At 35.6% G+C, this 72,089-nt stretch overlaps 1 long non-coding RNA gene and 1 other non-coding gene across 2 annotated transcripts; both read right to left on the reverse strand.

Moving 5' to 3' along the window:
• Nucleotides 1-536: 536 nt before the first annotated feature.
• Nucleotides 537-16,299, reverse strand: LOC128591473 (uncharacterized). The gene is made up of 3 exons (XR_008381564.1): nt 16,231-16,299; nt 1,868-2,018; nt 537-691 (listed from the first exon to the last, which is right to left on the reverse strand). It is a non-coding gene; the product is annotated as an uncharacterized LOC128591473 (long non-coding RNA).
• Nucleotides 16,300-54,110: 37,811 nt separating this feature from the next.
• On the reverse strand, nt 54,111-54,214 carry LOC128592976 (U6 spliceosomal RNA). Its single transcript, XR_008382172.1, has one exon. It is a non-coding gene; the product is annotated as a U6 spliceosomal RNA (small nuclear RNA).
• Nucleotides 54,215-72,089: the final 17,875 nt, after the last annotated feature.

The raw sequence follows: 72,089 nt of genomic DNA on the forward strand, positions 1-72,089 counted from the left end.
CTGTAGTTTTCTCTCCTTTTATCTTTGGTGGCAAAAATAAGGATCTAGCTCTGAAAGCATTTTATGTCGCCCGTTGAGTGGGCCCATTTCATGTCTTACAACTTTAATAATCTCAAATCACATTAAGGATAAACTGAAAGATGGATTTCTTGGGTTAATAGACATAGCTTTGAATCAGGTAAAATTTACGCAAGATATTCTAAGACATTCCATGACTACATCTGCAAAACAGAAGAAAAATATGCATCTTGTATTAAATATTAAGCAATAAATTTATATTAATTACCCTGTGCCTAGTGCAATTTTAAATTACTAGAATCAATTCTATTTCATATTTCATATTTCCCTCCCACCCTCATCCTTTACATAGAATTCAGTCATAGTCAGCTGCTATTAATAAGCCCCAACAGAGATTTAATATTTGAGCATCTTGATACTCATGAGGGATTAACCTCTTCTCCAATATTGCATCTTTAGGGCTCAGACACATGTAAAAGAAATCCAACACACATAACTCAATCATGCACAGAGTTGATTTATTTTACCTCAAATTACAAGTCATTTGAAGGTAGGAGGCCCAGAATTAGTGCAACAGCTTCAACTCTACTCTCTTTATACTTCTGCTTAGCCATCCTTCACCGCTGGTCTCCGGGTAGCTATAGAAACTCCAGGCACATGTCTGCATCGTAAGCTGGAAGAAGGGGGAAGGAAGGAAGCAAACAAATGTCAACTGAACCTGCCATTGTTCACTGGATGTCCTGGTCAATCAGCTTATGGTCGGTTAACAGGGAGATGCCTGAACATTTTTGTTTGGTGGCTTTTTTAAAAAAGGTAAACATATTGTTTTGATAAATAACATTGAAGTTCTGTTATTCTGTGTTATCCCTCTGAAGCAAGAGGGAAATTGAAAGCAGGCATTAGCAGTTTTTGAAATAGATGCTTCCAGGCACTTTGAAGTCATCCCTTCCTGAAAACATTGATTTCTTTCATCTTTCGACAAAGCTGCAATGGTGATATTCTCTGAGCAGAATAATTCAGACATTGGGAAAACGCAAGTTATGAGTAAAGCTCTGAAAATGGGTTCAATTGTGTGAGAAAGATAGGGATCACCCTTTCCTGGGATGGGATGTCCTTCTCCTAAAGGATGGTGTGACTGTCCCCACCCTGCAGCTTAGTATGCTAATATACTAAGAAGGTTGGCCAGGTATCAAGACTAAAAACTGAGACAACCTGTAAAGACAGCCGTTTAAGATGGGCTTAAATGTTGGAGCATCTTTTCTCTCTTGAATCATGAAAAGTATCTGAATAAGTTTACTATGTAATATTTTATCCTTTTAGTTATTTTCTTTACTTATATCCTGTGTATCATGAAAGTGGTAAGTACTTTCAGAGCCTGATACGGTGGTGTGGGTAATAAAATGATGAGGCAGTGAAAAGAATTCTGGCCTATTACAAGTGTTCTCCCTCACCCCCTGCCGACACTTGGGATAAATTAGCAGTGTTCTCTGGAAAGGATTGTGCTTAGTAACTCCAAGAAGAGCCTCATAGTGAAGTATGAGGGGACTGACAGGAAGAAATGATTACAGGATGCTTGCAAAGGCTGGACAGCTACAAGGTAGGGAGTTTAAAAATTGAGACAAACTCGATCAACTTTTACAGGATAAAGTAGAGAAAGCTGTCCCTTGACAAAATGGAAGCTGGTGTTAGGTTATAAAAGGAGGAAAAACAGAGTTTTAGAAAGGCTCAAGAGTGGAAGAATACCAGACCGTGCACTAACACTGACAGGAAGCTGACCTCATTTCACCTCTCACAGTTTTCACTCGTGCTAAATCAAAACATTATACCAGATCATGTCTAAATTCCTTACCTGAAAAAATTTTCTGGAATTCTGAATTTAAATGTCGATCTTATGACCTTGGAAGAAGTCCAGAATTTTTTGCGATAGTAGGCAAGACATAGAATGAGCTGCAGGGCATTTGATGTAGTTTGTTCCTCAGCATTGCTTCGAATTGGTTCATCTGGAGCAAGAAAGAGCACGGCATCATTGTGTATGTACACTGTAAGTGACATTATTAAAAATGTCATTCAAATATTTCCCTTCCTGTTTTCCAACATAGACACCATTTCATTTATTTTACAACTATTCATAAGTATATATTCTAGGCAAAATTATGGCCAGAGAAATCTGCATGGGTAATCATTAGCTGTGGTATACATTATAGAAAAATTGATATTAAAGTATTATTAAAGCACAGATGAAGGAAAAATATGTTTATCTTAGGAATTAAAGGCTTTATTGGGAAGGTGGCCTTCAAGTGGATCTTCCAATATGTATAGGGCTATCATAGTTGCAGAATAGTGAAGGTACATTTTACGCTGAGAAAAAAATGACAGAAAACATGGATTTATGAATTATAACATTAAAGCAGAAATGTCAACTGCCAAATTACAGTGTTAACTTGGAAAAGACTTAGAGCTAGTTGTTTTTTTTTTTTTTCTCCTCCTAAACTTTCTTCCTTCTTCCTTTGGATTCTTTTTTACCATATAGATAAACTGATTCATTGATGGGGAAAGTATTATCTAAGGTTACATTGCTTAGTACAAGAAACTAGTAATTGGTCTTAATATTATGACTTCTAGGCTAAGGCTATTGATAAAAAATGTGATATAGTCAGGTCATGAAGCACCATGAATTCTATATCAAACAGTCAGACTTTTTTTGACATCTGTGGCATCATAGCTCACAGCAACTTCCAACTCCTGAGCTTAGGCGATTCTCCTGCCTCAGCCTCCCACAAAGCTGGGACTACAGGTGCCTGCCACACCCCTGGCTATTTTTTTGTTGCAGTTTGGCCGGGGCCAGGTTCGAACCCACCACTCTCAGTATATGGGGCCAGCACCCTACTCACTGAGCCACAGGCACCACCCAAACGGTCAGACTTTTACTGTAGTTAGTAAGAAGCCAAAGGAACACCAGGGCATGTCTTGGTGTTTTGAAAGATCAGTCCATAACCCTAGTGTGAAGAATACGATTGGAATGAGAATATCAGTAAGAAAGTGATAGTAATTTTCTAGGCAAAATCTGAGAAGTATTACTAAAAAAGGATGGAAGAAGTTCAATACCAACATAATGAGGAAATGTGCCTATGTGCTAACGTATCTTGTGTATGAGATCTGAAAAAAATTGCCACAATAATTTATCCACAACAGGTCCAGTCATCTATGCAATTCTGCAGTGGTGTAGTAGTGATGATTTATACGATCTTAAGTGTATAGAAGTTGAATGTGTTTCCTCTTCGATTCCCACTTGTAGGAGGAAAAATTGGCATACAAAGAGGGTGGTCTTTGGTTAATGTCACATTGAACATTGTGAATTTTTTCTATTGGCAGGCTGTGAGCTGGGTAAGAAGGACTTGTGACTATTGTTTCTATGGCAATATTTATTATTAAATATCTCTTCTAAATAGTGCCATAGTAATTATTCCCTAGCCTTCTCTCCTTGCTGTCAAATATACTGACCTTACCAACTCTAATATCATCACTCTCAATCCAAGTCTTTTTTTATAGGTTTCTCCTAAGCTTCATCTCATAAAACAAAGATACGTATTCAGAAAAAAAAAGATGTCACTGCATCATATATCTGAAGAGTTCTTGTGACTGTGCTAACTGTTCAGCTGAGTCCTACATCGTTTCATAGTGTCTAGCATGTTATCCACGAGTAATTTCCCAAAACATGTTTTCTATCCTTTAACAGCTAGTACTGTGCTTCTAAGCTTCTGTTTTCTAATTTGGATGAATGAATGAACTTGGCTGAGGGGATGCATTGTCAAAGCTGATTTATGTTGTTGTCGATCCAAACTGCTTAGCTCTGCAGCTGAAATTATCCTTACATGCCCATTGTTCAGAGTTCAGAAAAACACCTTCTGTTCTATTGTTAAGTCATAGCCAGAATACAGATTTTCTGTGCTGCTGTTATTCTTCTCCCCATGTATAAACCTTTCCTACAATAATGGATGACTCTACTGCAGTTCTTTTTTAAAAAATCTCACAGGAAAGGAGAGAACAATTTTACAAAGGGCAGCAGTGGGCTGGAGATGATGTAGAAAGAATCTCTAAAAAAAAAACTATATAACCACTGACCATTTTTATTTCATAGGGCACATTCAGACACTAATGGGAGGATTTATGCAGATTGGTATGCCCAATGATTATCATCTTTATGAGGCCCTGTGTAGCTTACCTAAAGGAAACAAAATAGGCTTTTCTGTACATACTGTATATACTTTTCTCTGTATCAATTAGACTCTAAATTGCAAATCTATACTCACATAATTTGACAAAGGTTTACTTATATGTGGCTTAAAAAAGAGAGTGCCGGGATCTTGGGAAAATTTGCCACTTCTGCCACTACTCGATCTAAGTGAATGGAATGGTCATTGGGATCTAGAATTAGAGAGCTCTGGAGAGAGGAGTGACTTTTGATCATAGGAGATAGGTATCTCAAAATAATGAGTTAGGAAGGGAAGGCAGAGAAATATGTAACTATCTACTCTCCTTCTTCTCACATCTTCTACTGGAGCTCTTTATTGGTCAAATACAACAGGAAACACAGAGTGAAGTACCCAATGCTGCTACTGTAATCATGGTTGCAAGCCAATCTCCAAGACCAAAGTGAGATGGGAAGTCAATCTGGAAAGGCAAACAAAGATACGTAGTACATTATTAGTCAATGTTGCCATTACCTATTCATTCCTTAAATTCACCTTGTCTTAAGGTTAACATCTTCATCTATAAATTGTTCACAAAGTTTAATTTAAGGTCAAAAAAAAATGTGATGGATACTTTAATTACCCAAATGTGGTTAATCCACATTGTATATCTTTATCAAAAACATCATCTGTACCCTATGAAGATATACAACTATTATGTACCCATAATAATTAAAAATAAAAAATTCAAAGCCTCTATATATCCCATATTTGGTGTTTAAAAAAAAAAATAGGAAGGGTCTGAAGGCTTGAGAAATGGCAGGGTAGGTGGCTAAGGACTATGCCCAGGAAGGCAGAAAAGACCTCCATCCAGTCCCTTCCTCCTTTAGGATGGCTTATCCCAACACAGGTTTTTTTTCCAAACAAATGCTTATCCCTCCCTCAGGTTTCTGTGTTTTATTCCCATGCTTCTCTTCCTGAATTTTGTAGGCAATTAGGCCTCTACGACTGGCTACATCCTACTAGTCTTTGGAACACAGCCTTGTTTATAATGGCACCTGCCTACATTGATCCCAGTAGGGGATCCCTGTTTGCTGCTCTAGGATTTGAAAATATTACCCAAAATATTACCCATACTTTCTGCTGGTTTCTTGTTAAAGGATGCATGCTGAAGGAGCTCAGAAAGCCTTCATTATCAGAAAAGCAGCATCAAAACTACACACTCAGGTCTCTAACCCCAAGCATCCCAAAGTAAACACAAGATACATTCTCCCATTTTCAGAAATTGTGTATACTTCTGGAGAGTGAGTGTATGTGGGACTTGGTATGCATACATATTCCTTAACAATGTTATTTTCACTGGATCAAGACCTAGTAGATCTCTGGGCTGGTTTGAATTCTCACCTTTTACTATTTCAGACTTACTTTTGAATGATATATATACCAAAATTATATGTTTCATATTTAATGAAGATGCAGGTGATATATACTAAGACTGTACTTTGTAGGTTTACACAGTGAGATGTTTTAAACAATAATCACAAGGTAGGCTTGGCGCCTGTGGCTCAAGTGGCTAAGGCGCCAGCCACGTACACCTGAGCTGACAGGTTTGAGTCCAGCCTGGGCCCGCCAAACAACAATGACAGCTGCAACCAAAAAATAGCTGGGCGTTGTGGCCGGCACCTGTAGTCTCAGCTCCTTGGGAGGCGGAGGCAGGAGAATTGCTGGAAACCAGGAGTTGGAGGTTGCTGTGAGCTGTGATGCCACAGCACTCTACCCAGGGCAACAGCTTGAGGCTCTGTCTCAAAAAAACAATAATAATCACAAGGTAGATTTTCCTTATCCAGTTAGAGTCTCTATTAGCCCATGTAAGATTTGTTTTTGAATTGTGTTAATAATTACTTATGCAAAAGTAAGCCTTAGGCCTTCTCAAAAGAATATTGCATATAACCATGGAATTTTTTTTAATTAAATCATAGCTGTGTACATCAATGCAATCATGGGGTACAATGTGCTGTTTTTATGTACAATTTGAAATATTTTCATCACACTGGTTAACATAGCCTTCCTGTCATTTTCTTAGTTATTGTGTTAAGACATTTATATTCTACATTTAGCAAATTTCACATATACCTTTTTAAATGCACTGTAGATGTGGTCCCACCGATTACCCTCCCTCCGCCCATCCTCTCCCCTCCCCTCCACTATAATTGGGTTATAGCTTTCATCTGAAAGCTATAAATTGGTTTCATAGTATGGCTGAGTACATTGGATACCTTTTCTTCCGTTCTTGAGATACTTTGCTATGAATAATATGTTCCAGCTCCAGACATGTACATAACCATGGAAATATTTTTAAAGAAATTCCTTCATCAGGAATGGAGCTTAATCAAAATGGAAGCAATGACAATAATAACCAGTATATACTTTTGAATATTTCAAAACACTTTTCAATACTTTACATTATTCAAATTTCACAAGAACAAAAGATAGGCAATCTCTCTCTCTCTTTTTCTCTCTTTATCTCTTGCGTTGTGTGTGTGTGCATGCACACAAGTGTTTATTTTTGTTGTGGCTAAACAAAATCATTTCTTGACATTTCAGAATTAAAATTAAATGAGCCTGACTATAGTTATGTTCAATTAATATGTAAATAACTTAAATAAAAATTAAAAAATATTATTTTATGTAAGTCCAGAGATAGGCAATTTCAGGGGTCATTAATTGTCATCAAGGACCAAGGTTCTGCCTGTCCTGATATTCTTCCAACAACATTACACTAAGTCTGATTCCTTCTATAGTTGTTGTAAAGTAGCCACCAGCAGCCACCATCTCTACATGCCTCTTGGTTTAGGTCCAGTAAGAGAGTGAAATTCACATTAAATAAAATGAAAATATTCCCTTAAAATTCCATCAAAAATATTCTCCTTTCTCATTGGCCAGAATTGGGCCATTGGCCAATTTTTTAAATCAATAATTGGCAAGAGGAATTTCAAAAAATTTTTAATTTTAGAACATTAGGAAGTATACATGTATTGTTTACATACTTTGTTTTTGTAAGAACTGAGTCAAAGTTGTAAATGTGCCCTTCACCCAGATAGTGCAAGTTGTACCCAATAGATATAAATTTGCACTCCCCAATTCTGCTCTCCCTCCAATGTGATTATCATTGAGATTTATTTCTATATGTGCACTTGTTGATCAATTAATTCCAATTTCATATTGAGTACGTGTGTTTGTTTCTACATTCTTGTGATGTTTCATGATGCTAGGAAAACTGGATAGCCACATGTAAAAGACTGAAACAGAGTACTCACCTTTCAGCACTCACAAAAATTTACTCATAATGGATAAAAGACTTAAACCTAAGGCAGGAAACTACAGGAATTCTAGAAGAATGTCAGAAAAACTCTTATAGATGTTAATCTAGGCAAAGAATTCATGAAGAAAACCCTAAAAAAAATTTCAGCAACAACAAGAATAAATAAATGGGACATGATCAAATTAAAAAGCTTTTACATAGTCAAGGACACAATCAAAAGAGCAAATAGACAGCACATTAGAATGAGAGAAAATATTCACATGCTATACATCTGATAAAGGACTGATAACCAGAAGCTACAAAGAACTCAGGCAAATCAGCAAGAAACAAGCCAACAACCCCATTAAAAAGGGGGCAAAACACATGAGCAGAAAAATTTCAAATGAGGATATACTAATAGCCAACAAACTCATGAAAAAATGCTCAATGTCTCTAATAATTAGGGAAATGGAAGTCAAAATCACAATGAGATATCACCCAACTTGAATGAGAATGTCTTATATTAAAATGCCTTAAAACAACAGATGCTGGCATGGATGTGGAGAGAAAGGACCTCTTATGCACTGCTGATGGGACTGCAAACTAATACGACTTCTGGAAAACTGTATGAAGATACCTCAAAGAATATAAAGTAAACCTATCATTTAATCCAGCTATCCCACTGCTGGGTATATATTTAAAAGGAAAAAAGCCAATTTATGAAGAGGACACTTGAACTGAAACATTTATAGCAGCACAATTCACAATCGCAAAGAGATGAAAAAAAAAAACACATGTCCACCAATACATAAATGGATTAATAAAATGTGGCATATGTATACCATGGAGTACTACTCAGCCATAAAAAATGCCTATCTAGTATCTTTGATGATAACCCAGAGATAGGCAATTTCATCCCCACATCTGAAATAAAAAAGCTGAGGCTAAGAAGGTGCGTTTTCTTAGATACCATGGGCTTCTGTGGTCTGTCTTGGTTCCACATTCATGGCCTCTGTGTAATATTTGAGTCAAAGGAAGCTGCTTAAACAATGTGGTATATAATGCATGCTACTGTTTAAAGTATATAATAACTTATCTTAAAAATTTCACAAGTTTTGCTTAGCTATGCCAAGTTTTCTCCTTAATGCCTGCTCAAATCTTGAAAATTGAGTCATTTGTAACAAAGAGCAAAAGTCAAAACTGGCAAAACGGTTTGTCAGAGATAAAATAACAGCTGCTTGGTTATAATAATTTACCAGCATTGTTCAGAGACATCCTATTACACTAGAGCCAACCTACTTTGAATGGTTTTGGAGGAATCTAGCATGAGCTATTCAACTCATACCTTTGGACACAGAAAGTCAGTTTTAAGCACTCCCTATTTTACCTATGCAAAATAAAGGAAGGGAGAGAGAAAAAGGAAAGTGGGGGACACTATTTGTTTTTGTATATAAAATATACATTTATTTCATATATATACATATATATGATTCATATTTATTTGTTGAACTTGAACTCTTCCAAATGAATTCAAGTTGTCTGAGATCATCATTTTTATTATTATACTTTAAGAATAGTAAAAATCTCATCTCCTTTCAAAATGATTACTGACACTGTATACACAGATTATCATACATTTTAGAAAACTGCTCTTGAATAATGACTTCATAGAATCACTGAAACTAAAGACAAGGGTTTTATTTCTTCCTTGATTTTGGTGATAAATGAAAAATTTGCTTTTACCACTGCCTATATTTCTGAAGTAACATCCTATGTTTCTCACATTGTGTATGGAAAGTTTAGACTCAAATTCAGAGTGAGCATTATGTTAAACTTAATTTAAGCACTTGGAAACATCAACCATAAGCCTTTATTAGAGATGCAGTATAGATTGTAAGCAGGGTCTTTTTCTTTCCATTTTAAATAAAATCAAACTGAAGAAATTCATAGACTTTCTCTCATTGTTTGGGATTCATTGAGGGTACAAAGAATTAGGTTACACTGATTGTGGTTGTTAGGCAAAGTACCTTTTGTGATTGTGTCCTGCACAAATAGGTGTGCCATACACAGCACATCCCCTTTCCCCTTCCTCCTTCCTTCTCCCTGATCCCTCATTTCCTTGCCCCCACCTTTTAATTAGCTCATCTACTGCCTTCATATTAGAATTGAGTATATTGGATTCTTGCTTCTCCATTCTTGTGAAGCTTCACTAAGAAGAAGATATTCCATCACCATCCAGCTTAATACAAAAGATGTAAAGACTCCATCTTTTTAATGGCTGAATAGTATTCCATGGTATACATGTGCCACAGCTTGTTAATCCATTCCTGGGTTGGTGAGCATTTAGACTGTTTCTACATTTTGGCGATTGTAAATTGACCTGCAATAAACTGTATTGCAAATGTCCTTATGATAAAAGGATGTTTTTTTAATCTGGGTAGATACCTAGTAGTGGCTTTGCAGGATCAAAAGGGAGGCCTAATTTGAATTCTTTGAGGATTCTCCATACTTCCTTCCAAAAAGGTTGTATTAGTTTGCAGTCTCACCAGCAGTGTAAAAATGTCCCCTTCTCTCCACATCCACATCAGCATCTGTAGCTTTGAGACTTTGTGATGTAGGCCTTTCTCACTGGGGTTAGGTAATATCTCAGGGTGATTTTGATTTAAATTTCTCTGATGATCAGGGCCAATGAGCATTTTTAAAAATGTTTGTTACCCATTCATCTGTCTTTGTCAGAGAAGTTTCTGTTCACATCTCTTTCCGAGAGGCAGATGGGAATGTTTACCCTTTTCCTGTTGATTAATTTGAGTTCTCTGTAGATTGTAGTTATCAACTCTTTGTCATATGGACACCCTGGAAATATCTTATCCCATTCTGAAGGTTGTCTTTTTGCTTTACTTATTGTGTCCTTAGCTGTGCAGAAAAAGCTTTTCAGCCTTATCAAGTACCATTTGTTAATTTTTGTTGATGTTGCGATGGTCACTAAAGTCTTTGTCATAAAATGTTTCCCCAGTCCAACATCATCAAGAGTTTTCCCCACACTTTCTTCTAATATTCTTATTGTTTTGTGTCTTAGATTTAAGTCTATGACCCATCTTGAGTCAATTATTTTTATTCTTTTTGTGATAGAGTCTCATTGTGTTGCCCTCTGTAGAGTGCTGTGGTATCACAGCCCACAGCAACCTCAAACTCTTGGGCTTAAGCAATTCTCTTGTCTCAGCCTCCCAAGTAGCTTGGACTACAGGTGCCCACCACAATGCCTGGCTATTTTTTGGTTGCAGTTGTCATTGTTGTTTAGCTGGCCTGGGCCAGGTTTGAACCTGCCAGCCTCCATGTATGTGGCTGGCACCCTACCCACTGAGCAACAGGTGCTGCCCTTGAGTCAATTTTTGTAAGGGGTGAAAGGTAGGGGTCAAATTTCTGTCTTTTACATGTGGTAATCCAGTCCTCCCAGCACCATTTGTTGAATAGGGATTCTTTTCCCCACTGTATGCTTTTGTTTGGTTTATCAAAGATCAGATGGGAAGTAGAAACTGGTTTTATCTCTTGGTTTTCTATCTGTTCCACGTATCTATGTTTCTATTTTTGTGTCCATATCATGCTGTTTGATTACTATGGATTTGTGATATAGCTTGAAATCTTGTATAGTGATGCCTCCAACTTTGTTTTTATTGCCAAGAATAGCTTTACCTATATGTGGCCTTTTCTAGTTCCATACAAAACAAAGTATTTTTCCCAGTTCCTCAAAATATGATGTTGGCATTTTAATGGGGATTGTATTGAATATGTAGATTGCTTTGGGTAGAATAGACATTTTGACAATGCTGATTCTTCCCAGCGAAGAGCATGGTATGCTCTTCTATTTGTTAGTGTTTTCTGCAATTTCTTTTCTGAGCATTTCATAATTCTCTTTGAAAAGATCACCTCTATTGTTAGGTGTGTTCACCTCTATTGTTAGGTATATTCCTAAGTATTTCCTTTTCTTGGAAGTTACTGTGAAAGGAATTATGTCCTTGACATGCTTCTCAACTTGCCTGTTATTGGCATATACAAAGGCTTCTGATTTGTGGACATTGGTTTTATACCCTGAGACATTGTTGTATTTCCTGATCACTTTCAGGAGTTTTGTGGTTGGGTCTCTGGGGTTTTCTAAGTATAAGATCATATCATCAGCAAAGAGGGAGAGTTTGACCTCCTTTGCCGCCATTTGGTTGCCCTTTATATCTTTCTCTTGCCTTACTGCATTGGCAAGAACTTCCAGGACTATGTTCATACTATTGTTTTGATAGTGGACATCCTCGTCTTGTTCCAGATCTAAGTGGAAAAGCTTTCAGTTTTACACCATTCAGTATGATGTTAGCTGTGGGATTATTATAGAGGGCTTCAATCAGCTTAAGAAATCTGCCACCTATGCCTAATTTCTTAATTATTCTTGTTAGAAAAGGATCCTGAATTGGGTGGCGCCTGTGGCTCAAAGGAGTAGGGTGCTGGCCCCATATACCGGAGGTGGTGGGTTCAAACCCAGCCCCAACCAAAAAATTAGTAAAGGACCTGGAATTTTGTCAAATGCTTTTTCTGCATCTATTGAGAGGATCATATGGTCTTTCTTTTTGCTTCTTTTGATACGATGTATTACATTTATGGATTTGCATATGTTAAACCAACCTTGCATCCCTCGGATTGAGTAGCTGCAATCTATTAGATATGATTTTGTTGAGTATTTTTACATTGATATTCACTAGTGAAATTTGTCTGTAATTATCCTTTTTAGTTAGGTCCTTTCCTGGTTTTGGAATCAAGGTGAAATTTGCTTCATAGAACATGTTGAGGAACTTTCCTTCTTTCTCAGTGTTTTGGAATCAATTTTTCAATATGAGTACAAGCTCATCTTTGAAGGTGTTGTAGAATTCTGATGTGAAGCCATCTGGTCCTGGGCTTTTGTTGTTGTTGTTGTTGTAAGTTTTTTTATTCTTTCTGCAATCTCAGTCCTTGATATTGATCTGTTCAAGAGATCGATTTCTTCCTGATTAAGTCTAGGAAGGTGGTGTGATTCCATATATTGGTTTGTTTGCTCCACAATGTCAAAATTCTGGGCATAAATTTTTTGGTAGTAGTCAGAAATAATTTCTTGTATCTCTATGATAACAGTTGTTATTTCCTTCTTTTCATTTCTGATTGAGATTATGAAAGATTTTAGTTTTCTCTTTCTGGTTAATCTGGCCAATCATTTATTAATTTTATTTATCTTTTTAAAGACCCAACTTTTTGTTTCATTAATTTTTTAAATGATTCTTTTATTTTCAATTTCATTTATTTATGATTTAATGTTGTTTATTTTTTTCTCTGCTAAGCTTGGGATTGGATTGCTTTTCCTTTTCCATTCCTTTAAGATGATACTTTAGATTATTGATGTGCTCTCTCCATTTTTCAGATGTAGGCATCCAACGTGATAAATTTCCCTCTTAGCATTGCTTTTGCAGTGTCCCACAGGTTGGGGAGCTTGTGTCTTCATTGTTGTTATGCTCAGGAAATTAATTATTTCCTTTTTTATCTCTTCCTTGACCAAACTTCTCATTCAGCATAGGATTGTTTAAGTTCCATACTTTTGTGTGGGGATGACAATTTTTGTTGGAGTTGAGTTCCACCTTTATTGCCTTATAGTCTGATAAGGTACAAGGTAAATTTTCAATTTTTTTGGTTTTCTTGAGTTGTGATTTATGTCCTAGGATATGATCAATTTTGGAGACTGTTGCATGGGCGGATGAGAAGAACATATATTCTTTAGCTTTGAGATGGAGAGTTATATATAGGCTTTATATATATATATATATATATATATAAAGCATGGTTGTTGTAGGGTCACATTTAAGTCCCTTGTATCTTTGTTTTGTTTCTATTTAGAGAATCTGTCCAGCTCTGTAAGAGGAATATTAAAGTCCCCAGCTATTATGGTGTTATGGGGTATCATATTGCTCAGACTGCTTAAGGTCTGTTTCAAGAATCTGGGAGCATTTAAGTTTGGTGCATAAATATTTGAAATTAAAATGTCTCCTTGTTTTATTGTTCTCTTGAGCAATATGAAGTGTCCATCTTTATTGTTTTCGACTTTAGTTACTTTAATTCCACTTGCATCTGAAAATAATATTGCAACCCCTCTTTTGTTATGATTTCCATTTGCCAGAAAAAAATTGTCCTCCATCCCTTTGAGTTTTACTTTGTTCTTTGAGGCTAGGTGTCTTTTTTTGCAGACAGCAAAAGGATGAATTGTGCTTTTTTATCCAATCATTCAGTCTATGCCTTCTCAGTGGGAAATTCAAGACATTAACATTTATTGAGATAACTGATAAGTGTGGTGGCCCTCCATTCATCTTATTTTGTGAAAATCCATTGCTTTAGTTTTTTCTTTTCTTTTCTTTTCTTTTTGTATCATTGTGGAAGCTAGGTTTCGTCCTGTAGTTTCTGGGTGTTTACTTTGCTGGTAGTCCTGTGTAAAATAGGTCTAAGTATTTCTGGTAGAGCTGGTCTTGTTATGGCAAACTTCCTCAATGTTTGCATATCGAGAAGTGATTTGTTTAGTATGTCAATTTTAATGCTTAGCTTAGCAGGGTGTAAAATTTTGGGCTGAAAACTGTTTAGTTTAAGTGGATTAAAGGTAGATCCCCATTGTCTTCTGGCTTGAAAAGTTTCATTTGAGAAGTTTGCAGTCACCCTGATGGATTTGCCCCTGAAAGTCGAATGGTGCTTACTCTTGGCTGCTTGCAGAATTTTGTCTTTCATCTTGAATTTAGGCAGGTTCATGACAATGTGCCTTAGAGAAGCTCTATTTCCCTTAGATGACATGGAGTTCAATGTCCCTCTGGAAGGGGTGTAAGACTCTTTGGTGATACTTGGGAAATTTTCATTTATGATATCCTCTATTAGGCTTCCATTTCTCTGGGGTATTCTTCTCTCCCTTCTGGGATATCTATAATTATTTTGTTGAAATGCTTCATAAAGTCCCATAATTCTGTCAGCGAACATTCTGCTTTCTCTGTCTTTTTTCCTATCTCTTTAACTGCCTGTGTTAGCTCAAGAGCTTTATCTTCCACCTCTGAGATTCTTTCTTCTACATGGTCTAATCTTTTGTTGCTACCTTCTACTGCATCTTTAGGTTCCTTGATTGACTGCTTCAATGCCTTAATCTCTGCTATATGCTTTCAGTAATCTTTATATTGTTTATCTCTTATTTGATTCTGTTTTTGGATTACCTTTTGGTTATTTTCCACTTTTCCAGCAATTTCCTTCTTGTTTCTACCACCCATATTTTAAATTACCCTTCTGTTATTTCTAACATTTATTTTAGGTGGAATTCTCTGAAGTGGCTACCTCATGATCCCTGGGCAGGGTGGGGGTGGGGGTGGGAAGATTATTCTGTTCTGGTTTTCCATGTTGGCAGGATTTTTCTGCTGTTTCTTCCCTGTGAGTGTTTTCTTTTTGTCTGTGTCCTTGCCCTGTTTTTTTTTTACTTTCACTTCCTCATCCTCTTTAAGTTACTGTGCCTCTGACATAAGGTGCTGAAGTGTCTTTTTGGTAAAGGACTAAAAGGATGAATAGAGTGAAGAACAAGAAACAGTTAAAGATAGAAAAAAGAAAAGAGAAAGGAAAAGGGGTGAGTAAAAGGGAAGATTGACAAATAGAAGAGAGTAACAGAAAGAGATTAACAGGAGAATAGTAATGTACAGTAGGGGAATTTGACCCACACCAGCAAATCCTAACCTCTGGGAATGCTAAGTTGGGTGGGTCTGTTGATCTCTACAGCTCTTTGCCAGCCCCAGCAGACACAAGACCCTCTCTCCAGCCAAATAGAGAAGAAAAACTAAAATACTATAAATCAAAGCAAAACAAGCAAACAGGAAACCTTAAGGAATAAAATTTGGGAGAAAAAACAAATAATAGGGGCAGAAAACTAGCAAAAATGAAGCCTTTACTATTAAAGAAGGCAACAATGAAAAATTATATTTACATGAGAAAAAAGAAGGAAAAAAGAAAAAGAAATATTTAGGGGGAAAAGTTGAAACAATTTTTTTAAAAATGAAAATAAAACTCTCTCTATATATTTTATATATATAAAAGATAAAATATATATCTATATCTATATCCATCTCTATCTCTCTAGCCATCAATCTATCTATATATATCTTGCTGAATATTGCCTAGGCAAAAGCTTATCTTCTGGGGTATGAGATGCTAAACACAATGCTGACACAGCTGTATAAAATGGAGACGAGAAGCCTCTGATAACTTCTTTGCCCTCAAACCTCACAGTGTTGGGACCCTGAATCTCTCCTCAGCCTGCTTAATAGATGTATCTCAACCATTTCAACAATGTCCTTTGGCTAAGCAGTGGCTCTCTGAGGAAAGCATGTGTTCTTTGGATCTCTCCAGAAGTGGATACCCACTTATCAGGCCCGCCAGAACTGGCCTGGCTCTAGGACCCTGAGGACTGAGCCTGCAAGGCAGCTTTCCCACAATAAGTGTACCTAGCCTGCAGCTGAACATGAAAGCTCCACTCAGCCCTGGTGGCTCAGTCCCAGCCTCTGGGTGCTGTTCAAAGTCACTTGCTCCCTTGCTCAAGGTCTCCCAAGGTAACTCAACCAAGTACCCAAGTCAAACAAACAAACAAAATAAGTAAATAAATAAAAAAAACCACAGGGAAGGCCTTCCCTGTCTGCAAATTCTTACCCTTGCTGTAGCTGCTGCCACCACAGCTCCCATGGCCAGCTGGACTCTGACCTATTGCAAACACTTGCCACTTCTTCACTGCTTTCATCCTCCTCTTGAGGTCCCAAAGTCTCCTGCTGCCTGCCTGGGCACCTGAAGGGATGTTTTTAGGTAGAGCCCACAAGCTAGAGGTGACTGGAGTCTTCTTTCCCCAATCTCACCAGGCCCGGCTGGGAAGAAGATGTCTCTAGTCTGCCATCTTGCTCCCACTCCATCAGAAATTCATAGACTTTTTTCTTTAACTGTCAGCTTTCAAAAGTCTTAGTAGAACGTATCTCAGAAACAAAAATTCAATGAAGTCAATTTTTGAACTTTCTTCCCACATTTGTGCTAATGAACAAGAAACAATAACAGCAATGAATTAATTACTCTAATAACATCTCTCATAATCACATTCTTTCAAGAATAGGAGTCTTTTTCCTTCTTGTATTGAAGAACAGCCAATCGAAATGCAAAAGTAATTATTCTAAAACCACCTCTTTGCTCTCCCTTTTAATATAATTATTTTAAATATCTAGGGATAAAAATGAAGGAGACACAATCAGAGGATGAATTAATTACTCTATTCACTTTGCTTTTACTCAGGTTCATTTATTCACAGTTCTGGAAGGGGCCCTCCAGAGGTCATTGTTCCATGTATCTGCCACCTGTCACGGATACTTCAAAATCATATAAACAGATGGATAGCCTCCCAATGTTTTTGCTCCATTGTTTAGATTTTAGGGTTTTTTCTTTTCCTTTCTCTCTTTCATTATTGTTTTTCCTGTGCCTTGTGAGCTATAATTATCTAGAATAATTATACATACACACATATTTGGGACTTATCCAAATTCTTAAAAAATACATACTATCTCAAAAACATACTTCATTAAATCTAGACCTTATTTTTGAAAAAGTAACATATCTTCAAAAATCTGTTTCCATTTTGAAGATGTGAGATGAAATATTGCCAGATGGATAATAATAGCATTCAAAAAACACTTAAGAGTAGAAAAAGAAAAAAAAACAAAACATGTTAAGAATGTTGCCTCATTTCTACTGTTGGCCATAAATTACATTTTGAACAATTACATTTATTATTGATATTCTTTTAATTCTCCATGTGTTCATGTATGAGCTTTTAAATAAACCCTTTAAACATTATAGAAGAATAAAATTTGTTCAAAACAAAAATATTTTTTTTGTTGTTTGTACATTTGGCTTGCATTGATATCTAATGCAGAAATAGTCTTTGACAGAAACCATAGGGTAAGTGAAAGAGGGTCTGGTTTTGGAGATAATTTGGGGAAAACTCCCCCTAACCTTATCTTATGAAATTAATAACCGTTGCAGCTCTATATCCATTTTTTAAAAATATTTTCTCATCAGTCTTGAGGAGTTGAGATTTTAAGTTTAAAAACTGAGCAGATGGAAGTTGTAAACACTAGGTCAACATCATAGGCAATGATTCTGATTTTTAGGAAATCAGAGGAAAACGACTAGCTGGTAATGATTCCCTGTCAGGAACACATGTGGTCAGAAGCTTCTATGGAACTAAATTCAATGGATTATGTAATTCTGACATAAATCTAGATACATTCTCAAAGATTTGTATGATCTCAGTCATTGCTTCTATGTTTCATTTGCCCATGTATGTAGTCCCTTGTAGACTTAATTATTAATGCTATAGTATCTTCAGCACTGGCTTTATTATGTTCACTTCTCCATCTGTGCTCTACAAGAAGGATATTCACAAATTTGTAAGGAGAACCAGAAGGAAGTTGTATTCTTCTAAACCTGAAATTTATTTGATATCAAATTTGATCCCAGGACACTCAAAATAGCTATATAAGCTTTTGCTATGAAGAAACAATACACCCCAAGAATAGTGTCTTGAAACCATAACCATTTTCTTTAGATCAGTTTTCAGAACTAGCTAAGCATGAATTGTGTATCTGTGCTTCACATGGTCTCTCATCTTCTGGGAGGCTAGTCTATGTTTCTCTAATTGGTATACACTGGGTTAAATAGCATCCCCCCCAAAACTCTTGTCCTCATGGAAACTTGGAATGTTACTTTATTTGGAAATAGGGTCTTTGCAGATACAATTAGTTAAAACAAGGTCATACTGGATTAGGGTGACCCTTAAATCCAATGACTGATGTCTTTATAAGAAGAGTAGAGGACAGACAGAGACAGTGGAGAAAAGAAGATAATGGGAAGATGGAAGCAGATATTGGAGGGATGTCTCTACAAGTCAAGGAAAGACAAGGATTTCTGGGACCCACTAGGAGCCAGGTAAAAGTATAAAACAGGTTCCCATTACACCCCCTCAGAAGCTACTATATATGTGATTTCAGATGTCCGGCCTCCAAAAATTTGAGAGGACAAATTTCTGTTGTATTAATCAATCAAATTTGAGGCATTTTTTAATAGCATCCCCCAAAAGCTAATATGTGGTGGTTTTAGGACTTAGTGCAAACACTAAGTCTTTGAGTCATGTTAGTTGATGTTCCATAGATCAAAGCAAGTCACATGGTAGACTAGAGTCAAGGAACAAAAAATAGTCTTCACCTCTTAGTGGCAGGAGCTAAAAGTTACATTGAAAAGGGGCCATAGATACATATGAGAAGGACATGTGACTCTTTTTTTGCAGCTAACCTGTGCACCTTTGAGATGTGCCTACTTCCCTCTGATCTGTGGGCAGCATAGCCTAACAGGTGGTTCAGGTATGTTCCTATGGTACATGTTCTTACAATGTTATAAAGGATGCTATTAGATAAATTGACCCACCAAAATTAGCTTGACTTAACCTTTAAGGTACTTGGATTCACAGACCAGAAATGTAGCTTTGTGTCTGGTAATAAACTGAAATTTACATTTCAATTGGACCCTTGTGCACAAATACACCCAGAAAGTTTCATAATTACCCACTTATGGTAAATAACTCTTAGAAGGTGGGTCAGACCAAGAAAGATCCCTAGGATTATATTTATGTTTCATTTTTTTAAAAATCTTTTTACATGTAAGTTTCATGGAATGGCATAAGTAGCAGGTAACCAGGCATCTTTATCACTGCCGATTTCTTTTGGCACACTAGAACATTAAGAAAAATTAATTATGTATAATTTCTGATATATGCTTGTTCAAATGGTCTTATCTTTGCGACAGTTCAAATTTCCAAGGACTTTGTTCTTTTGGATATCGTATAAAGGAAATTTATTAGACCAACTGACGAAATAGGAATATAGATAATAGATTAGGCAAACGTACTGCATCAATGTGAATTTCAGAATGTGTCAGCATTGCTGTTATGTAAGAGAATACTTCTATTCTTAGAAAATACTCAGTTATGTACTAGGGATAGAGGGTCATTATATATACACATACAATTTACCTTCAAATAATTTGGAAAATTTTAAGAAATGCTAACATATACATATAGGATATGGGATAAAATATGAACAGTAGGTAAAGAGAAGTAAAAGGCAAAAATGCATTCTTTGTATGATTTGAACTATTTTAATTTTTGGAAAATTTTAAATATGCTATTATTTAAAAATGTAAAAAACATTTAATTTTTTAATAAAATCAAATGGCAATCAAGTAATGTTGATGTTAATTTCTCTGTTTTTTTTTCTCTCTAACATTGCATTGTTGCCATTTCTTTTTGTTTGTTTGTTTTCTCTAGGAATGAGATGACATTGGCTTCTTTGAAAAGGTTTTTGCCAGGTCAGCTCCCTTTGGAAAGGCCAAGTTCTTATGGTTTTTTTACTCACGCAGAGGGTCTAAGTAGGAAGACAATCCATCTGTCAGAGTGCATCAGATGTTCCAGCTATTAAGTTGATCTACAACCCAGTGCCCACTCTCTCTCAAAGGCAGGCTGATGGGAGAGAAAAGTAGGTAAGTGAAATGTCAAGGAGAATGGCAGTAGTGAATGAGTTTCTAGCCTGCCCTGTAAACAGGAAGATGGATAGATAGTAGAAGCATTATGTTCAATGGCCCTCACTGAACATGAAAAATGACTTCTACTTTCTTAATAAATAGCATTAGGTATATTCATACATCCCCTTTATCACAACCAACATGGTCATGCAGTCACAAACTCAATAATAAATAAGAAAAATAGTCTATGTGTTAACTATCTTTTATTCAGTAACCAGTTTGTCAAGGAGGCTCAACTTCATGGTGTTTAAAGATGAAATGGCTTTCTTTATTTTTTTGCAATCATGGCTTTGTTAAATTTCATACTGTTATTCATTAATGATATCATGTGAGTTCCATAGCATTCCATTAACTTACAGGTCTTAAAATTGGGACCATAGTAAAGCTTAAATCTCTAATCCATTCACTGGCAGGTACTAAAAAATGGTAAATTTCAGTGCTTCCAATAGTATTCAATTTAAAACTCATTTTCTCACCATACTCCTAATTACCTCTCAATCCCCATCCTCACCAACTCTGCTGCTGGTGCAAGCATAAGATGAGATATTGACTGTAGAGTGACAGAGCCTCTGAGATCCATACACTAGAGGCTCTGAAATCCATACACTTTTCTAATCCACTCATCCAGAGAGGTGCAAATGGGCAGAGGAGAACATAAGTGAAATGTCTCCTTTCTTAAGCAGGTAAGGTTTCCTTGCTCTTGTATGGACCACTTCTGTTGCTTTACCAATATCTGATAATATTTGTTGTCTTCTATAAGTCCTGCCCCTCTTGTAACATGCATGCTAATATTGTTACCTGTGTGGTTCCCTTGCTTCATGTTTCTCTGATCTTGAGTTTTGAGATCTAAATGGGGCCAGGTGCCTCAAGCTTAGCCCCAATGATCCATGGACAACTCTTATATTCTTACCAAACTTTACATTGCTCAGGTGTCAGTTTATTCCAATTATTCTTTTTATCTTCTCTCATCGACTCAGCAGCAGATTTACATGTCTCTCCATCCAAGCAATGCAAAGACAACCACTAGCCACATTGCTATTACTTTACTTATAGACCTTGAGGACCTTACAATCTAAATTAATATGATATATCATATTCACTGGATTTCAGACACAATTTTTCTTCTGTGTTCAAATACAAAAGCATCCTGAAAATTCTTCATGGGGATATGAGAATTCTGCCATCATCAGGCTATATAACAAAGGCACCCCACCACCCACCTCCATTCTTGCTGGGATGACGTCAGGGTAGGGATGAGTGGGGAGCTAGAATTTTCATTATTACTGAAAAATAATTTATACCCCCCCATTCTACCCTATTCTTCATTCCCCAGCACTGTCATTGTCAGTAGGATTGTCTATCCTACTTACTCCAGGGGTGATGAGTATTGAGTTCCTTCTTCCCTTATCCAATGAGTTGATGTCAGTAGAGTTCTAGTGGAAAGTTAGGACTTTCATAAGTAGGATACCCACCTTATGGTGTCACCCACTTCTCCTATAAGGGGATCCAGAAGTCCAAACGCTACTCAGTAGTAATGAGGAACCCCTGGGTGTTCATAGAGACTACATATGGAAGGTGGAATTTCACCTCCAGTTGGAAGTGATTAGCTGACACCATTCTTTTCTTATTAGAGCAGCTTCAGAGGATCAGAGGATTCCTGCTTAAAAAGAAGATATAAATAAGATCCAGATAAAACCCTTAAATGTAGAAGTCGTTTTTAAATTACCTGTCATACCAAGAACTACGAAAATAACTTTATTTAGAAAAACCAAGTAACAGGCACCAACCATAAAGTGGTGTAGATGTTAGAATTCAAATTTATCTGAAAAAATTCCTTGACAGTCATAGTTGCAGGCATCAATACTCTCCTCAACATTTAATAGAACAACTAGACATAAATTTAGCAAGAATATAGAAAAACTCAACAACACCATTAATCAATGGATCTAATTAACACACATAGAACATACCATTGAAAATCAGCATAATATACCTTTCTTTACTGTGCACAGAGTACCATGATAGCCATATTCTGGGTCATAAAACAAACTTCAGCATATTTGAAGAAATTGGTATGATACAGAGTGTGATCTCTGAGAACAATAGAATCTAGAATGTAGTAACAAAGATATGAAGGAAATCTCCAAATACTTAAAAACTAAATAAAAAAAACTAAATGAGAAACAAGCAGTCTGTTAATCAGAGGGGAAGTCTCAAGAAAAATGACATCATACATTAAAGTGAACAAAAAAGTAAATTTTTAAAATATGTGGGGCGTAGCTTGCATTAGTCCTAGGAAGAAATTTATAGCCCTAAAGGTAAACACTAGCTTACATTAGAAGAGAATAAATGGCTCAAATCAATAATCTAAGTTCCATCACCAGAAAACGAAAGAGAAGGATAAAAGCTCAAAGAAAGCAGAAAGAAGAAAATAAAAAGTAAGTTCAGAAATTAATGAAATAAAAATATAGTTCTATTAAAAAGCCCCTCCCCCAGATGATACTGACTTGTGAGACAGAGAGAGAGAGAAGAGATACAAATGATAATATACTGAAGAATAAAATAGAGGATATCATTACAGATCCTGCAGACATCAAAAAGATGTGAGGTACTACTACAAACAAATCTTTTCATAAATTTGACAACTTAGCTGGACCTAATTGTTAAAAGCATGCCAACACTCATTTAAAATAGTATAAATGGTCCAAAAGTATTAAGTGAACTAAAGTTCTAATTTAATAGCTCATGAAAAAGAAATATCTATGCCTAGCTCTTTTCACTGGAGAATTCTAACTACTTTTTAAAGAATTAATGTCAATACTACACAACTTATTCCAATCAAAAGAAGAGGTGGAAGAATGTAGAAGCAAGGATCCTATGTACTCAATTCTGATATGATGACAATTACTGACCTAGTACATGGTGGGGGTGGGGAAAGGGGAGAGCACAGAGAGGAAAGGAGGAGAGGGGTGAGGAGTCACTGTGTGTAACACACCTTTTGAGGGTGGGGCACAATTATAAGAGGGACTTTACCTAACAAATGCAATCAATGTAACCTGGTTCACTGTACCCTCAATGAATCCCCAATAATAATAAATAAATAAGGAGGAAATACTCCCCAAATACTTTTTAAGATCTTTATTTATAATATTAACACCAAAATCATTCAGGGAAAACACAAAGACAAAACTATAGGCTACAATAGTCCTCATGAATGTAGATACAAAAATTCCTGAGAAAATATTGCTAAATATATTTCAATAATATATACAAAATAATGAAACATGATTACCACATGAGACTTAATAATTGTTTCTGAATACTATAAATAACAAAGAGCTTCCTCTATTTGATAAAGAGCAAGTGGAAATAACCTACAGCTAAGATCATCCTTAATGGTGCAAGATTGAATATTTTTCCTGCCCAAACCAAAATCGAGAACAGAAGAAGGATGTCCATTTAGCCAGTACTATTTGACATCATACTGGAAGTCCTGAATTGAGCAATATGACAAGAAGCTGGAGCGAAGAGCCATAGATCAGAAAGAAAGAAATAAAAGTTTTTGCATTTGTTGTTCACATGACACTGTTCACAGAAAATACCAACAAATCTATGAAAAATAAAAATAAAAATAAAAAAATGTAGGAAGCTTATGGGAGGAAAGGTAGTTGTTCAGATACAGAGATGTGTCTACTGACTCACTATTTGCCTTTTTCTAAAAAGAGCTACCTGCTCATACTAAGAACAAAGGGCAGTTGGCTAATTAGTGTTCTTAAATTCCCTCAAGGAAAGTTTCTTGGTAGTTATGACCTTTGTTTAAGTTCAGATTTTTTTATTTCCTTTTCTCCTGTGACTCCAATTTTTGCTTTGTTTCAGGATAACGTAGGTAATTTCACCTTTAAAATTATAGGATCCTTAAAGGCAAAAGTGTGGCATTATACACCTTTATAAAGCTTTCACAAACACAGCAAAATTACAAACCTTTGCTCATTGTAGGTATACAAAATATTAGAGAAAAGAAATAAAGAGTTTGTATCTATTGCTTGTCAAAGCACTGTATTACCTTCTGGGAACACACCAGTCACTAAAACAGGCATTTATGTGTAGAAGACACAAATAAAAACAATAATCATATATGCAAATATAGTTATAAAATATTATAAATGTCATATAAGGGGAATAATTTTTTAATATAACTGGGATTGGAGCAAGGACTATGGTATTCTGCATGTTTTCTCTGTGTAAGAAGTGACAAGTTGCTCATCTCCCAAGAAAATTACCATTAGGTCATTAGGAAGTAGCTCCAGGGAAAAGCACAAATGTATATCATGTATCCCTTTGATTATGTGAAGAAATGTTTCTTTAAAAAAAAAAAAAGTATTATTAGTCCACAAAAATTGAGACTAAAATAAACATCCAGTTTATTTTGATGTAAAAATTATCGAAGTATCTTTCTTATTCTGATGGTATTTTTGTCTTCCATAGTTGACCACTGATTTTTTTCTGCCCTAAGCTGTAGATTAAGTATTATTTCATGTCATTTTGTAATGTCATTTTGTCATTAAGTATTATTTTCATGTCCATTTTTCTCATTTGGCAATTTTGAATCAAGTGAATTAAAACAATTTTTAGATTTTTCAAAGTAGAGCTATAGTTAACAAACATACCACATCAAATTATAGGTGAGCAAATATACATGTAAAATGATGTACCATGGCTGAATTTTATATGATTTGAAATTAGTTATCAATTTAAATAAATTGAATTTTTCCACATCTTTGATATTATAATAATCTGGGTTTTTAAATGACATATAAAAAAGCTTTATCATTACAAAAAAAAAATCATTGAGACCCTAATGAACCTTAATACATACTCTAATACTATATCTGCTATTAGGCACTGGTGTCTCCAATAATTTGAAAGTACGCAGAAGACACAGTTTGGTCACAGTAGACGTTAGTTTAGTTTAGTTTTAGTAAAGCATCACAAGAATGGAGAAGGAAAAATCCTGTGTACTCGATCCTGATATAAGGACAATTAATGACCTAGTACATGGTGAGGAATGGGGGCAGGGGAGCGCAGAGAGAGGGAAGGAAGGAAGAGGGTGTGGGGTGATGGTATGTGACACACCTTTTGGGGGCAAGACACAAGTATAAAAGAGACTTTACCTAACAAATGCAGTCAGTATAACCTGGTTCTTTGTACCCTCAATGAATCCCCAACAATAAAAAAAGGGGGGCTATCAGTTAAATATTAAGGCTTCAAAATAATCTGTACTTTTTCCTTCTTCCAACTTCTTTCAAAATTTGATCTTTATTTTTGGTAGCTGCAGTTCCATTATAAATGGATCTAAGGATCTATTCATGGTTTATGGAATCTTATTTGGGATTAGTCGGCCTTATAGAATATTTCACCATTTTTATCTGCTTTTGAAAATTCTTTGCCTTTGCTCTTAAAATACTTCTTGGATCACATTTTATTCTTTTTCTACTAGAATTCTATTTGAAGGTATTATCGACTATCTATCACTGTTCTTTATTGGTGTTTTCCGCCTGTATTTATGTTCTTTCTGTTTTAATACGTAACAGGTTTTTAAAATATATTTAATATGTCATATGATTCACCAATTTAAAGTGTATAATCCGTAGAGTTTTGAAAATCTCACCACAGTTAATTTTAGAATAATTTCATCACCCAAAAGGAAACCCTCAATCATTAGTAATCACATCTCCTTAACCCTACATTAAGCCCAGTCATAGGCAATTACTAATCTATTATCTATGTCTATAGATTTCCCTATTCTGGAGATTTAATAAAACTAGACTCATATAATGCAAGGCTCTTTATGACTGCTTCTTTCATTTAGCATTTTTCCAAGGTCCATCCCATGTTATATCATATATCAGTCTTTTATTACTTTTCATTGCCAAATAATGTTCTTTGTATAGGCGTAACACATATACCTATTGATCAATTGATTACCCTGTGGCTTGTTCACACTTTGGGGCCATTATGAACAATGCTGCTGTGGATTTGTATTATGGATTGAATTATGTTGAAACTCATATGTTGAAGTCCTAACCCCAAGTTGGAGAAAGGGCCTCTAAATAGGTAATTAAGTTAGAATGGGTTACTTAAGGTGGTTTCTAGTTCAACAAACCAGGTGTCCTTATAAGAAGAGGAGATTAAGGCACATACATCACAGAGAATTTGAGAATGTCATATGGCAATGACAGAAAATGACTAGCATCTCTAAGTCAAAGAGAGAGGCTTTAGAACAACCATGCTGAGACCTTAATCTCAGGTTTCTAGACTCCAGAACTGTAAGAAAATACATTTTTATTCTTTAAGCCACTCAGTCTGTGGTGTCTGCTATGAGATACTTACAAAATGAATACAACATTAATAAAGAAATTTTTATATGAAGGTGAGTTTTATTTTTCTTAGGTCTACACCTAAGAGTGGAATTGGGGTTAAATGATAGCACTATGCCTATGCTTTGGAGGAACAACCATTTTCTAACATGCCTGCAAAATTTAAAGTTATAACAGTAATGTAAGGGGATTCGAATTTCTCCACATCCTTGTAACTTTCTGTCTTTTTGGGTTATAGACATTTTAATTAATATGAAGTAGCATCTTATTGTGGTTTTGATTTGCATTTTTGTTACGGTGAATGATGTTGAACAATTTTTTGTGTCCTTACATTTGCATATCTTCTTTGGAGAAATGTCTGTTCAAGTTCTTTGCTAATTTTTTGTTGGTTTATGTGATCTTTTGTTTTTGAGGTAAATTTGTTCTTAAATTTTCTAGATATAAGTCCCTTATCAGATGTATATTTTTTAAATATTTTATCCTATTCCACAGGCTGTCTTTTCACTTTTTTCATAGTGTCATGCTGAAGGAAAATACATAATTTAAGGTAATGAAGATTTACTCCTATGTATTCTTCTAAGACTTTTAAGTAGTTTTACTTCTAAAATTTAAGTCTACGATCAATGTAAGTTAACTTTTGTCTAAAATGTGAGGAAAGAGTATATACTCCTACTTTTAAATATGGATATCTAGTTCTCCACCAGCAACTTGTTAAAAAGAATATTCTTTCTTCATTGAACTGTTTCTGCCTACTGGACAATGAGACTGTAATGTGAAAGTTTATCTCCATTTCATTACTCTGTCTACTTTCTGCCAGTACACACAGTTTGATTACTGTAGCTTTGAAGTAAAGTTTGAAATCAGAAGTGTGAGGCTTTCAAACTTCTCTTTTTTTATTAAATCATAGCTGTGTACATTAATGCAATCATAGGGCACCATACACTGGTTTTGTATACCATTTGACACATTTTCATCACACTGGTTAACATAGCCTTCCTGGCATTTTCTTAGTTATTGTGTTAAGACATTTATATTCTACATTTAGTAAGTTACGGCACTACAAGGGAATCAGAATAACAAATATACACTTTAAAAAGAAAAGTTTGTCTTACAAGGGTACATGTGAAACAAACTTTTCTTTTTAAAGTGTATATTTGTTATTCTGATTCCCTTGCAGTGCCATATAAATTTTAGGATCAACTTTCAATTTCTGACAAGTAAAGCTTACCTTTTGGTAAGGATTGTATTGAATCTGTACATCAGTTGAGAAGTATCACCATCTTTTTTTTTTTTGAAGTATCACCATCTTAACAATTGGAACTCTTCCAATCAATGAACATGGAATGACTTTCCACTAACTTAGGTCTTTCTTAATTTCCTTAATGATGTTTTACAGTTTTCAGAATATAAATTGGTCATGGTGTATAATCCCTTTTATCTTACTTGTTTTGGTTTGGTAATACTTTGTTGAGGACTTTTTATCTTTATTTGTGACAAGTTTGGTGTTGAGTTTCTTTCTTAGAATTTCCATGTCTTATTTGGTCTGATGATAAGAGTTCCTTCATTAAATGAGTTTTGGGAAATATTCTTTTCTCTTATACTTTTTGGGAGAATTTATTTTAAAAAGTATTAATTTTTAAATGTTTGTAGATTTATCAGTGAAATCATATGGATCTTGGTTTTTATTGAAAGTTTTAAAAATGATTATTCCATTTCGTTGCTTATTGTAGGTCTTTTCATTTTTTAATTGTATCTTGAGTCAGTTTTGGTCCCTTGTATCTTTTTAGAAATTTATCCATTTCAACTAATTTTTCTAGTTTTGTGCTATATTTTATTTAGGCCATTCTCTTATAATCTTTTTCATGTTATAGGCTGGGTAGTGTCCTCCTGTTACTTTTTAAAATGATTTTAGTAGTTTGAATTTTATTTCTTTTTCTTAGGCAAGCTGGCTAAATATCTGAAGGTTTGTGAATTTGGTTGCTATTTTCAAAGAATCAACTTTTGATTTTTTCTACTTTTACTTCTTTTTTCTTTTTTACTTCTTTTAAAAATTCTCTATTTCATTAATTTTTACTCCAATCTTTATTATTTCTTCTTCTGCTAATTTTGGATTTAGTATGCTCTTTGTTTTCCAGCGTCTGATTGTGGAAGTTTAGATTATCAAATGGGGTTTGTCTTCTTTTTTAATATAGGCATTTAGAACTTTTCATTTCTCTCTAAGCACTGCATTAGCTGTATCTTCTAAGTGTGTGGGCATATGTGTGTGTTAATGTGAATTTGAATTACTTTCCAAAACTCGATTTCATCCTGAAGTACTTCCTTTAACATTTTTCATGATGGGTCAGCTAGCACTGAATTCTACCAGTTTTGTTTATTTGGAAATAATTTCATCTCCCCCTTTAATTTTTCAATTTTTTATTAATATAAATATTGTATATTTGTTACAATCAAGTAATAATTACAAAGTATTATTATTGAAAATCTGTAGTTTATTCAGATTTCCTTAGTTTTTAATTTAATGTTTTTCTCTTGATCCAAGGCTGCTTCCAAATGCCATATTACTTTGATTTTCTTAATCAATTAGCTTCCTCTTAATAGTTACGGTTTCTTAGACTTTCCTTGTTTTTAATGACCTTAGTAGTTTTGAGAAGTACTCATTAGGTTTGACAGAAGGTGTCTCTTTATAAGAATTTGTCTGATCTTTCACTCTTGATTAAACTTGGGTTATGCATTCTTCTTTTTTTTTTTTTTCATTCTTGTGTGGTAGTTTTACTGAATACAAAATTTTTGGTCAACAGTTGTAGGTTTAACTTCCTTTCAGCAGTTTGTGTATGTCATCCTACTATCTTCTGATCTATATTGTTTCTTGTGAAAAGTCAGCTGTTTTTCTTGGTGGGATTCTTTTTATGCAGTAATTATCTTCTCTAGCTTCTTTCAAGCTTTTCTCTTTTTATCTTTCAACATTAAAACCACGAGGGATTTGGGTGTATATCTCTTTATTGCTAACATACTTTGCATTTATCTTGCTTCTTTTGTCAGTAAATTAATGTATTCCATACATTTCGGGAGGCCTTCAGCCATGATTTCTCAAATTTTTTTCTCCTTATTTCTCTCTCTTTTCTCCTGCCTTTCTGCCATTATGCATATTTTTGTCCATTTTATAGGGTCCTGTATTTTTCTTAGCTCTGTTCATTCATTTTCATTCTTATTTTAGTTCTGTTTTTCAAATTGCATAGTCTCTAATGGTCTTTCTTTAAATTCTTTGGTACTTTGCCATTTTAAACCCACTTTAGCTTCTCTAGTAGCGTTTTTAGTTTTCAAATCCAAAAATTATTATTTTATTTTATTTTTGTTTTTATATCATTTCAGTTACTTTATTCATGTTCCTTATTCAATGGAACACTGTCATTACACCTTTCTTTAATTCTTAAACATGATTTTCTTTAATTATTTAAACACATGTATAATAGCTGCTTAGAAGTTTTGTCTATTGAATCTTATTTGGGGGCCTCTCACTGTCAGTTATTATTTCCCACTCCCTCCCCCACGCATGACTCCAGTATTTGCTTCTTTGAATATCTTCTCTTTGTTATTGTTAAAAATTGGCAATTTCAGATAAAATATTGTGAAAATGCTAGAGAGTGCCTCCCAGTCTTCTGGGACTTGATGTTACTGTTCTTTGCTTTGTTATTTGATTAGTGACCTGGCTGTATTGTCTTAGCAAAGGTTATTTCCCATGCAGCTGAAGCTTCTGGTGTTACTCGGCTTAGAGTACTGTCTTCGCCTGGAATTGCTTGTCATTCTTGTGCCTGGAACGACTGTCATTTCAACAGGGCTCTATTTACCTGTCTCTTTCCTTGGTCTCTCTATTAAGCTGCCTGCATGCTTAATATCATGCAAGCTATTAACCTCTAAAATAGCCAGCCATTTGCTCTAAATAATGCTGGAAAATAAATTATCGCACAATTGGAACCAATTAAATTTAGGCCCTTTTGTAGAGATAGCTTTTAAGACCAGCCTTTGCAGTCTCTTCTAAGACCAGGAGAATTCTTATTAACTGCCTTTCTCAATGGTTTTCTCTGGTGAAATAGATGAGCTACAATTTAGCTGAGTGCTGCTATGAAGCTCCTAGCCTCTACTTAATTGCTCAACACCCCAAATTTCCATTGTTTCAAGAATATCCTTATTCTTACATTTTTCCATACTGTGTTCTAAATAAAGTCAATTGGTTCATTTGTAGAGAACTTCAGAGGCCTCTATTATGGCCTGCCTTTCCTTCTGAACAAAATTTCTGTGCCATTACTCTTGACCTCAGAGCACGACAACGGCTTTCTTTTCGCGGAGTAAAATCTTTTGCTTTATGAATCGGGGTCTAGGTGGGAACACGCCTTTGGTTTACTCTGCAGGCCTCCTTGGGTATAAAGATTCCACCCTGAGCGCGCTGGAGAGAGGTTGTTGACTGAGGACCTAATATGCTGGCCTGCCATTTCTGGAGTAGAGACTCCACCCTACATGTGAGGACTAAGAATAGGACAAGAGCTCTATTCTCAGCTGCCTTCACCTGGAATTTAATTTCAACAACACAGGGATAGGGGAATAGTATGAGAATGGTCTTCTTGGCCACATCTACCTGGAGTGGAGCTTCTGTTACCCTAAGCTGGGGGTGGAAGAAATAGTTTTTGGCTCGTGCGTCTTAGACATTTTCTTCTTCTTACTGAGATGTAGTAGATTTTCTTGAATAAACTTTCTTCATGAGCTGTATCCCCTTATGATAACCGCTGTGGACTTTTAAGTTACTGCTTTAAAAATTATGTTTATTCATTATGATTGTTTTGTTGGAGAAGGGTCTACAGAGCTCCTTACATGGCAATTCCAAAAGTAGATTCTTTGAATTTTTAAAATTTATCTTTCATTTCCATAATTCATACTTTAACTGTGTACAATGCTTTAAATTTTTAAATTTCAAATGCTGAGTGGTTTATTTCTGGAAGAGCTCTATCTCAATTCTAGACATTCGGATAATTTCTTATGGTTCCTAATCTCTCAACTTACTTTAAAGTTTGCTTCTAATTTCTTAAACTTGATCATTATAGCTGTTCCATAATACTTCTCCTATTTTGTGGTAAAATATAGATAACATAACATTTATTATTTTAACAAATTTTAAGTTGATATTCAGTGCATTTAATATTATATATTGTTGTGCTGTCATAATTTAAACATTTATTTGTTATGTATACTTCAGAAATGTTACTTCTGGTTTTGTTCATAATACTTGTTTTCCTGTATATTTAGTGAATTTTTTTATAAACCCCATATCCACTGGATGATAAATTTTTAACATGAGTGCCTGGTTTTCCTGTAAACATGTTTATGGAAGAACTCACACTATCTTGTAAATAGACTCTATGTCCCTACCTACCCTACTACCTATGTTTCTCAGAAGGCAATAAATAGAATTATGTACTAGCCAATGTAATTCTCCCTCTTTTCCATCTTTTAGTAGTTGCACACAATTTCTGAAACATTAAAAAGTATTTTTTGTTTTTCAACAAATAGTAATAAATTCATTTATTTAATAACGTTTTGAGAATAAGAGTAAAATACAACATGTGTTTGGTCAAATATATTGAGATCAATATATGACATTGAAAATTATTAGGTAAATTAATGTATGTAAGATGACTCTGAGAATCAATGAGTTACAGGTTAATTATTCTATAAATTGTGTTGGAGGAATCATGCAACTGTTTGAAAAACTGGAAAACAATTTAGATTATGTTTAAGAAGCTGGCTCCTTTAATCATAAAACAAATAGGAAAATATGATAGATTTGACAATGTATAAATTGAACATTTCATACATCAAAAATACTACAAATAACACAAAATGTACGTAGATTTGAGAAAATAAATTTAGAATATATATTTTCATGTTAGAAATTATTAGTAAGACAAAAGAATACAGTGTAATCTATAAATATTATCAAATTTGAGAATATTATATTAAAAAACATAATTGAATACAGTATACAATACATATGAATATATACTTTTAACGGATGAAAACATGAAATAATAATGGCAATTTAGTAACAAGTCTAATGATATTAGTTTAGAGATATAGCTTTCCTGTATATGACTCAGTTTAGACATCTCATAAAATAAAAAAACCATTTTATCTAATGTCAAAAACACAAATTACCTAGAAAAAATATTTTAAAAATATACAAGATCTATATTAAAACAAACTTTAATTTATCTGAAAGAAATAAGAGAAAAATTATAAAAATTGAAACATATTTTTTGTGGCCAAATAGTATTTTAAGCCTGCCAATTCTTTTTAAAAATAAAACCATTTATAAACACAAAGCAATAATTATGATGCCAGTGTACAAAAGGGAATATTGTTGGAGGAATATTTGAATGTTAGTAATATTCAAAAATATTACTAATGATTATCCAAAAGAATATAAAATTGTATAAGATATGAGCATTAGGGGAAGTCTGGTTGTACTAATTATTAAAAGATTAACAATATGAAATAAAACAAAAGCATATTAATGAAATGGACTAAAAGTGTAACAAAAGATACCAAACTACATAGGATATAGAATATGCACTTTAAATCACTATAGGCAAAAAATTTATTTAATTAATAATGTTAGTACAAAGGACTAGCTCTTTGAGAGATGATAAAGCTTGCCACTTTTACCAATATCAGATACATATGGCCCCAATTTTAAATTAAAAAAATATAGAGTGAGTAGAAATTATTGAATACTTAAGAAACCTTCAATATTATACAATCTTTTCTCTTCTTAGCATGCTGTGAAACCTAGAAACTGTGAGAATAAATAGAAACTTTGGAACTTACATAATAAAATGAACTTCCCAGCAAAAATGGCACCACAAAGTCATATAAATGGAAAAAAAAAGTGAAACATGTAATGGATAATGGGTAATGTCTTCACATGCAATAATCCTTTTATATCACAAATCATAAAATAAGCCTAAATCTTTTAAAACAAAATTAACGAAATTTTGTGTTAGACATTCCATTGGACAAATATCAATAGGACTTATACGTAATAAAAAGAGTCACCTTTCTTAAAACTTCTAAATGATCCAAGTAATACAAGTTTGAAATGAGCCATTTATTCAGTGACAAACATTTAACACTTTAATACTCAGTTGAGCAAAAATTTAGGAAAAGGAGCACTTTCACTTAAACGTGATAACAAACGATAAGGGTGTAAATTGAACAACCCCTCTGGATGCCAATTTTTTATTGTATATCAACAACCTTAACAAGTAAATTCAATATGACCTACCGATTTTACTTTAATTCATTCAAAGATGAAATACATCATTTCTTCATTAATTGAGATTTACTGAGTATGCTCTTCAGGGGTCCTCAAACTACCCGCGATCCACATGCGGCATGATTGTATTTGTTCCCGTTTTGTTTTTATTTACTTCAAAATAAGATATGTGCAGGGTGCATAGGAATTTGTTCATCGTTTTGTTTTTTTTTAACTATAGTCCGGCCCTCCAATGGTCTGAGGGACAGTGAACTGGCCCCCTGTTTAAAAAGTTTGAGGACCCCTGTATGCTAGTTACTGTGATAAGCACATTACAAACCTCACTTTATCTCACACTTGCAAAACTACAACAAAATAGGAAACTCTTGATATCCTGAGGTTCACGTGAGACTCAGAAGAAAAGAAACAAATGCATTTGTCAAGTGTTGTACTTGGCTCCAGACCACAATAAACCCAGAGCCTCTTCCCTTCAAAATGCATGATTTCAACCATTATTCTACACTGCCAGACACAGCAAGAAGCAGAAGGTGTAGCAGCTATTACGTTGCACATTTCTGTGTGTATGTACCTGCTTGTGTGTATGCGTGTGTGTATATGCATGTGTGTATGTATGTAAAACATAGTTTGACATTTTGTAGTTCCTTGGAAGCTATAAAATGACTTTGAAGCAATCAGGACCCTGAATGGAGTAAATAAGTGACAGTGGTAAGAAGTGTATGAGAGAGTGTGTGTGTGTGTGCACGCGTGTGCACTGCTGTGTGATTGTATTAATGTGGTGGGAACATGCTAGAAGGACTGAGTGCACTACAAGCTGGATGTGAGGAGAAATGCTAGGTGTAGATGAGGAAACTGAGGTCTTGAGGTCACAGGTGGTATTCTGGATTCCTGTGCGTGGTCTTTTGACTAAATCCAAATTTTACAGAACAAATCTTTGTAACAACAGAATTTTTTCTGTGAAGTTTGTATCTGGTCAGGGGGGCACATTTGGGAATCTGGAAGACAACATGTGACCTTCAGGCTACAGGTTCCCTACCCCCACACAGCACACCAAAAAAAAAAAAAAAAATGTGGATTCTTTCCAAGGTGTTAAATGTGATGATAAGAAATGTTTGGTTTCTTTGAGGATCATTCAATTTTGTGATCTGTGAGTGATAAAACTTGTAATATCTGCAGGATATTTTTCAAAACATCTTAATGTTTAAGAACCCTACTTTTTATTTTGTCCTTAAAATTATCTTCTGTATTCTTTCCTACCTAGCACTGAAGACGTCATTCCCATTTTTCTGAATTCTCTCTTCTCATTCTCCTCATCCGAGCCCCTATTCTTACAGTCAACCTTCAGAGGTTGGCACTTCCCAGCCACTTTCAGGAAACACCCTCCTTCTCTTCCTTTTATTTACCTGTTTCAAGACCTGAATTAAAATTATTTTTGTTCAGAGAGATTTCCCCAACATTTGCTTATTTTCCTACACTGGACCCATGTCCTATCTCTTTTTCATTTGATGTATACTCTTATAGTCTTCACAGGCTGTTGGCCCTGATTTGTTTGACTCCATCTGTTCTCACTGTGACAGATATGAACCTCGCTGTGGGGTAGATTCAGCTTTGATAGTACCAATTGGTACCATGTGTGAGAAGCTTCCTTCGAAAAGAGAACACAAAATAAAAAAAAAATAGGTATGAATCCTGCCAAATATACGCTTAAAAAGTTAACAACCATAAGCATAAAATACTAACATTGTTAATTAGCAGCCTGCTATATCTCTATAATGTTTTTTTCATTATATACATTTTGGCTGTATATTCTTTGATTCTTTTGTTGTCTTTTCCCATAAAAATTATTTTGTGGGCAGCGCCTATGGCCCAAAAAGGTAGGGTGCTGGCCCCATATGCCAGAGGTGACGGGTTCAAACCCAGCCATGGCATAAATAAATAAATAAAATAAAATTATTTTGTGCTATGTTCTATGCAGAGAATAAAAAGGTAATTCAGTACATTCTCTGCCGTCAATTCTTAAAATCTATGTTTTTATTTGTGCTACCAGTAACAATAGTAGGGGAAATAAAAGTTTACAAGATTTTACTTCCACTTTACAGCCCATTAGGGGTAATGTCATGTTTTTAGAAATGGTGTCAAGTAAACTTTACCAAGTTTATTTCATGTTTAATTTGGAAGATTGCATTTCAGGTTTCTGCATGTAATGACATAAATTTATTTGAAAATAACCACACTCATAACAATTTGTTGTCAATGTTCTTATTTAGTGCTATTGCAATTTTTTTTAGATCTGCACTGATGTTGGTATTTATATCAAATCAGCAAAAAATAATGTTTTTTCAGTGTGTTCTCATATTTCAAGCTTCTTCATTTAAGGAGATTATAAAACAATTTAAGATTCCAGGTATTAGTTCTATTTGAAATGGACATCTTTTTCTTAATGAACTGTCATTTTTTATATAATCATTTTTGGGTTCACATTTGCTTCTTGATATAAAAATACCAATAAAAATTCCCACAAAGGAATATAATGTCATTCCTTTGTGAGTTTTTCTTTATAATCCGTCTTTATTTGAACCTTCTCTCTTTTGTTTTTTTAATCAAATGTATGAGAAGAAGCTACCCTTCATAAGTCCAAATCAGAGTCTGCAATTCCTCAATTATTTTATTGGACTGTTCAAGGCACCTTTTCGTATTGTGGTTAAAATGGTATAATTACAAATAAGCTTCTTCTGTGATGGATCCCAGTAATGGCTAGTGCTTCTCGATAGTACTTAACACATGAAAAAGTATAAGGATATTTAAAAAGCATAAAGATATTGAATAAACATAAGAGTACAGAAGTATGTGAAGATATAAGAGAATGGGTGTTCATGTGCACGCTTACAAAATCTTTTGTGAAAGTCGGAGAATGTGGTGGGAGAATTTGATTACATTTCCAGATAAGCAGGAGAGTGGGAATATATAATATAAGAATGAGTAAGGGTATTAATGTACAAAAGACACTGAGTGTGACCGAATGTTGCTTCAGAATGCATGTGAACACGTAAAACAATTACAGATAAACAACCCACACTCTCCCATTGGGGTAGAGTATTTTTAGTTTCTCTGGCAATCACCATGACAACTTACAATAGATCAGCAACAACCATGCATTATGAGGAGATATGGGAGGTACAAGCCACCAGTGTAACCATTTCTCCCATTTCACTATGTACTTTGTCAGAATGTGCATCTTTTTTCTTTCTTTCAACATCTTTGTTCTTCCTTTCACTTATTTTATTATCCATTAAAAAGTTTGGTATGTTTTTAGATTAATATAGAAATTTTTGATGCTCTGTCAGTAAGAGCATCTAACATGATTAGACCATACAAGTTCCAAAAATACCTAATTCTTACATATCAATCAGAAGGAAATTGTGAGTGAAATATCCCAAAGTAAAATGGAACATTTGTTACCATGAATTATGCTATGATAGAGGGCTATGGGAAGGTTCAGAAGGCAAAGGTTGTATGTATTAAGTAAATCACCGTGATTATGATCGCCTGTACCTACAAAATTCTTATTGAAGTCCTGAGAATCAGCCTCTACTGCATATACCAGAAAGACAACTATAGTTGCTTAAAACAGATGAATATGTATTTCTTTATGACATAAAATAAATTCAAATGTCAGCAGCTATGGTTTTGTTCGGAAGTTTTATTGAGTCATCAGGGAGCCAGGCTCCTTCCAGCTTCCAGCTCTTCTCTTTACCATCTTCAGATCACCAGTGTAAGATTAAAGATGGAACAAATTCATTAAAAGATGAGGTTTATATTCCCTCTGCTAGAATCTGAGCAGGAAATGTGACCATTTTAAATAATAGAATATAGCAGAAGAGACACTGTACCAATTTCTAAGTCATGTCTCAATTTCTGCTTCCTCCTTCTTGAAATACAGTAGAAATCTCCATAGGTGACTACCTCCCTACATTGACCATCTCCTTAAGTTGACCTAATTTTCATCAAGCAGACATGCACCACATATACATCTTAGTATAGTATGTCTACTTCCTTCCTTTGACTGCCTCCATATGTCGACCAGTTTATTATAGTCCTCAGCGTGGTCAACTTACAGAGGTTCTACTGTGGTTGCTTTTAGATCTTTCAGCTGTCATGTAAAAATTTCAACTACCCTTTTGGAGAGAGAATCTAGAGGAAGAGAAAGGTCCAGCTGAGCTCAGCTTTTTAGCCACTCCCATGTAAGTGTTAGGAGTCAAAGTAAGCTGCCATTGTTTTTCACAAGGCTGATACCAACGTTCAACTGAGCTGGGTTCTTATCTGGATGCTATGGTGAAGATCTATCTCCATGCTCACCAGGTCATCAGCTGAATTTAGTTCACTGTGGCTGTAGGACTGAGGTACTTATTTCCTTGCTCCATCCACATTCATTCTCACAAGATCTGTCTACCTTCAAGCAAGCATTAATACATGAAATCCTTCCAGTACATTTTTATTTTAATTTCAGATTAATAGATTAATATAAGGCTACATGCAATTAGTTTACATTGTTTGCCTTTGTGAGGTAAAGTCCAAGTGGTAGGTGAGTCCTTCACCCAGGAGGTGTGAAATACACTTCTACATTGTACCCATTAGGTGGGAGGTTACCAAAACCCCTCACCCTCTTCTAGCATTTTGAATATTTCTGATGCCTTTTATCTTCAGCCAGAGAAAGCTCCGTACTTCAACGGGTTTATGTGATTATGTCAGGCCCACCCACATAATCTTCCTATCTTTAAGTCAACTTTGCTATTTGTCATTATATAATTACAATATACTCACATCCATAGTTTCTATAAGTTAGGCAGGGATATCGTTGGTGGAATTCTTTAAAAAATTCTACTTATCGCTCAAGTCAGTGCTATATCTACTAATATATTTGGATGAATATTTGCACTAAATTTCATCAGCAAAACCTAAGTATAAAAAAGAGATTGGGGAAGAAAATAACCTTGAATTTTCTTTTCACCTGGTCTTTTGAGAGAACAGGACATTTTCTGGCTCTTTCTCACAAATTTCTATACCAATAAAGAGGTACATACATGCTCATGGCTCTCCCACAGTTTTAAGAATTGCTTTTTCTATATATCTGTTAGTGCCCTTGTTTCAGAACTCAATTCAATCATTTTTTTCCGTAATGAACGATTTCTTAATCTCCCTCTTTCACCCTAATGAAACTGATGGTTCCTTGTTTTGCCTTCTCTGAGTGTTTGTACCACATTCTACCCCTCCTTGGTAAGGAACAACTCTAAGCATACACTGGTGTATAACTACAACAATTAGTGCAGTTTCTAATACTTGAGCATTTAATACATATGTGTTACCCAAAGGAAAAGCTGGAAGACATTGCATCTAGTCAGGTGACCTCCAGGAGGGCTCCACTCACCTGCAAACATGTATACAAGAATTCAGGAAGAAAGAAACCAACTCTATCAAGCTATAATTTAGATATTCCATTATGCCATCTGCCCATTGCTTAAGCTTATGATTAACAGTGAAAGGATTCTTTATTTGCTTTTAGAATCTAGATATATCTTTTATTTTTATCAAAGTGACCCCTGGATACTATCCTTTGTTATTTATTGCTATTTTCTAATTTTCTCAATTGAATTGGAATACATGTACAAAGAGATAGTTCCCAATGCCATTTCTTTCAGTATGTGGTTTGAGGACCTAACCATTATTCATAAATTATGTATTGGGCTTTTGTTATGTGAAAGACTGAAGTTAAATGCATAGAATAGAATATGTTATATACGATTTTGAGAATTACAGTGTTCTGTGGAGACAGACAAGAAAAAGCTGAAACTATTATTATCTGGTTTCTTTGGTAATGGGCAGTGCAAGAGCCATGTCAGGTCACAAAAGCAGTACCTCTGACCTAACCAAAGGTAAAGAAGGTGTTGCCAGAAGTGATAGTGGAACTAGTGTTGAAGGAGTGATAAGAGTCCTCAGATGAAATGAGAGTTTTGAGTAGAAGGTTTCTTTTCTTTGCAATAAGAGCCCAGAAGTCTGCGATTTGGAGGTCAAAAGGAAATCAAATTGCCCTAAGGAAGCAAACATAGCAACCTCCCTTGCTGTTATTGCAGGATCTGCACCTAGAAGACAAAAATATCACAGGACCTACATTAGAAATGCTAATGAATAACAATAAGGGAAATCTAAATATATTTTATTCCTTTAAAATGACCCCTAAACATTATCTTGTATTACTTTTTAAAATGTTCACAATTAACTAGTTGATCATGCACTCTAATTGCAAAGGGAACTCTAAGGAGACTGCTGTTTAATAGAAGTGGCATAGTAGCCACGTATAATAATAATAATAAAACCCTCAACAGACTGAATAATAGAACTTCAATGGGTCAAGAAAACAATAAGTAGAGTTTTGAATTGCTGCACATGGTAAACTTTTCCATAGGTCTGCTTAGAAAATATTTTTTTCCTGGCTATACCTGAAGAATTTTAAGTTTGTCCTCCCTTTGACTTTGAATCTCTGTGTGCGGTGGTTTTCAGAAATTAGCTTTTATGTGATCAAACTGCTCCTTTTTGATTCCAGATTCAAAGCTTTTGTAATTATGTTCAGAGCACTGTATAAAAAGTATAACTGCATCTTTAATGTATGGAAATTGGGAGAGCAGCAGCCAAGTGAGACTCTGCAGCACAAGGAGAGAGCGTACAGGAGGTCAATGGAAATGTTGAAAAGAATAGAAATTAGATCCTGTCAGAAAGAGGGGAAAAGACTGTGGCCTTTTGGCTGAATCCAAATTTTATGGAACAAATCCTTTTAATAAAGGGATTTGTTCTGTGAAGTTTGGATTCAGGGAACGGGGTACACTAGGGGATCTGGAGGCCATATGTGGTCTTCAGCCTACAGGGTCCTCAACGCCTAGACTCATCCTCAGAAAAGACTGATTAAGACAAATTTGATAACGTATCTATATACTTGTGGAGGCAGAATGTTTGACGCTTATAAGAAGATGGAGTATTCGAAACCTAGGAATAACTACCATCCATTTAACTGCCTCGAAAGTCATAAGAAATCTAATTATTTAATAATTTCCTATTGCATACACAACATTTATTGGACATTAGCAGAAATTTATAGAAGTTCATATTGCATTTGTGAATATCCATGGCTGAAATGAAAGAGGTATGTTGAGGCAATATAGATTGACAGTATTTTAGGCCTCTAGATATAGAAAAGTTGCAGAATTAAGAATTCTTCTACTTATGCTCTGTGGCGTGAAAGTCAGCATGTCCATTGGAGAACAGATTCTGAAACAACGGTGTTTCATACTTGATGTATTTTTTAAAATTCTAAAATATATATCATTTTGTAATAAGCCCGATGACTTACACTCATTACCAAGGAAAATAAAAACAGTTATATGACTAATTACACTTCATCTTATCAGTTCAGGAAAAGCCTGACAACTGGCCCCCTGTTATAATAAGCTAGTGATGCCTCCCCACATTACATGATACAATCAGGGGTGGTTCATTACAACCTTGTTGTCTCACTCCATAAATGTCAAGAGGTTAGAGGGGAAAGTTTACTTTCACAATTTTTGCAGAGGGAGTTTAAATAGCTCGATTTGGTCAGATTATTTCAAATGTTTCTTCATGGTACCAAAATGTCTAATATAAAAGTTTAAATACCTATTCAAAAACACTCATGCATTCTTGTTTGTATTCATGTCAAATACTGTTTCAAGGGTTTTATTTCTTTCTTTTTTTTTTTTTTAACAAAATGACAAGATAATTCAAATGTTTAGGTTATGCAGACAAAAAGACAATTTTTGTATTCCTCATTCTACGGTTAGCTAACTGTGTGAATAACACAGTAATATAACGGCTCAAACATATACACTTGCACACCCACCAGTAGGCAGAGTTCTTTGAAGATGTTATAATGTTCAGAAAGTCTGGTAGGCACAAAGTTTTTCAACTTAGTTCAGTTTAACATATCCAAAGTGTTGTATTAACAGGGGACTCTCTCTGTGAATAACTTCTAGAAATATCATGGTAGGTGTGGTTCTTTGAAGATGTTCATAACTTTAGAAAGTCAGGTAGGAACAAAGTTTTTTAATTTAGTTCATTTTAACCTTTCCAAAGTGTTATATTAACAGTTAGGGTATCTCTCTGTGAATAACTTCTTATAGAAATATTGCCTGAAAGAAACTTATTTTAAAAATGATTGAGATTACCATTACATAATATTTGTGACTGATGCATACAACTAATCCCTGAAAAGTAACATTTCATTGGAATAGATTTCTAAAATGATGACTTGAAAATATAAATCTTTTACTGACTTAGAAACCCTCCTCCTATTCCAGCTAAAATTCAATAGGTCCTGTTTTTGTTGGAATTCAGTAGGAAATTAGAGATGGCATACTGAGTAAGTTTGGGGGTTTGAGGAATTTTTCCTAATGTAGAAAATGAAGGAATTAAACTAAAATATTTGTAAGTTAATTCGGAGCTTCCAATTTTATGTCTTAGTGACCTAAATCTGTGACTGACAGATTAATTAATTTCATTTTCTATATATTTTGTCTCCCTTATTATGATTACATTGTTCAACTACCTCAAAACAACAACAACAAAAATCTCCTCAGTTTAAATGAGAGAGGATAAGCATAATGAAATAACCACAAGGGAAGAAACAATAATATTACTTGAGTACCTACCAAGCACAATATTCTTCTAAATACATCATGTGATTATGTCATTTAAGCTTCACAACACCCTTGATTGTGGCTGGATGCTAACAACTCCCATAGTGGAGGTTAGACTTAAGTCAACTGTTCAGTATCTCACACCTAAAAATGGAACAGTTTGGATGCAAACTCAGGTCAGGCTAATTTCGGTTTCATTTCTTTTTCATTTATTATGTTGGTGTTAGCATAGAAACAACCAATTTTACCTTGAAGGAGGGAAAAAAATAGAAGAAAATGATTTTTTAAAGTATAAAGATACTAAAGAGACCTTGCATGTAGACAGTCACTACTGAAGCTTCAAGTAAGACCATGGTGAACATAAACATTTATTTCAGGATATAGTCACCGAAAGTCAAAATTAGTGATGGAAATACTGAACTTAACCCCTGATTTGTATTCAAATAATCATAATATAGAACACTTTTTTTAATTTGTTATAAAAACTTAATTACTGTTTAGGAAACCACACATATCACATGAGAATAAGAAATGGTGTCATGGCTTTATTGAATTCTGAAGAAACATGAACAGAAATATTAGACCAAGTCCAAACTAGGGCAGCAGGATGGGCAGGGAATTTACTTGCAGAAATTCAGTGTATGAAGAAGTAAAACAGTTATCCAAATATCACTTGTTTTTAGGCATTTGGGTAGTTCTTCTTAATTTTAGTTCAAAGATATTGATGCTGCCTTTCCCCAGAACACTCTCAAAGCATTTTTAGCATTCTTTTAAAAAATGAACTGTAAATTTCCACTGAATAAGAAGACTTTTAGAATTCAGCCTTAATAATGCAAATTTTCAGAATGAAAAATAAAAGAACATTTATTTCAGAAATGATGAGAAACCAAATACATTTTCAATTTGAGTATTTATTTGTGTTGTCAGGGAAGACACAACACTGGTCATGATAGAGCATGATTAAAGGGTGAAGGTAAATGAGAAGATTGAAAAGAAAAGCCCAGAGGGAAAAGAAAGCCACAAGAAAATAGGCCCACTAATGAATGAGGAAGGGCGTGAAATTAATGATGATCCTAAAACGGCTGAGTTATTGAACTCATTTTTAAAATCTGCCTTTAACAAGAGAAATGAAGCAAAGAAATATAGACAATTAGGGAGTAATGAAGACGTCGCAAAATTTGCTCTAGCCAACATGAAGATGGGGGAATTCTGTACTTGGCAGTCACTGGAAGACCCAAATCACCCTGAGTAATTTAGGGGATTGGCCAGCATGTGTACTGATCCATGCATATTTATTCTTAGAAAATGAAAGAATGTTAACATATTGGAGAATAGGAAAGTAGTGTATTTTTAAAAAGTATTAGAAACTTCTGCCCAGAAAGGCCAGCATCAGTAAAGTGTAGCATTTGATACTCCTAGAAATATTAAAGTTAAGAAATAGGCAAGGTCTTCAATAAGAATAAACCAGGCTGTGTGAATTAGTGTGCATTTCCACCACAAAAGAAATTGAAAGCAACACAGCAAAGTCAAACATTTGGACATCATGATCATTTCTCACTTGGCAAGTCACCCAGTTTTCCTTGCAAAATAAATCACAGTGGCTCAAAGAAAAGTAATTTAATCATGGTTTTGGAAATAGGTTGAAGATCATCAAGAGTGATGAAAATACGTGGTACATTATATAAATGACTAACAGGCTCCAGTATAGGCTAGGACTGATACCGTTTTGTTTAAAGGCTTAATTATTTATGATTAGTAAAATAATTAGTGAATTGTTGAAAATGGTTATTGTTCTCTTAAAGCCAGGAAAAACTTAAAAACCACAAAGAGACAAAAGAATTCATACTCTTTTGAGTATGGGAGTATGAATCTCTAAGTGGAGTATCACGTTTTAAAAAAGGAAAGAATAAGAGTTCTCAAGAACTTGAGTCATTCTTTGAGTGGAGTCCTTATGTGGCATCTTACAGCTTAAATAAGACAGAAGTTAACAATGTGACAGCAACAATGATGAAAGGGTTTACTGCTTTTTTCCCTTGCTCTCAACTATCCTAAAATTCTCTCAATACTGGAAAGACTAGCTGATCTCTTTTCTCATATAATCAGTAAGCAGCATGGAACACATTGCCTCCTGAGAACTATAGAGAGCTATGCATTAAGAAAGAAAAAGAAGAAATGGGCATAAAAGATCCTGAAGTGAGTAAGAAGAAGGTGTTCCAAAGTCAGACCATCAGAAACACTTTAGTGAGCTCTGGACTTTAGGATTTTTCAAGAAAATTTAGAGGGCAGGCCCAAATTAGAAGACTAGAGAAAGGAGAAACAGATGAAAATTTTTTGATTGGATTGATGAACATAAATATGGATAAACAGAAAAACATATACTCACAAAATTTTAAATGGAAATATCTGGGAGAACAGTGATGATTTAATATTCCAGAGGAATCACTCATCATGTATATAATGAACATTGGTTGCTACATGGAAAGGCTAAGATGTGACTGCACAGACCTCAGCCCAGAGAGGGACGTGGCAGGCCTTTTGAAACTTCTTGCATTTCACTTGTGAGATGGGAGCATACTCTGTTGTTATTTACTGTCTAATTCAGGAACTTTAAGTCTCTCCCAATGAAAAGTCACCACTTTTCAAATAGAATGCCATATATATTTTCCTTCTTTTATATTTAGCCAAAACACTTACTTGGTGTTAATGATAGGTGTACCATATCAAACTTTTGCTATATCCCTTTACACCCATGATAACTACCACTCACACCACCCCTCCAGGGTAGGCATTTTTTTCTAGGCATCATGAATAAGGACAGCAAGAGAAACTTTAAGTAGAATTTTTAGTGTCACACAACATGAAGGTTGTGAAGCTGAATAACAAACTTAGGTAACAGGATCCCAAACTCTTATTCTTGATTTAGCCACTGCTTGATGCCAAGACTGACTTGAAGAGCAGAATGAAGACTTGATGAGCTCCTCTCTGTAAAATTGATGGTTTCATCCTTCTGACACTATTCTCAATTGAAAGGAACTGAGACAGGTTCTTGTTGGAACAGCCCAAAATGTTTGCTAGGGATGAAGACATTTCATCTTCTGAAATGTCCATATCATATTGGTCCCGTTCTCAGGACTCCATCATTCAATTGCCTTTGCAGTTCATATGCTCAAAAAATATGACTATTTTGTTTGGTTTTGCTTTAGATTTGTTTACTTTGTTCTGAATGAAATTCAGCAAGAGAGATGGGGCAGTTTTTGTTTTATACCTCTGCAGAGCACATCTATATAAACACTATAACACACATGCATCTCATTTTGGCAGCCAGTGATTTCAGATCCTCAATTCAACATTTGGGGGGTTTAGGCCAGATGTCTGATTACTCAGAACATTTGTTGGTGGAGACTTAGATGTCATTAGATTCTCTAGAAGGTCAATGATTTCCTGAACATACTTTTAAATGAAAATATAAAATTAATTAACCAAGTAGTTAATTCACTCATCCATCCATCCATCCATCCATCCATTCATTTAGAGAATCATTGCACACATGTGCTGAGCCAGTAGATGGCAAGCCGCACTGCCTTTATCTGTTCCATGCTCCTTGATGCCCAACGGTTGAAAGTGTTTGGCACTATGAGTGCTCAGCAAATATTTGTTTGATGTCTAAATTATTTGAATAGATATATAATTGAATGAATAAATCAGTGAACTGTGGATCTGTAGATATTGTTTGCTGACTTCTGAGTGTAAATTGTACCACTGAGATAGTTATTGTGCATGAAAAGAAGGAAGTCAGTAGAACTCAGTGTCTGGCCAAAATAAACTCCATTTATTCTCATATTTATTCACTCATCGAACATTTATTAGATACCTATGGTTACATGACAAGATATCTTTGTTCTTTACTCCAAAAATTTGTTTGTTGTTTTTTATACATTCTACGTTCCAGTAATGAGCTAAATTTCTAAAACACTCCCCTGTTGTAAACATAGCACACATGTGTAAGAGTCTCATCAAGACTGTCTCTCTCTCTCTTTTTTTTTTTTTTTTTTTTTTGTTGTTGTTGTTGCAGTTTGGCCGGGGCCAGGTTTGAACCTGCCACCCTCAGTATATGGGGCCGGCACTCTACCCACTGAACAACAGGCACCGCCCTTCTCTTTTTCTTTTGAAAGGAATTTTAATATAAGGAAATACATTGCCAACTTAGCCTAATGTGTACTTTTCACGAGCTGACCTACATATGCCTATACAAAATAAGAGGTTGGAAATGAATGGAAAAATTAGCTTTTCTTTTTATATGGAGAGCTCATAGGTAGAATGGTGATGAGCATTCAGATCAGCCACAGGCCTGGAATTAAAGCAAAGTTCTGTTGGCATACAGGGTATGTTATAAACTCCACCAAACACAAGATCTACTTCAAAAGAGGAAATAAATCAAAGAGAAACTGGACACGTGCAAAGAAAATACTTATTTTAGATTAGAACTTGAACTCTAATGCAGTAACTTGTTTTGAAGGTGGAGGAAAGTTCCTGGATAGAAAGTACCCTGAAAAATACCAGACTCTGTTCCTTATAAACCCCATGCCTTAGGGATACCAGCACCAACATTCTTCCTGAGTTTGGAGCCGGTTCATTACTTGTCCATGAATCACTTCCTGTTAACCTTAATATACTTAGCGAAGTGGGGAAGCAAGAAGATTTTCGTCCAAAGAAACATAAGTATCTTAGGGAATTTATATAGCGTCTTTATCAGTATAGCAGACAAAAAGATAAGAGGAAGAAATATATAGAGAAAGGATACATGTGAAATGATTAATAAAATGATCTATAATTTGAGGTAAGTTCGGATTATAATTGTTTATAAAATAGATTAATATTCTCCATTCTAACTGCAATTTCCACCTTCCTTTTTTCTGAGTATATATCCCAGCAACACCCTCATACTATGGGTTGAAATGCAGATATTATACCTCTCCTCATTTGGGGGCTAATTTCACAAATATTTCAGCTATGAACATTCCTAGTTTTTGTTTGAACACAGTTTTTTAATTATTTTGGATATATACCTAGGAGTGAAATTGCTGGGTCTTATGCTAACTATATGTTTAATTTTTAGGGAAAACACAAAACTGTTTCACTGAGTGATATTTCATCAGAGAAGTCACATGACATAATTTATGATTTTAAAAATTATTCTTATGGCTTTGAGGAAAATAGATCAAGGTAGAAGCAAGCAAACAATTCAGGTCTTAATTGCAATAATCCAAGTGAAAGATGATAATGCCTTGCACCCAAGTATAAGCAATGGAGAATAGTGAGAAATGGTTTCGGTTTTTATAATAATAAAGAGCCGACATGATTTGTTGATGGTTTGAATGTGAAGGGGGAACAGGTTGCAAGGATGACTTTAAAGTTTCGGGCTTGAGAAAGTAGAAGGTTGAGGTGTCCAATTATTGATAAAGGGGAAACCGTGAATTACAAAGTTTAGGATACAACATCAAAGGCTTATTTTTATATATGTTAAATTAGTGATATGTATTCAACATCAGTATCAAATATCTATTACTGTGCCACAAACTACTACACTTAATAGTTTATTTGGTTATGAATCTCTTGTCAGCAATTTAAGCTGAACTCAGCTGGGTATTTCTGCTGGCCTCAGCTAGGGTCACTCACCTGGCTGCGATAGTCTGGTAGATTAATTGGTTGATCTAGGAGACCTCTGATGGGATGGGCCATCACTTCTGCATATGGCTTTGCCCATTTACGTATGCTTTAATAAGGAAGTCTCAGAGCAACAAAGGAGAAAAAGCATAGAAGTTAGAAAATCCAAGGTCTTTTGAGCCTTTTGTTTGCAGCTCTCATAGTGTTCCTTCCTCTGCATGGAATTGGTTAAAAAAAAAAAAAAATCAGGTCACAAATCAGGCCAGATTCAATAAGGTAAAGTATAACATTTATCCTCTTGATGAGACGGTCAGATGATGCCATATTACAAAGAGGGATGCAAAGGCGAAAAGATTTGGTAGCTGTTTGTTTTTTTTTTTAACTTAAAAAAAAAGTTTATAATCTACCATACCATCAGTGGAGATACTGAGAACATATGTGGTTTACAGTGCCTGAAGTATAGGAGAAAAGACTGGATGGGAGAGCAAATATAGACTGAAGAAGAGAATCTTTCCAGAGATAGAGTCCTGGTGTTAACCAAAATTTAAAAACCATTTAAAAAAAGAAGAAACAGAAAGATGATTTAGATGGATCTATTAGTAAGATAGGAGGAAACCAAGAGAGGGTTGTGTCCAAAAACTTAAATTTAGTGTTGAAAAATGTACCAAAAATGACTGCATTTGTTGTTTTTTTTTCTGACAGTTAAGTCTCTTTGAAGTTATCTGACCAGTTTGTAATGATGACTGCTTTCTCTATAGCCCTAGGCTAAGACAGGGACAGGAGTTTGTTTGAATACCAAAATTCTTCCTGTATTAAGCTCATTAAAAGATCTAATCTTCCATTAGTATCCAGGGAAACTAGGCCAGAAATTCTCTGTAATGCTAATGGGAGCTATGAATTTGAATTTTCATTAAAGTAATAAGGCTATGTGTTTTAAACACTAGTAACATTCTGTGGTTAGGGCAATTGAAAGGCATTCATTTTAAAAACATGTTAAAATGCTTAATATTTATTAAGTGTCATCCTATACATAAGATGGTTGTAGGTCCACACAATTAAGCAAAATTAAATGAAGCACTTGATCTTGTTTTTCAAAGAGTTTTCCATTCAAATGAGACAATATAGATAATAAATGTTATAAAATGCTAATGAGAAAAGAGAAGTGCTCATGTTCACACACACACACACCCTCACATGCACATATATATATATAGGAGCATGGACAGACTTGCTTAACAATGGAATACAAAATAAAAGGAGTAAGAATACAAAAGAAAGAAAGGAGTATCAGGAACTCAGAACAAAATTCCTACCAACTAGGAAGTCTCTTTCATAAATCTCTTAGGCTACTATAAGCCCCAGCTGCCATGTATAGTTTTTATAACGTGCCAAGCAGCATCAAATATTAATTCACTTAGATTTCATGGAAACCAATAAGGTAGGGGATATTTTTGCACCTGCACCATATTCAATCAGCACATCTGCTTTTGATACAGATTGCCAGCCCCTCCTACACACGTGTGCTCCATGCTCTCTCCTTTGTTACCGTTCATACTATCCTTGAAGCCTTAGAAAGCCACACAGTCTACACGCAGACACAGATTGGGAGCATTCCTTGAACAAGAGAAGGGGATCAGTGAACAAGTGCCTCACTTTTCCTTTGTGCCTGGCACAATCCATGTGGTTTGACCTTTAGGTGTCCACCACAGAAATGAACTCAGAAAATGTGACTTCTGCTGCTTTTTTTTTCTTTCACTGTTTCATTTTCTTCCTCACTTTCTTTTCTGTGATTACTTGTCCCTTAAACTATCTGTCCCCAAAGCCATGTTTCAGGGTTTCATTGTTTGTGAAGAACCCAAAATAAGGCAGAAACAAATTGTTCCATACTTCCTGGAACATATTCTCCTGAGTAAAATATCTCAAGAATGGAGGGAAAAGTATCCAATGTACTCAGTACTATTATGAAACCTACTTATATTCACTCACACTTTGTTATGATAGATAGAACACAACTATAGTCCAGGATGAAGGAGAGAAAATGGAGTGGGAAGGGAGGAGCGGGGAGAGGTTTGATAGAGGGAGTGTAAAAGACAGGACCACACCTGTGGAGCATATTGCAAGGGTACAAGTCAAATCTGTCAAGTGTAGAACATAAATGTCTTAACACAATGATCAAGTAAATGAGGTGAAAGCTATGTTGATTGGTTTGATGTAACCATGTCAGATTGTATAAAAAAAAAATCAACACATTGTACCCTACATATGCATAAATGTATTCATGATGTATGTGTATTTGACTTAATAAAAAAATAATACTAGGGCCACGCCTGTGGCTCAGTGAGTAGGGCGCTGGCCCCATATGCCGAGGGTGGCGGGTTCAAACCCAGCCCTGGCCAAACTGCAACAACAAAATAGCTGGGCGTTGTGGCGGGTGCCTGTAGTCCAGCTGCTCGGGAGGCTGAGGCAAGAGAATCGCGTTAAGCCCAAGAGTTAGAGGTTGCTGTGAGCTGTGTGATGCCATGGCACTCTACCCGAGGGTGGTACAGTGAGACTCTGTCTTTACAAAAAAAAAAAAAAACATACTGAAAAAAGATTAAAAAGTGGCATTAGAAACATTTAAGAGCTTGAACAAAATCACCTACAGAAATGATGAGAATCCAGATTGGGCCCAGATCCATCATTAAACAATAGCAAATCTCTCAACATGAAAGTTTTCATCATTTAATTGTTATAAATAAATAAAATAGATATAAAGCCAAGCATCACATTCTATGTTTTTAGTTTGTAACTTCTTATGATTAAAGAAGGAAAGAAATACTTCCTTATAAGAACCCAACACCCAGGACACTGCCCACTGAATGGGGCAGAAAAGTTCTCATCATTTCCCTATGATTTACTAAATGAATATCTTCATATTTTATTTTGACTTTTATTTCAAGAGATGATGCACTGAAAGACCCTATTTTTAAGATTTGTAAAAAACATTATTCTCTGACTCTTAGTTAAAGTCCTTCCTATCAGATTTATGAGGACTTAGAATGACAAGTATAGCCTACCTTAGTATAGTTTCTTATTGTTTAGAGTGCTTACCCACGTTCCTTCATTTAACTGTGGCCACAACCTATGAGCTACATGGGGTCATTTTACAAAGGAGGAAACTCAATTGCAGTAATTGAGTCTTGCCCACACAGATGTTCTTACCAAGTGCAAAGCCAGATAGCGAATCCAGACCTTCTGTAAATGTACGACTGGCCTGTGTTTGTTTCAGCACAGTCCTCATGAAGTCTTTGACTATGGCCTATATTGAGGAAAGCAGTGAAGCATGAAGGCTCTGACTGGGGCACGTGGAAAGATAATTTAACAGGGTTTACAGATAGCTGCTTCCCATGAATTATCATCTTTTTTCCCAAAGAGTACTTAGATGAAAAGAGAAGATTAATTCTCATGGAAGTTACGGAAAAGGAACATATTGCTGTAACATCACATTCTCAAACTGTAGGCTTTGACAGGAATAGGCAATTGCTCAGTTCCTCCACTTACATTTCTTAAATCTCTTGACCCTCAATATACTTATTTTTAATGCATGACTGATAACACTGTATCAAAAAAGGCATAAGTTAAGTTTCCCTTAAACCATAAAATAGCGGCAAATCATAAATTGCTATGCTGTTACCTTTTGCTAATTTAAAGCTGCTGTCTCTCAACAAACTTGAAAAAGGAAGGACAACAATCTATGGGAGACTATTAGCATTTTCCCTTTCTTAGAACTCAAACGTATTAGCAAGAAAAGAACAAGTGATCCCATCTTAGGGTGGGCAAAGGACTTGAAGAGAAACTTATCTAAAGAAGACAGACACACGATCTACAAACACATGAAAAAATATTCATCATCTTTAATCATCAGAGAAATGCAAATCAAAACTACTTTGAGATATCACCTAACCCCAGTAAGAGTAGCCCACATAACAAAATCCCAAAACCAGAGATGTTGGCATGGATGTGGAGAAAAGGGCACACTTCTACACTGCTGGTAGGAATGCACACTAACACGTTCCTTTTGGAAGGATGTTTGGAGAATACTTAGAGATCTAAAAATAGACCTGCCATTCAATTCTATAATTCCTTTACTAGGTTTATACCCAGAAGACCAAAAATCACAATATAACAAAAACATCTGTGCCAGAATGTTTATTGCAGCCCAATTCATAATTGCTAAGTCATGGAAGAAGCCCAAGTGCCCATTGACCCACAAATGGACTAGCAAATTGTGGTACATGTATACCATGGAATATTATGCAGCCTTAAAGAAAGATGGAGACTTTACCTCTTTCATGTTTACATGGATGGAGCTGGAACATTCTCTTCTTAGCAAAGTATCTCAGGAATGGAAGAAAAAGTATCCAATGTACTCAGCCCTACTATGAAGCTAATTTATAGCTTTCTTATGAAGGCTACAACCCAACTATAGCACAAGAATATGGGGAAAGGGCCAAGGGAGGGGAAGGGAGGAGGGAGATTAGGGTGGAGGGAGGGTAATGGGTGGGGCCACACCTAGGGTGCATCTTAGAATTGGTACAGGCGAAACCTACTAAATGCAAAATACAAATGTCTACATACAATAACTAAGAAAATGCCATGAAGGCTACTTTGAACAGTTTGATTAGAATATTCCAGATTGTATATGAAACCAGCACATTGTACCCCTTGATTGCACTAATGTACACAGCTATGATTTAACAATAAAAAAAAAAAGTCATGGAAAAAATTGTTTAATTAGTCTTTCAATCCAAGTAGTTGCAGAGGGAAAAGTTTATCTATATTCTTCAAGTTTTCACCCCACTTGAGGAGTAGCAATAGATCCTTTAAACCTACATGACATTTTTTTGTGCTTTTAACAAAACATAAATACCTGGCTTTCTACCTACTGGATCTGCAATGTCTTAGGTCTATTATGGTCTGTTGCCAATGTCTCCTTGTTTCCTATAAGTTTTTATAGTTTTTTTTTAAATGTTGAAATTCATAACATAAAATGGATCATCTTAACTATTTACAAGTGTACAGTGTTCAGTAATGTTAAGTATATCCACATTATTATAAAATCAATGTTCAGAGTCTTTTTCATCTTGTAAAATTGCAATGCCATACTCTTTAAGCATCACCTCCCCATTTTCCTCTCCTTTCAGCCTCTGGAAAGTACCAGTTTTCTTTCTGTGTCTATAAATTTGACTATTCTAGATACTTCTTGCAACTGGAATCATATAGCCTTTGTCTTTTTATGACTGGGTTATTTTATTTAGCATAGTGTCCTTAAGGTTTATCCATGTTGTAGTGTGTCCAGAGTTCCCCTTTTAAGGCTGAATCCACAATGAATACAGGTTGAATCCAGTCATCCACCATGAATACAGGTTGCTTCCTCTTCTTGGCCATTTTGAAAGGTGGTGCTATGAACATAGGTATACAAATATTTCTTCAATATCTTGCTTCCAGCCTTTTTGAATATATAACCAAAAGTGGAATTGCTAAATCCATATTCAATTTTTTGATGAACCACCATACTGTTTACCATAATGGCTGGACAATTTTTCATTGCCACAAACAGTGCACAAGTATTATGATTTCACCACATCCACATTATTTTGTAAAGCTTTTGTTGTTTGGTTGGTTGATTTTGGAGTTTTTTAAGCTATTCTAATGAGTGTGAGTTTACCTTTATTATAATTTTCATTGGCATTTCCATAATGATTAATGATATTTAGCATCTTTTCATATACCTGTAGGCCATTTGTATCCCATCTTTGGAGAAATGTCAATTAAAGTCCTTTTCCCATTTAAAAAAAAATCATAGAATTCTTCATTGACTTATGGGTCACCTTGGCACATGCACTATGCTAATCTCTAAATCTTTCTAATTTTAGTGTATGTGTTACTAAAGTGAGCACAAAGGTTATTGATTGTTAATGAGATTTTTCAGTATGTTACCAATATATCTTCTTTTTTCTAAATAATCCCCCTGCTGTACAACTACATCTAACATTTTTATAATAGAAATAGAAGGAAATTTGTATATATGCATAAAACTTACTGTTTACACATGTTCAAGTCATCAGTCCATTCTACTGCGTGATCACTTATAGTCTTTGGGTTTTCTTTTGTTTTGTACCTGTTCATGTCACTAGGTTTGAGGGATTTTCAGATCTGGCTTAACACTACCAACTTAAACAGGCTGATAGATATATAGATGAGGAGGGAGGAGTATTTCACTCTAGCATCTAAAGGGACCATACATCTTGCTCCTTTCATTTTCATTTTAATCATAAGTTCTTTATTTTCTCACCATTGATGTAAGAAACATTTATGTTTGCACTGCAACCAATATGAATCATTAAAACAAAATGGAATATTAAATTGCATTTAATCAATATTGCTTTCTTCTATGAGACATAATGGAAATGAAAGAATAGTTTATCCTTGATCAGGAGTTTCACAAACATTTAGCCAGGGCCTCATCTCTTCACAGAACTTACTTTGATCCGACTACACGGGTCTCTTTTATGTTTTTAGGACAAAGCAAGGTCCTTTACTACTAAAATACTTTGTCCATAATTTTATTTATCACTCAAGTCTCAATTCAATGCCATCTCTTTAGAAAGTCCTTTCCTACATCCAACCCAAGGACACTGCCTTTTGACAGTCGCTTTATATTGTTTCATCTGCCTGACTTTGTCCACAATATAAATCATGTTCTGAAATTATCTTTTTTTATTTACTTATTTTTTTTTAATAAATCATAGCTGTGTTCATTAATGCCATCATGGGGCACCATACACTGGTTTTATAGACCGTTTGACACATTTTCATCACACTGGTTAACATAGCCTTCCTGGCATTTTATTAGTTATTGTGTTAAGACATTTACATTCTACATTTACTAAGTTTCAAATATACCCTTGTAAGATGCACCGCAGGTGTAATCCAACCAATCACCCTCGCTCTGCTCCCCCTTCCCTCCCTTCACTCTCCCCCTTCCCTCCCTTCCTTCTCCCCCTTCCCCAAATGTTAGGTTATAACTGGGTTATACCTTTCATGTGAAAGCCATAAATTAGTTTCATAGTAGGGCTGAGTAAATTGGATACTTTTTCTTCCGTTCTTGAGATACTTTACTAAGAAGAATATGTTTCAGCTCCATCCATGTAAACATGAAAGAGGTAAAGTCTCCATCTTTCTTTAAGGCTGCATATTATTCCATGGTGTACATATACCACAATTTATTAGTCCATTCGTGGATCGATGGGCACTTGGGGTTTTTCCATGACTTAGCAATTATGAATTGGGCTACAATAAACACTCTGGTACAAATATCTTTGTTGTGATGTGATTTTTGGTCTTCTGGGTATATGCCTTGTAGAGGAATTATAGGATTGAATGGCAGATCTATTTTTAAATCTCTAAGTGTTCTCCAAACATCTTTCCAAAAGGAATGTATTAATTTGCATTCCCACCAGCAGTGTAGAATAGTTCCCTTTTCTCCACATCCAGGCCAACATCTCTGGTCTTGGGATTTTGTGATATGAGCTAATCTTACTGGAGTTAGATGATATCTCAAAGTAGTTTTGATTTGCATTTCTCTGATGACTAAAGATGAAGAGCATTTTTTCATATGTCTGTAGGCCGTGCACCTGTCTTCTTCAGAGAAGTTTCTCTTCAAGTCCCTTGTCCAGCCTGCGAAGGGATCACTTGTTCTTTTCTTGCTTATACATTTGAGTTCTCTGTGGATTCTGGTTATTAAACCTTTGTCAGAGACATAACCTGCAAATATCATCTCCCATTCTGAGGCTGTTTGCTTGCTTTACTTACTGTGTTCTTGGCTATGCAGAAGCTTTTTAGTTTGATCAGGTCCCAGTAGTGTATTTTTGAAGCTGCTTCAATTGCCCGGGGAGTCCTCCTCAAAATACTTGCCCAGACCGATTTCTTCAAGGGTTTTCACTGCACTCTCTTCTAGTATTTTTATAGTTTCATGTCTTAAGTTTTAATCTTTAATCCACTGAGTGTCTATCTTACTTAATGGTGAAAGATGTGGGTCCAGTTTCAGACTTCTACAGGTTGCCAGTCAGTTCACCCAGCACCATTTGTTAAATAGGGAATCTTTTCCCCACTGCATGTTTTTAATTGGCTTGTCAAAGATCAAATAACGGTAAGTAGCTGGATTCATCTCTTGGTTCTCTATTCTGTTCCAGACATCTACTTCTCTTTTTTTGTGCCAATACCATGCAGTTTTGATCACTATCGATTTATAGTATAGTCTGAGGTCTCGTAGCGTGATTCCTCCTGCTTTGTTTTTATTTCTGAATAATGACTTGGCTATTCGAGGTTTTTTCTGTTTCCATATAAAACGAAGTATTATTTTTTCAAGATCTTTAAAGTATGATAGTGAAGCTTTAATAGGGATTGCCTTAAAATTGTATACTGCTTGGGAAATATGGACATTTTAACAATATTGATTATTCCCAGCCATGAGCATGGTATGTTTTTCCATTTGTTAATATTTTCAGCTATTTCTATTCTTAGAGTTTCATAGTTCTCTGTATAGAGATGTTTCACGTCCTTTGTTAGATAAACTCCCAAATGTTTTATCTTCTTTGGCACTACTCTGAATGGAATAGAGACCTTAACTGTTGTTTCAGCTTGACTATTGTTGGTATATATAAAGGCTACCGATTTATGAATGTTGATTTTGTAACCTGAGACACTGATGTATTCCTTGATCATTTCTAAGAGTTTTATAGTAGAATCCCTGGTGTTTTCCAGATATACATTCATATCATCTGCGAAGAGCGAAAGTTTGATCTCTTCTGACCCTATATGGATAACCTTGATCGCCTTTTCTTCCCTAATTGCCGTGGCTAAAACTTCCATTACAATGTTAAAGAGCAGTGGAGACAATGGGCAGCCTTGTCTGGTTCCTGATCTGAGTGGAAATGATTTCAGTTTAACTCCATTCAATATGATATTGGCTGTGGGTTTGCTGTAGATAGCCTCTATCACTTTAAGAAATGTCCCTTCTATACCAATTTTCTTAAGTGTTCTGATCATGAAGGGATGCTGGATATTATCAAAAGCTTTTTCTGCATCAATTGAGAGAATCATATAGTCTTTGTTTTTTAATTTTTTTTGTGAAAAATTATATTAATAGATTTATGTATATTGAACCAGCCTTGAGACCCTGGGATAAAACCGACTTGGTCATGATGTATAATTTGTTTGATGTGTTGCTGGATTCTGTTTGTTAGGATTTTGTTGAATATTTTTGTATCTATATTCATTAGTGATATTGGTCTATAATTTTCTTTTCTTCTGGGTCTTTTCCTGGTTTGGGGATCATGGTGATGTTTGCTTCATAGAACATGTTGGGTAGACTTCCTTCTTTTTCTGTATTTTGGAACAGGTTGAGTAATATAGGTACTAATTCCTCTTTAAAGTTTTAGTAGAATTCTGACGTGATGCCATCTGGTCCTGGGCTTTTCTTTTTAGGGAGATTTTCTATGGTTGATGCTATCTCAGGACTTGATATGGGCCTGTTCAACATTTCCACTTGATTCTGGCTAAGTCTTGGAAGGTGATGTACTTCCAAGTGTTGGTCAATTTGCTTCAGATTTTCACATTTCTAAGAATAAAGTTTCTTGTAATATTTTAAGTATTTTTTGAATTTTGAGGAGTCTGTTGTTATTTCGTCTTTGTCATTTCTTATTGATGAGATTAGAGATTTTACTCTTTTTTTCCTGGTTAGGTTAGCCAAAGGTTTATCTATTTTATTGACCTTTTAAAAAACCAACTTTTTTATTTGTTGATCTGTTGTATAATTCTTTTGTTTTCAATTTCATTTAATTCTGCTCTAATTTTGGTTATTTCTTTTCTTCTACTGGGTTTGGGGTTGGAATGTTCTTCCTTTTGCAGTTGCTTGAGATGTCCCATTAAGTTGTTAACTCCCTCTCTTTCTGTTCTCTTGAGGAAGGCTTGCAGTATTATAAATTTCCCTCTTAGGGGTGCCTTTGCATTATCACAGAGGTTCTGATAATTCGTGTCTTCACTGTCGTTTCGTTCCAAAAATTTGGCAATTTCCTACTTAATCTCATCTCTGACCCAGCTATCATTCAGTTCTTCTGCTTGCTCCACTCTGTTACTGAGGGATTCTACTATATTTTTGAGATCTTTGAGGGATGCAAATTCTTGCTCCAGTGCATCAAAATCTTTGGTGGTTTTGTCTTTAAATTCGTTAAATTCTTGAGACAACTTTTGAATTTCCCCTCAAATTTCTAATTCCATTTTGAATTGCTCATCAAATTTCTAATTCTAAATTTTCCTCCATTCTATTAATCTTGTTTGCAATCCAAATTCTGAATTTGATTTCTCAGATCTCAGCCAGCTGTTTATGAATGGGATCTTCAGTTACATATGCCGTATCTTTTCTTGGGGGTGTTGATGTATTCTTGTTATTCATGTTACTAGAGTTTTTCTGCTGATTCCACCCCATGATTGTTTTACACTGTTTGATTTTTCCCCTGGAGCTTTGTCAAGGATCTGTACAACGCTATGGCCTGAGAACCTGGGAACCTGTTTGGTGTGGTGGGGCTAGTGGCTCTGTCTTGTTTTCAGCTGGTCTCTGTCCAACTCTAGTGAAACAGTTACTCTGGGTTGAAGTCTCAGCTGTGGAGAAGTACTAGCAATTAAGTCACCCTGACCCCCACAGGCAACAATTAGAAAAGGAAAATCAAACATTCTTACAACCACACACCCAGGGCACCACCTGAATAGTCCTTGGGAGATTGGCTCAGTTCAAATGGTCCACATCAATTGTCTCAGTTAGCACCTGTCTCAGGTGGAAGACTTTAAAAGGTCTCTGGCACCTGGATCACAGGGGTCTGGTGATTACTCAGATATGGCTTGCTCTGGTGCTCCGTGGAGTCAGGAGGACCCACCCAGCAAATAGATCAGTCTGGGAAGGTTGATGCCTCCATTCCCACCTTGCACCTCCGTCACACCCAGTCACTTATAGCCCAGCAGTTGCCTATAGTGAACAGATACGCTAGGGTTTTGCAGCTGCCTGAATTACAAGGAAATCTATTTCTGGTCAGCCAGGCTGTTGCGCTCTCCCTCTATCTAGCAGGGGGAGGTGAGGCCTGACTACCTTGGGTGCTTGATGGAGGCTCGGGGGTTTTCACTTAGTTGCAGCCCCACCCCCGATTGCTGTTACTGACAGAACAGAACAGAAAAGAACAGAACAGAACAACTTTGCAGGAATTTGTTTCTGTCCCTGCTAAATTCCCCTGCAGAAGAGAAGCTGTTTTGAGTTTCCAGAGCCTGCGCCTCAGGCCCTGTCTTTGCTCCTGCAGGTTTGTATTTGGTTACCTGTCAGTTCTAGCCTCCTGTGTTCCTTTGTCTATAGGCTAACGATCCCCTGAGGGTTGGGTGCGTCTTAGGCTCAGTAAAGTGGTCCTCTGGTTCAGCCCTGCCAGCCCTGCCCTTGGAACTTTCCAGCTCTGCGCGTGTGTTTATAGTCCTCAAGCTCCACCCAGGCCGGTACCGCTTCAGGCAAACCCTTTACTCACGGGGCCTGCATTTCTATCACAGATCTGTTCCATGATGGTTGCCACCTGAGTAGATGTCCAGTTTCCTCTGGTTGCCCAGAGAGACAGGGGGTGTGGCTTCAGAATATCTGGGAGTGAGCGCTATTGTTGCCAAAAGATGGCTGCTGTTCTGCACCTTGGGGCACCGCTGTTCCGGTGTGGTTCCCTCTCAGCCAAGTCCTCTCCTCACTCCCATGCCATAGAGTCAGCACTGACCACCTGCAATTTAGGCCCTGTCCATACACCTCGAGAAATCACCCAAGAATCTGGACTCCTGGGGAGCAGGCCTCCAGACCTCAGAGTGAGAGTGGAGGGGAGTGCTGGGAGCTCAGAGTTGCAGGTAGAGAATATATACAGTTTTACACAGTTTTATGCCTGGCAGTAGAACGCCACCGCACCCTAGTAGGAGAGGTAGGTCCAGTTTTGAGAGGGTCTCTCCCATGGAGTGTAGTGGGAGGACCTTTGAACTCTGCTCATTTGTTTGTGGAGCACTCTGAGCCATTCTCATGGGGGAGGGTTCTCCCATCCACTTGGTGATGGATTTTGTACCTTTCATTTGTGTTCGTGGGATCGCAGCTCGCCTAAGGGGGTTTGATGCGTATTCTTCAACTTTCTCTCTTGGTGAAGCTCTAATCCACCAGGTTACTTGCTAAATTTCCATCCTTTAACCCTCATTCTGGACGGGAGCCTCTTTGGAAAGCTGGCTTCAGTCATCCAACTTGTCTCCGTACCCAGGAACGCAAATGGAAAGTACACAAGGACGAAGATGAACTGTGGCAAAGCCTTTGTCATATGATAGTGACTGGCTGCCACCTGCACAGCCGCTGCTGCTCCTGCCGTGGAGTCCTTGGGGCTGCAGCCTGGTGACTCCCTGAAATTATCTTATCTATTATTTAGTTGCATGCTTGTTTATTGTCATCCAACCCTTCCTTTCCCCTCCAATTCAAACAATATGTTCCAATGATTATAAAACCTTATTTCATTTGTTCCTAGTGCCAGGCTGAAGTTTGCTGACTGCTAGTGTAAGTGACATGTTCTCAACTTTGATGGCAAAGCACAATTGGATGTTGATTCAGGTGCAAATATTCACTTAAAAAAAAGTTAATAATAGAAGACAAATATAACACTGGATTTACTTTTTTTTTTTTATTGTTGGGGATTCATTGAGGGTACAATAAGCCAGTTACACTGATTGCAATTGTTAGGTAAAGTCCCTCTTGCAATCATGTCTTGCCCCCATAAAGTGTGACACACACCAAGGCCCCACCCCCCTCCCTCCATCCCCCTTTCTGCTTCCCCCCCCCCATAACCTTAATTGTCATTAATTGTCCTCGTATCAAGATTGAGTACATAGGATTCATGCTTCTCCATTCTTGTGATGCTTTACTAAGAATAATGTCTTCCACTTCCATCCAGGTTAATACGAAGAATGTAAAGTCTCCATTTTTTTTAATGGCTGAATAGTATTCCATGGTATACTATACCACAGCTTGTTAATCCATTCCTGGGTTGGTGGGCATTTAGGCTGTTTCCACATTTTGGCGATTGTAAATTGAGCTGCAATAAACAGACTAGTACAAGTGTCCTTATGATAAAAGGATTTTTTTCCTTCTGGGTAGATGCCCAGTAATGGGATTGCAGGATCAAATGGGAGGTCTAGCTTGAGTGCTTTGAGGTTTCTCCATACTTCCTTCCAGAAAGGTTGTACTAGTTTGCAGTCCCACCAGCAGTGTAAAAGTGTTCCCTTCTCTCCACATCCACGCCAGCATCTGCAGTTTTGAGATTTTGTGATGTGGGCCATTCTCACTGGGGTTAGATGATATCTCAGGGATGTTTTGATTTGCATTTCTCTAATATATAGAGATGATGAACATTTTTTCATGTGTTTGTTAGCCATTGGTCTGTCGTCTTTAGAGAAAGTTCTCTTCATGTCTCTTGCCCATTGATATAAGGGATTGTTGGCTTTTTTCATGTGGATTAATTTGAGTTCTCTATAGATCCTGGTTATCAAGCTTTTGTCTGATTGAAAATATGCAAATATCCTTTCCCATTGTGTGGGTTGTCTCTTTGCTTTGGTTATTGTCTCCTTAGCTGTACAGAAGCTTTTCAGTTTAATGAAGTCCCATTTGTTTATTTTTGTTGTTGTTGCAATTGCCATGGCAGTCTTCTTCATGAAGTCTTCCCCCAGGCCAATATCTTCCAGTGTTTTTCCTATGCTTTCTTTGAGGATTTTTATTGTTTCATGTCTTAAATTTAAGTCCTTTATCCATCTTGAATCAATTTTTGTGAGTGGGGAAAGGTGTGGGTCCAGTTTCAGTCTTTTACATGTAGACATCCAATTCTCCCAACACCATTTATTGAATAGGGAGTCTTTCCCCCAAGGTAAGTTCTTGTTTGGTTTATCGAAGATTAAGTGGTTGTAAGATGTTAGTTTCATTTCTTGGTGTTCAATTCGATTCCAGGTGTCTATGTCTCTGTTTTTGTGCCAGTACCATGCTGTCTTGACCACTATGGCTTTGTAGTACAGACTAAAATCTGGTATGCTGATGCCCCCAGCTTTATTTTTGTTACTAAGAACTGCCTTAGTATACGGGGTTTTTTCCGGTTCCATACAAAACGCAGAATCATTTTTTCCAAATCTTGAAAGTACGATGTAGCTGGATTTACTTTTTAAATGTAGACATAATTGAAAAAAAATTAAGGGAAAATTTCAGATCTTTCTCCATTGTATTCTGTCTCTCATTCACCCTGAAGCTTCAGTGAGAAGAGGAATATTGGCATTAACAATAATATGTATTGGTGGAAGAATGTTTTTACATCATACATAGGCTATAGTAGTGGTTCTCACACTTGAGTATGCATCCAAATCACCAGGGATTGCTGAAATGCACCCACAGAGTACTAATCTTGTAAGTCTTCCTCAGTCTTCCTGAGAATTTGGGCCCTAGTTCTACATAATGATCATGCTGGTGAGGTAGAGGCTGGAACTTGAAGAGGAGACCCTACCAACATATGTGAATGTTAAGTGAGTGAGGTAAGGTGACAAAGTTGAGAAATGAAAGCCTGCATGTTGTTTGGTCTACAGAAATGGCAAGTAGAAGACAAAGGAGTAGGAAACATCCATAACTGTAGCATAAATAGGAATTAAAGGTCTACTGAGTGTACAGATAAGGGAAAATAAGAACCATGTAACTATAACATTGTCATCTGAGGAAAGCAGGTGAATGTTAAATCCATTAAATGAAATAAGGTATTTGTGGGGTAGGTTTAAAGGAAAGATAAGTTTTTCATGTAAAGCATGAAACTGAGTTTATTGAGGAAGAGAATACTTGTTTTAGAGAGTGAGAAAGTTTACAAAGCAAGATACATTTGCCATAGAAAACAAAGGAGCCCCTACAGCCGTGGCAAGTAGGCAAAGAGGACAACTTGTAAGTTCTTTTCAGAATATGCTATTTGAGGTGCCTATATCAAATGGGATTGTCTAGGAGGCCTTTGGAAATGTGAGTAGAGTTTAGAATTAAGATCCAGGACCAACTTACATACTTTTAGTAGTAATCAGTATATATGTAGTCATGGAAGAAAGATGTTTTAAACTTAGGGGATGTGTAGAACAGAAAAGAGAATAAACTCTTAGTAATTCTAAACTATGCCAGCCTAACTGAATTTCATGTTTTAACAGAAATACTAGACTGGATGATGATGGAAATTTGGTAGTTGTTGTATAGAGCATTTAATTAAATATCACAGTTAGCAATATATTTCCTAGTATTTTCGTGGATAAAACGAGCCACTCACTTGGACAATGTATAAGGTTAATGGGTAGTTTTATAAATGTAGAGGAGGATGCCTATAGTAACCACAGGTCTCTTCCTCAGCTTTATCCCATCAATAGATTTGCAGCATGAATAAATAAATGCTTCTGACATAAAACTGAAGGAAATGTATTGAATTAGAAAATATTTACACAAAGTTGAAGTGAAAAGTTAATCTTAACTCTTACCAACATAAGTTTAAAAAAAAAAATCATTCTGGCACTTCATTTTTTAAAAATACCAAAAAAGTATATAGAAAAGAAGGAAGAGAAAAGTAAAAAATGGATGGAGCTAACAAATCCCTCATGTATTAAATACCAAGATGGGGAACATGAACGTACCAGTTTGAATAATTTAATCAAGTGTAAATGGTCCAGCTCTTACAACTAAAGATCAGATAACTTCAGATTGGATTTAAAAAATTTAATATTGAACTTTGTGCTGTCTATGTGACAGATTGAAAATAAAAGGATAGAAAAAGATATGGCATACACACTAAAATAATACAGAAACAGATAAAGCAGACTTCAGAATAAAAATTATCAAAAATAAAGAGGGACATTCTATAGGATAAAAGGGGATATTACCAGAAAAATATTAAAATCTTAAGTATTCACATTGTCTAAAAAGAAATCTTTAGTATACACACAATAAAAACTATCAGAATCAAAAGAAAACTTTACAGTTAAACTTAATGATTTTAATTCCTCTCGTTCAGAACAGTTGAACAAACAATTCAGTAAATGGATATATATGAACTGCAAAATCAGCTTGGATTAATTGATTTTTTAAAAATCTTTTCATTAAAAAGCAAAAGCTGCAAGCTTTTGTGTGAAAAGCACAGAACCTCCAAGAGGTTCTTCCACATTTATTATTCTTCCAGGCATATTGGAAATTGGCATTAGAGTATGTGTCCTCTTTGGGACCTACACATCTTTTGTATCTCAGTTCCCACAGAGGTTTATTTTGAGACTTGCCAAAAAACTAACAGAATTTTTAGATAAGACTAGTGTTTTCTGGCAACTTAATTTCCTCAAAACCTTATTAGATTTCTGATTTATTTACTTCTAATCAGTTTCATGTACCAGCAACCACACCAAAGATTCTTTCTGAAACAACTCTTAAGTTAGTCTTTATCTCTCTGCTTCCCAGCTCCTTAAGCAGCTAACTTAATAACAGCTTAGGTACTTTGAGGAGAGGAAGACTAAACAGGGCATATTCCAGATCTGATCACTTTATTGAAATAAATAAGAAATCTCACTTGCCTTTGTTAAAAAAACAGTATTTTAAATTTTGTCTCCTGCTATTTAGGGACTAGAAGCTGTCAATTTTTCCAATCTTGCAAGATTCCTTTTATCCTTGCATTTCTGCTTGTAAACTGTCTATTTCTTCTCTTTCTTATGTGTTACCAAAGAGATCCAGTAACAACAAAACCATATTAAAATGATCTTTTTCAACCTTTTTTTCCCCAAACTCAGTAATCATTTGATTTGTCTTCCAAGTTCTTGTAGGCAAGAAATTTTCCAAATATTTAACATGTTTCCATGTGAATGACAAAGATCAAGAGATATTCATCTTGTTTTTTTTTTTTTTTTGCAGTTTTTGGCCAGGGCTGGGTTTGAACCTGCCATCTTCAGTGCCCAACCCCTTTGAGCCACAGGCACTGCCCTATTCACCTTGTTTTACTGTTGTCATTTTTCATTCAATCACTGGGCCAATGTTGCATACTGAAAATCTTTTTTTGATTGGCTTTCCAATTTTAATATCAATTTATGTATTAATATCTATGTATTCTAGCCTGGACAACAGAGTGAGACCCTGTCTCAAAAAAATAATCTACCATATTTTTCCAAGTATAATGTGCACTTGTTACCCAAATTTTTAAGTGAAAAACAAGATGTACATTATACATGGGGAGTAAATTTCTGTATCTACATAAATGTTTTTAATTTTTAAATTTATGCTTATGTGCTAAAAGTACAAATCTTTCCTGTTAAATAATATGTTAAAAATAAATGCTAAATTTCCTTCATAATACAAAAAAACAAGAACTTAAATAGAAACAAATAAAAATTTGGATTAAACAATTAAACAAAAGGGTTTTTTCTCCTGAAAGTTTGGGCCAAAACACACAAAATACAGTATGTATTAACACTTGTTAATGTAAAACTGTAATTAATTATAATATAATTACAAATAATAAGTACTAACTAATGTGTTACTATTATCTTGTGTATTAATTTTAGTAGAATGAGTCTTGATGGCTACTGACACAACAGTATAGAATCTCAGTAACTGCAAAGTGTGTGTACGCGCCATGTGTGCACATGTGTTTGTGGATGGGTGTTTACAGCTGGAATCCAACACTAGGCAGCAGAGGAAGGTGAGGGATTCTGTTTTACAGAGAAATTCTGGGACCAGGCTCCCTCTATTGTGTGGTTCAATGACATTCAACGTCCTTCAGTATCACCCTTGTATGATTTAGCTAGCATGCCAGAGTAAAGGCTCAGGCAATCTTAGCCACACACTTCTGCTATTATATTGGTAAGAAATAGTTATTGGACTTTATATAACAGTGAGTAAAGTCTGGGAAACAGAAAGCACGCTAGTTATTTTAACAGAAAAATTGATACAGAAATTGGTTAAATGGGTCCTGAATAACTGAACACACATAAGGAAACCTGGTGTTGGAAGAGAAAGGGAAACATGTAGCAGGCAGCACATTTCCTGGGAGTAGGGGACTTGAGCTGTTATCTGTGAAAAGAGAGTTTGGAGACCTAAAAGAGCTGAAAGCAGACCCAGTTGCTGTTTGAACCAATGACTGTTGCCAGGGCAAAGTTCTTGCCCGCTGTGGCCACCTTGTCACCTCACGAATAAAAGCAGCCAGGTCCAGGGATTGAAGGTACAATTGCCTACAAAAGGGGGGCTTCCCGTAGTCCAGGGAGCGCCCTGGGCAACCCCTGCCAACGCCTTTTCTTAAAGCATTATACTACAGGTGTGGGGGGCCACGTACTGGAGCGATCGCTATGTGCTTTCTCCCCGAGCTCGACTCCCACCCTGCTGCACAGCGAATGTCCAACGTGTAGCACCTGCTTGCTAACGAGTGACGGAACTTAACTCATTAACGCCTGCAGCTGCTTGAGGGCTGGTCTCTGGGCAGCCAAAAATCTCCATGCGGGCTAGGAGATTGTCCCGCACCCAGCGCCTCCCTCAAGAGCCAGTGACCGCTTCCTCAAGCTTGGTGCATGGCCTCCCACAGAGCTACTTGCACTATTCTTGCTTAAGGAGACCCTGAAGTCAGCCCAGAAGGAGCTCATCTCTTGCCCCACCTAGCAATCCTGTTGGCACAAAGTAGCAGGAAGCCAGCTCACAAGGAGCAACCAGTATAGATTCCCAACCTATCACAGAAATGATGCTAACAGATGGGTGGATGTTGAGTTGACAATATTTTCCGACATGTTTCTTGTACCGAGTCCCCACATCCTGTCCTAGTTCTGAAAACTGAGAACTATATTAATAAAAGAACATTGCTACACAGAGCATGGTAATTTACAAATCAATGCTCTCTCAAAGGAAGTTTCTATTCGGTAACACGACTAAGACTGCAGTCATGTTAGAAGGAGAAGCTTACCTTGATCTTGCCAGCTTATGTGTTGACCCCACCCCCTCCCTCTGCAACTACCAGGGATGGATTTCCGGTGCATGGGCACTGATTCCGTGGATTGATTTCCCTAGTGATGACTGTTGTCTAGAAAAACAAATACATCTGATTAACCATCATTGTTTCATTCAAGATAGCATCTTCTGCTGGTTGACTTGAATTCAGCTCATCTTAAACATGGGTTTTATCCAAATGCAATCATCCAGATCCAGTTTCTAGTTCACTCCTGAATAAGGTAGTTGTTGAAGAAGTTCTATATCCAACGTAATTGTATTTCCCAACTATTGACAAAGGAAATAATTTCTGCCTAACAGGTGTTCCATTTATATAATGCTATTAAAAAAAAAAAAAAAACTACTTCCAAATAACAACGCTTTTTTTTTTTTTTTTTTTTTTTTGCAGTTTTTGGCCAGGGCAGTTTTTGGCCAGGGCCAGTTTGAACCCACCACCTGCGGCATATGGGGCTGGCGCCCTACTCCTTTGAGCCACAGGTGCCGCCCCAAATAACAACACTTTTATTAATTCTCATGATTTGTAGATAAGGAATTTGGGCAGGGTTCAAATAAACAATGCTTCTGCTCTATGTAGGTCACTAGGGTCAGTCACTCCGTGCTGTTTAACTGGCAATTGGGTTTGTCAGGAGGGTACAGGATGGCTTTAGCCATCTGGCTGGTGTCATTAAGACTGATTTCAGGGGAGGCCCCTCCATGCCAATGGATTTTTAAAGACTTTTTAAATAGTATGTCTGCAGCATGTCAAATGGGATGTTTATATGGTCATGGTCTCCAAAAACAACACACACACAGAAACTGCTAGTCTCTTTACATGCTAGACTCAGAACTAGAATAGAGTCACTTCTGCAATAATTAGGAGACATAAAATATTCTCTATGTTGCTTACAGCTTCCATGAGAAATAATTTTGTAGACAAGGATTCTTGCCTCACACCTAACCATGCAGACAGAAGCAGATTCACAAGTGCTGCTGAAAGGGATAATGAGGCTTTCTTGAGAAAGTCAGAATCCTCAGAAAAGGTTAAAAAAAAAAGAAAGAAAGAAAGAAACTACACTTAAAGAATGAATTTCTGCTTTTCTGATAATTTCACTTAAAACCGTAGGAAAAATAAGAAATAAGGCCCATACATTTAGATAATTTCTCTAACAGTGGTATAAAATTATATCTTAATTTCAAGATTGAGAGGTTGAGCACAACCATACATGAAACTCCACATGAGTACAATCCAGGGGAAAGGCTGCTCAGTTCAGCCTTATGTTTAGATTTCGTGCCTTTCCCTCAACAATGCAGAGAAACTGGGACTTACAAACAATCACTCATAATTTAAACTGAGCTGTACAATCTTTTGAATTTTTAAAAAATTTTTCATTATAATGGGTACCTAACAGTTGTATATCTTTGTAGGGTACATGTGAGGTTTCGATATGGACATACAATACAAGTTAACCAAATCAGGGTAATTGAGGTATCCATCACCTCAGGCATTTAACAGTTCTTTGTGTTAGGAAAATTCTACTTCCTCTTTTAGTTATTCTAAAGTATGCCCTAACTTATTGTTCATTCTAGTCTCTTGTGATTATCACATATTGTTGATTTTATTCATCTATATTTACGACAAATCTCACATGTTCTCGCTTATATATAGGAAGTAAATATTTAAAAAAAAATTGATCACATGGAGAGAGTAGAAGGATGTGGTTACCAGAGCCTGGGAAGGGTAGTTAGGAGTGGGGGATAAAGTGAGGCTGTAAAATATTGTCTTTTACCTTGTATTAAAAGTGTATTCACCACCCACCCTTTAACTTGCAGCATTTTTAATAAACCTTCCCAATGTATCTCCATCGTTCTTTTAAGCTTATTATTATTATTATTATTACTTTGCTTTACTAAGAGGTGGGAAAGAAGTCTTCTTTATATAAAATGTGATATATAAATCTATTTGGAGTGCTTCTAAAAGTAGAATGTCTGCCAAATTCTCTAGCAGCTTTATCAGTGTATAATTAAGTACTCATTTAAACCATAGTTTATGTTTGTGTGAAGAGAGGGCGTGGAACTCAGAAATAGAAGTTGTTGTGCCCTTTTCTGTATTTTTAAGTTATATGTTAGATTCTGGTTTTGATGGCTATGACTCTTAAAGTAACAAATTGGATTTTCAGTAATAGTAATATTGTGGTCTGGATGACCAGAAATCCTCTCAGGTTAGTCCTAAATAGAATGTAAGATCTAGTGTGAAATAAAGCAATCTCCACAGGCTAGAAAAGGAGAAAGAAAGTAAATTTAGAACAGCATTAAAGACTGATGATGGTGTATGTATTTCCTACAATGTCTAATTTTCTCTGATGGCCTAGATATGAACTTTCAAGTCTATAAGTTTATGATAGACTAGAGATACAGCCTGGAACCCATGCAATGCAGGTAGATTCCATGCAAGACCCCAATATTAGGTCTTCATTTATGAAAGCCAACACCATTAGTGAACTGAAGGAAACAACACATAGAGGGAAGTAACAAGACAGCTGGATATCTTATCCTCAGCTATGAGTGGAGAGTAAAGGAAAGAAATAGAGATAAACAATTGTGTGTTTATCTTTGTATGTGTACCTTTATGCACACAAAAATACATAACTTGACTTTGAGAATTGCTAAACAAAAACTGATCTTAGAGACAAATTTAAATATCTGTGTGATTAAAATCCATTCAAAGACAATGAAATTAGTTTAAGGACAGAAAAATAGAAATACTCTCTGGGGAAACATAATTTAATTGGAAGATGAAAAGATCTTTCACAGACAGAGTTTAAATGAGGATGACTTTGCACTGGTAACAATAAAAAAAAGAGTACATTTAAAATGTCCAATATATAACAATATAAACGAGTGTGAAAAGAGATTATGGTAAGATGTAAAGTGAAATAAATGCATAAATACAGTAGATCCTAAATTTTAATCACTCAGAGTGTGTTTAATTTGAATATATTAATATGATTATTTAAAGATTGCATAGTATGGATGAAGGAAGAAAAAGTAACTATAAAATTAACAGACATATTTGTAAAAGACGGAATAGAGCTTCCAAAAACTATGTGTGTGTGTGTATATATATATATATATATATACATAATTTTAGTTTTAGTTAGGTTTCATAATATATATATATATACAAAATATATATGGAATTGGAAAATCAATGAACAATTTAAATAGTGTATTAGATACAGTAAAAGAGAGAAATGATAAAGTGAATGATATATCTGATAATGTATGAAGCTGCTAACATATAAAAAGATGAAAAATATGGCTGGGTGCCCGTAGCTCAGTGGTTAAGGCACTGACCACATGCCCCGGCCTACTAAACAAACAAACAAAGAAACAAACAAACAAAAAATAGCCAGGCATTATGGTGGGCACCTGTAGTCCCAGCTATTAGGGAGGCTGAGGCAAAAGAATCACGTTAGCTCAACAGTTTGAGGTTGCTATTAGCTGTGATGCCATGGAACTCTACCGAGGGTGACGTAGTGAGATTGTGTCTCAAAAAAAAAAAAAAAATTAAGTTACACTGATCAGTGAGGAGATCTAAAAAGGGATCTATAAATGCTGTAGCATGAAGGAGAAAACTTAAATGGGAAGAGTTAATATTTGAAAAAAAATAATTACTGAGAATTTTCCAAAATTGAAGATAGAAATAATGGTATTTGGAGTGAATAAAGAACACTTTGAACCCAAAATTGGAAAATAAAATGAACTAAGATAAAACAATAAAATAAACCTACACAAATATATGGCAATTTGAGTATAAAACGACAAAGTAATAAAAATGTAAATACACAGAGAGAAAAATAGATGATAAGAAATCAGTAACTAAACTGAGGGCTATTTCATAATATATATATGTTTTTAATGTCAACATCATCTACATTTGTGCCTCAAATTTTTTTTCCTCATGTCAGTGACTTAAAAAAATATCTGACTTGCACAATTAGTTTCAATGTAGTATTGAGTATGTGTGGTGTTCATTTTCTATTCTTGCAAAACTTCACATAGAAAAAAGGGTCTCCAGTCCCATCCACGTTGTTACAAAATATACTAAATCACCATCTTCTATGGCTAAGTAGTACTCCTTTCCCAGTGAAAGGAGAATGAGTTAAGGTCACCCACTATTGTTACATATATTAAACACAGTACTATTAAACCTAGATACAGTTAAAGGCATGTAAAAGGCAATGGATTAATCAATATTGGGGGATAAACACATAAAAGCCTAGGATGAATTGGACAAATGGGCATGTTTACAGATACTTCCAACCTCTAGCAAACTTTCTGCAGTTCTTGAGAAAACTATTCCTTAATACCCTATGTTGTCAAATAAGTATAAGGAATAAACTTCTCTATGCCATCCAGACTGTCACTAGTTCTGTATTATCTCTGAGAAAATTTAGAAAGTTGTCATTCTAGTCATTTTCTGTGTTCTGAGGTTTGAATGAAGAAGTCTGCTTGAGTGAGACTGATGGAGGCCATAATTTGAAATTTTATTGACAAATTTGTGAATATTTTTAAGTATCGTACATCTAAGAGAAATTGTTATGTTTAGTGATTTTTCTGGAAAGGTTGACCTTTTTTGAAGAACATTTTTGATGACAGGAAAAAACATAGTTTGGTGACACCAAAAAGTGAGTGAAATAGCCATCAACCATTTTATTCAATGATAT

Source organism: Nycticebus coucang, chromosome 8 (assembly GCF_027406575.1).
Source record: "Nycticebus coucang isolate mNycCou1 chromosome 8, mNycCou1.pri, whole genome shotgun sequence".
NCBI classification, from domain to species: Eukaryota; Metazoa; Chordata; class Mammalia; order Primates; family Lorisidae; genus Nycticebus; species Nycticebus coucang.